Source organism: Dendropsophus ebraccatus, chromosome 7 (assembly GCF_027789765.1).
Source record: "Dendropsophus ebraccatus isolate aDenEbr1 chromosome 7, aDenEbr1.pat, whole genome shotgun sequence".
Classification (NCBI taxonomy): Eukaryota; Metazoa; Chordata; class Amphibia; order Anura; family Hylidae; genus Dendropsophus; species Dendropsophus ebraccatus.
This window is the reverse complement of record NC_091460.1, coordinates 148,963,175-149,035,263: the sequence shown is the minus strand read 5'-3', so window position 1 is coordinate 149,035,263 and position 72,089 is coordinate 148,963,175. Positions and strand designations below refer to the sequence as shown.

General features: G+C 50.9%; 2 protein-coding genes across 2 annotated transcripts; one reads left to right on the top strand and one right to left on the bottom strand.

Moving 5' to 3' along the window:
- Positions 1–31,695: 31,695 nt before the first annotated feature.
- LOC138796611 (ribosome-binding protein 1-like) lies at positions 31,696–32,448 on the bottom strand. Its single transcript, XM_069976221.1, has one exon. The coding sequence runs from the start codon at positions 32,446–32,448 to the stop codon at positions 31,696–31,698; it is 753 nt and encodes a 250-aa protein (XP_069832322.1).
- A 5,124-nt stretch (positions 32,449–37,572) lies between these two features.
- Positions 37,573–69,274, top strand: PLRG1 (pleiotropic regulator 1). The gene is made up of 15 exons (XM_069976894.1): positions 37,573–37,702; positions 39,635–39,741; positions 40,394–40,527; positions 43,647–43,700; positions 50,179–50,272; positions 53,130–53,220; positions 54,746–54,847; positions 55,008–55,100; positions 58,088–58,237; positions 58,784–58,885; positions 59,355–59,457; positions 60,570–60,678; positions 62,737–62,876; positions 62,957–63,150; positions 68,859–69,274. The coding sequence occupies exons 1-15, from the start codon at positions 37,673–37,675 to the stop codon at positions 68,916–68,918; spliced, it is 1,563 nt and encodes a 520-aa protein (XP_069832995.1). The 5' UTR covers positions 37,573–37,672; the 3' UTR covers positions 68,919–69,274.
- The last annotated feature ends 2,815 nt before the right edge of the window (positions 69,275–72,089 follow it).

Sequence of the window (72,089 nt, the reverse complement as noted above, 5' to 3'; positions counted from 1 at the left end):
GCTCTGTCCCCATTGTAATACTGTCCCCCCGTGCTCTGTCCCCATTGTAATACTGTCCCCCTGTGCTCTGTCCCCATTGTAATACTGTCCCCTGTGCTCTGTCCCCATTGTAATACTGTCCCCCTGTGCTCTGTCCCCATTGTAATACTGTCCCCCCGTGCTCTGTCCCCATTGTAATACTGTCCCCCGTGCTCTGTCCCCATTGTAATACTGTCCCGCTGTGCTCTGTCCCCATTGTAATACTGTCCCCTGTGCTCTGTCCCCACTATAATACTGTCCCCTGTGCTCTGTCCCTATTGTAAGACTGTCCCCATTGTAATACTGTCCCCCGTGCTCTGTCCCCATTGTAATACTGTCCCGCTGTGCTCTGTCCCCATTGTAATACTGTCCCCCTGTGCTCTGTCCCCACTATAATACTGTCCCCTGTGCTCTGTCCCTATTGTAAGACTGTCCCCATTGTAATACTGTCCCCCTGTGCTGTCCCTATTTTAATACTGTTCCCATTTTAATACTGTCCCCCTTTGCTGTCCCCATTTTAATACTGTCCCCCTGTGCTGGGGATATTGTAATAATCCCCCCTGTGCTCTGACCCAATTATAATACTGTCCAATTGTCCCCATTGTAATACTGCCCCCCTATGCTGTGCTGTCCTCCTGTGCTCTGTCCCTATTGCTATACTGTCCTCTGCGTTGCCCAGCACAAAAAAAAATGAAAAATACTCACCTAATATTGGCCCCTCCATTTTTGGATCTTCTCCAGCTGGTCACCGCGGGGATGGATCCTCCAGCAGGGAGAGGTGACATCCAATTGCGACGGCAGCCTGGACATGTGCTGTGCGCAGGGGATGAAGCCAGGATGCGGGGCGGCCTAACCTCAGAAGATGTACGTGGAGGGATGCAGCCGGGTTGCAGGCGGCGGGGGCGGCAGCAGATGAGAGTGGTCGGTGGCAGCAGCAGGTGGGGTGCGCTCAGAGCAGCCGGGGGCAGCAGCAGAGGAGCGCGGATGGCTGCGGCCCGGCAAGCTATTTAACGCCGCTGGGTGAGGTCCCGTGGGATGGCCACTAGCGCCCCCTGGCTGGCGGCGCTCCGTGCCATCACCCGGCACAAAGAAACGCCCTGCATACTACTCACATCTAGTGGCAAAATTCATACATGACTTCATTACCACTTCACTTTTGAGATACCAGGCTTTTGCGAGGGGTGTTCAAAGTAGAAACAGCTGTGGTGCAACCCCACAAATTCACGCAAGAGAGATAAATAATTTGCGGCACTCACCATCTTCATATAAAGGCATATAAATCAACAGACGTGGGATGTGGATAGAGCTAGGGCGGTGGACTGTTTCCCACACCTCCGTGCACTTCCTCTTGGCCCTTAATTCAAGAGCGGGAAATGGTCCATCGTCCTAGCTCTATCCACATCCTACATCTGTTGATGGAATAAACCATTTATATGAAGATGGTGAGTACCGCAAGTTGTTTTATCTCTCTTATTGTGTGAACTCCACAGAGACTATCTGCACCACATTGTGACGGTAGAATTTCACAATACTCCCTGATGAATCCCACTGCTACCAGCAAGGGGGGAAACACATCGGAAAGTGGATCTGTTGGACTCAAAACAGGAGTCTAACGTAGCTTCTGTGTAGCACACTACCTGACCAGCACCTGGCGGAATACTACTATCCCCAGTACTGGGGGGATACACGTGCTGCTTTGAATACAACTGACCACTGGCACCCCAGCTACCCACGGACCTTCTGCTCTGACCCAGTTGCTGTCGGCGCCTATAATAGGGGCTTTACTGAAGGCAATGTGTCTCTTCTCTTAGGGTGCGTGCACACTACGGACTCAGTGCGTATGACCCGCGGCAGATTCCGTCGCTCGTACCCGCACGCGGCAGCGCGCATCTGCGCCCGTGCCATAGACACTATTCCGCCAAAAGAATAGACATGTCGCGGGTACGAGCGATGGAATCCGCCGTGGGTCATACGCGCGGAGTCCGTAGTGTGAACGCACCCTTACTGTCCATTAATACACATGAACAAGTTTCCTAAAAATCTGCAGCAAGAAGTCAGACATGATGTCCTGGTCTGTAATGGTGTGTAATGGCATGTAATGGTGTGTAATGGCATGTATTGGTGTGTAATGGCATGTACTGGTCTGTAATGGTTTGTCCTGGGCTGGCTTCCTCTTGCTTCCTCTGGATCCACACACTAGGGTTATAGGGTAACTTGATAAGTTTAATGTCTACAATTGCCCTATTCTAACCCCTAGAACATTGTATGTCTGCAGGGCTCTATGGGGTCTTATTATGGGTTCTATATTTTTTTTATCACAACCATTTCTGGGTAGATTTCTGTTTGTTTTCTATTAACCCCTTGATGATCCATGCTGCACCAGGGGGCTCAGAGCCAGGGCCTGTATCCAGGTGTTCCCGGACTCTCTAGGGCTGCCCCTTGCCGAACCATTGGACTCCGCCTGCTGGAGTTCTGTTCATCTCACAAAATTCACAAAAATATATTTTTTTGAGATTTTAAATTTGTTCTGTAAGGTTTACGCTGTGTTTGCAGGGAGATAAAAAAAATACTTTTATTGTTCACAGAGATAAAAAGGACCCAAAATCCTGGCTCTATAAAGTGTAACATGTAACACAACGACATCACTAACAAGAGACATGAACCCCATATACAGCAATAGAGAGGAGCCCAGAATATAAAAGCCTAAAAGCAATAAGATCTGCAGTTTCCCCCCCGACTAGAGCCGAGCGGAGAGAGAAATAGTGCAAATAATGACTAATAACGTGCAAATAATGACTAATAACGTGCAAATAATGACTAATAACAGGCAAAAGTGCAAATAATGACTAATAACAGGCAATAGTGCAAATAATGACTAATAACGTGCAAATAATGACTAATAACGTGCAAATAATGACTAATAACGTGCAATAGTGCAAATAATGACTAATAACAGGCAATAGTGCAAATAATGACTAATAACGTGCAAATAATGACTAATAACTTGCAAATAATTACTAATAACAGGCAATAGTGCAAATAATGACTAATAACGTGCAAATAATGACTAATAACGTGCAAATAATGACTAATAACAGGCAATAGTGCAAATAATGACTAATAACTTGCAAATAATTACTAATAACAGGCAATAGTGCAAATAATGACTAATAACAGGCAATAGTGCAAATAATGACTAATAACGTGCAAATAATGACTAATAACGTGCAAATAATGACTAATAACGTGCAAATAATGACTAATAACGTGCAAATAATGACTAATAACAGGCAATAGTGCAAATAATGACTAATAACAGGCAATAGTGCAAATAATGACTAATAACGTGCAAATAATGACTAATAACGTGCAAATAATGACTAATAACGTGCAATAGTGCAAATAATGACTAATAACAGGCAATAGTGCAAATAATGACTAATAACGTGCAAATAATGACTAATAACAGGCAATAGTGCAAATAATGACTAATAACTTGCAAATAATTACTAATAACAGGCAATAGTGCAAATAATGACTAATAACAGGCAATAGTGCAAATAATGACTAATAACGTGCAAATAATGACTAATAACGTGCAAATAATGACTAATAACAGGCAATAGTGCAAATAATGACTAATAACTTGCAAATAATTACTAATAACAGGCAATAGTGCAAATAATGACTAATAACGTGCAAATAATGACTAATAACGTGCAAATAATGACTAATAACAGGCAATAGTGCAAATAATGACTAATAACAGGCAATAGTGCAAATAATGACTAATAACGTGCAAATAATGACTAATAACGTGCAAATAATGACTAATAACGTGCAAATAATGACTAATAACAGGCAATAGTGCAAATAATGACTAATAACGTGCAAATAATGACTAATAACGTGCAAATAATGACTAATAACGGGCAATAGTGCAAATAATGACTAATAACGTGCAAATAATGACTAATAACGTGCAAATAATGACTAATAACAGGCAATAGTGCAAATAATGACTAATAACGTGCAAATAATGACTAATAACGTGCAAATAATGACTAATAACAGGCAATAGTGCAAATAATGACTAATAACGTGCAAATAATGACTAATAACAGGCAATAGTGCAAGTAATGACTAATAACAGGCAATAGTGCAAATAAATCCAAAAGAACGACAATAATGCTACCAAACACAAGACGGGGGGGGGGGGGGGGGGTTGCCGGCCAAAATACACAGTCCAGTCCAGCCACCGCTTGGCCTATTGCGGCTACAGATGTAAATGGGGTAATAGACAGAGGATCGGGGGACCTGAGGCGCCTTGTGTCACCTTGAGGCAGCTCCTTGTAGGTGTGTGCGCTCCTTCCGGATCCTCTGTCTATCATAGAATCTCATTGTGTTAGATGTTCCACAGAGCCAGGATTTGGGGTTGTTTTTCTTTTTGTGAGCAGTCTTTTATTCTATTCTTCTATATAATGTTATTATTGTATATTATTTCTATTATATATTATCATTATAGTATTTGCATGATGCGCCTTTTGCCTTGGGATTGTTTTTAGGGGTTCTTACATTCATTCCTTTTCTTATAGAGACATGGCGGCTCGGTGATTCCTCTGGTTATGCTGCTTTCTGATGACGACTACACAGTATAGAAAATGTCAATTCTTCTTCATGGAGAAATAAGACGTCCCCTAAAAATAAGACACAGCGCATTGTTGGGAGCCAAATTAATATAGGAGCCTGTCCTGTTGTCGGGGAGACACGGTACCGGGGGCTGCTAAGAAGGCTTTGGCTTTGTGTTCTTTTTTGTTTCTATGGTAACAAATGTTACATCACATGAAAGCCGTATGTGTCTAATATACGTTTTCATCTGATCTAGGCATGCGGGAAAACAAAATGGCGGCGTCTAAGGCGATATTCACATCAGATGAGAGCAGAGGAGCGATAAGATTCTTGTTTCTGCAAGAAAACTCTACAAAGGATATTCACGGCGATATGTGGCAGACGATGGGGGATCAATGCACTACATGTCCTACAGGTAAGAGCTGGGATGCTGCTTCAGCACCAATGATGAGGAACGTCCTGGACGTGCAGGAGTGGTTGGTGTTCTGGAGATCATTGATGCTGTGCACAACTTCATACTGGAGAATCAGCAAAGTTATAGCAGACGTCATGGGGATTTCTCGCAAACGAGTTTGTGTCATTATCCATGAACATCGGAACATGAAGAAGCAAAGGGGCCCCCGAATGTCTGACAACTGATCAGAGAAGCATGTGACTGACAACTGATCAGAGAAGCATGTTACTGACAACTGATCAGAGAAGCATGTGACTGACAACTGATCAGAGAAGCATGTGACTGACAACTGACCAGAGAAGAATGTGACTGACAACTGACCAGAGAAGAATGTGACTGACAACTGATCCGAGAAGCATGTGACTGACAACTGATCAGAGAAGCGTGTGACTGACAACTGATTAGAGAAGCATGTGACTGACAACTGATCAGAGAAGCGTGTGACTGACAACTGATCAGAGAAGAATGTGACTGACAACTGATCAGAGAAGAATGTTACTGACAACTGATCAGAGAAGCGTGTGACTGACAACTGATCAGAGAAGAATGTGACTGACAACTGATCAGAGAAGAATGTGACTGACAACTGATCAGAGAAGAATGTGACTGACAACTGATCAGAGAAGAATGTGACTGACAACTGATCAGAGAAGCATGTGACTGACAACTGATCAGAGAAGCGTGTGACTGACAACTGATCAGAGAAGAATGTGACTGACAACTGATCAGAGAAGAATGTTACTGACAACTGATCAGAGAAGAATGTGACTGACAACTGATCAGAGAAGCATGTGACTGACAACTGATCAGAGAAGCATGTGACTGACAACTGATCAGAGAAGAATGTGACTGACAACTGATCAGAGAAGCATGTGACTGACAACTGACCAGAGAAGCGTGTGACTGACAACTGATCAGAGAAGAATGTGACTGACAACTGATCAGAGAAGAATGTGACTGACAACTGATCAGAGAAGCATGTGACTGACAACTGATCAGAGAAGAATGTTACTGACAACTGATCAGAGAAGCATGTGACTGACAACTGATCAGAGAAGAATGTTACTGACAACTGATCAGAGAAGCATGTGACTGACAACTGATCAGAGAAGCATGTGACTGACAACTGATGAGAGAAGAATGTGACTGACAACTGACCAGAGAAGCATGTTACTGACAACTGATCAGAGAAGAATGTGACTGACAACTGATCAGAGAAGAATGTGACTGACAACTGACCAGAGAAGCATGTTACTGACAACTGATCAGAGAAGCGTGTGACTGACAACTGACCAGAGAAGCATGTGACTGACAACTGATCAGAGAAGCATGTGCCTGACAACTGATCAGAGAAGAATGTGACTGACAACTGATCAGAGAAGCATGTTACTGACAACTGATCAGAGAAGCATGTGCCTGACAACTGATCAGAGAAGCATGTGACTGACAACCGATCAGAGAAGCGTGTGACTGACAACTGATCAGAGAAGCTTGTGACTGACAACTGATCAGAGAAGAATGTGACTGACAACTGATCAGAGAAGCATGTGACTGACAACTGATCAGAGAAGAATGTGACTGACAACTGATCAGAGAATCATGTGACTGACAACTGATCAGAGAAGCATGTGACTGACAACTGATCAGAGAAGCATGTGACTGACAACTGATCAGAGAAGCATGTTACTGACAACTGATCAGAGAAGCATGTGCCTGACAACCGATCAGAGAAGCATGTGACTGACAACTGATCAGAGAAGCATGTGACTGACAACTGATCAGAGAAGCATGTGACTGACAACTGATCAGAGAAGCATGTGACTGACAACCGATCAGAGAAGCGTGTGACTGACAACTGATCAGAGAAGCATGTGAGTGACAACTGATCAGAGAAGCATGTGACTGACAACTGATCAGAGAAGCATGTGACTGACAACTGATCAGAGAAGCGTGTGACTGACAACAGATCTGAGAAGCATGTGACTGACAACTGATCAGAGAAGCATGTGCCTGACAACTGATCAGAGAAGCATGTTACTGACAACTGATCAGAGAAGAATGTGACTGACAACTGATCAGAGAAGCATGTGACTGACAACTGATCAGAAAAGAATGTGACTGACAACTGATCAGAGAAGCATGTGCCTGACAACTTATCAGAGAAGCATGTGACTGACAACTGATCAGAGAAGCGTGTGCCTGACAACTGATCAGAGAAGCATGTGACTGACAACTGATCAGAGAAGCATGTGCCTGACAACTGATCAGAGAAGCATGTGACTGACAACTGATCAGAGAAGCATGTGCCTGACAACTGATCAGAGAATCATGTGACTGACAACAGATCCGAGAAGCGTGTGACTGACAACTGATCAGAGAAGCATGTGACTGACAACCGATCCGAGAAGCATGTGACTGACAACAGATCCGAGAAGCGTGTGACTGACAACAGATCCGAGAAGCATGTGCCTGACAACAGATCCGAGAAGCATGTGCCTGACAACAGATCCGAGAAGCATGTGCCTGACAACAGATCCGAGAAGCATGTGCCTGACAACAGATCCGAGAAGCATGTGAGTGACAACTTCCCGCTCCATTTGTCAGTGTTTACGGATTGATAAGAACGTCCTGGAGCGACTGGTCACTATGGATGAGACCTTGTATGACCCTGAAACCAAGGAGCAGTCAGAAGAGTGGGGGCACAGAGGTTCTCCTGGTCCAAAGAGGTTCAGGGGGCAAAAATCAGCCTCTAAGTTGATGATATCTGTGTTCTGGGATGCGGAGGGTGTGCTGCTGCTGCTGGACGACCTTTACAATAGTTCCACCATCAATACAAGGTATTACACTGAACTTTTGGACCAATTGAAGGCAGCTCGAAAATCCAAAAGGCGCGGCAAGCTATCCAAAGGAACCTTGTTCCTGCAAGACAACGTCTCCGCTCACACTGCACAAGTGACCATGGCAAAACTGGTGGAGCTAGGCTTTCTGGTGGAGCTAGGCTTTCTGGTGGAGCTAGGCTTTCTGGTGGGGCTAGGCTTCCTGGTGGGGCTAGGCTTCCTGGTGGAGCTAGGCTTTCTGGTGAGGCTAGGCTTCCTGGTGGAGCTAGGCTTTCTGGTGAGGCTAGGCTTTCTGGTGGAGCTAGGCTTTCTGGTGGAGCTAAGATTTCTGGTGGAGCTAGGCTTTCTGGTGAAGCTAGGCTTTCTGGTGGGGCTAGGCTTTCTGGTGGGGCTAGGCTTTCTGGTGGGGCTAGGCTTTCTGGTGGGGCTAGGCTTTCTGGTGAAGCTAGGCTTTCTGGTGGGGCTAGGCTTTCTGGTGGGGCTAGGCTTTCTACTGAAGCTAGGCTTTCTGCTAGAGCTAGGCTTTCTGCTAGAGCTAAGCTTCCAGCTGGTTGACCACCCATCTTATTTACCAGGTTTGATAGGTAAGGTTTATCTGTTGCTGATGACACAACAGTGTGCAATAGGGTTGATATTCCTGGAGGTGTCAGTAATATGGAAAACGATTTAGCTTTGCTAGATAAGTGTCCAAACAGTGGAAATTGAAGTTCAATGTTTCCAAATGTAAAATAATGCACTTGGGGAGGAGGAATCCTCTATCCGAGTATCACATCGGCAGTACTGTGTTGGAAAAGACTTCAGAAGAGAAGGATTTAGGGGCAGTGATTTCTGACTTAAAATAAGTCACCATTAGTGATGAGCAAGTACTAAAGTGCTCGTTACTCGAGACAAATATTTTCTGATACTCGAATGCTCTTTTGACTAACGAACCCAATTGAAGTCAATGGGAAACTCAAGCATTTTTGCAGGGGACCCAAGTTCGGTAGAGGGAAGGTCGTGTGAAAACCTGTCAACCTCAGAAAATGATGGAAACACAACGGAAACAGGAAACAGCAGGGGCAGCATGTATGGATGCCTCTGAGGCTGCCTAATGGCACCATTATGCCTAATTCTGTGCAACAGCCTGGTTAAAACAGAGGTTGGCATAGGGACCACCCAAAATCTCACTCTGACACAGCGAAGCAGTGAGAACACAGGGAACCAATAAAAGTGAGTGAGGGAGCAAGTGAGCCTCCCAAAAATTATGCCAGAGACAGCATGGCGGTGATGACAGAGTGACCAAGGTAGAAGCGGTAGCAGGTGAGCCTCCCAAAAATTATGCCAGACACAGCATGGCGGTGATGACAGAGTGACCAAGGTAGAAGCGGTAGCAGGTGAGCCTCCCAAAAATTATGCCACACACAGCATGGCGGAAGAAGAATTGGAGAAGAAGGAAGAGGAGGAGCAGAGGAGATATCAAGAATCTTTATGTTGAGATGCTTTTCCCGGGTTGACAGTTGAATTCAGGTGAAATCCAGGCTTTGTTCATTTTTATAAACGTCAGCCTGTCATCGGTCAGTTGACAGGCGGGTGCGCTTATCAGTGATGATGGCACCAGCTGCACAGAAGACCCGCTCTGAAAACACGCTAGCGGCAGGGCAGCCCAGCACCTCCAAGGCTTAAAGAGTCACTGTCGTATTTTTTTTTTTTTTTGCAGAAATCAATAGTCCAGGCGATTTTAAGAAACTTTGTAATTGGGTTTATTAGCCAAATCTGCCATTATCTGCATGTAAAAAGCCTTTTCCCAGGTCCCCCCCTCCTTCCTCTTTTTCATCCACTCTGAAAAATCTGAAAATTGTGACTTGTTGCAGGAGTCGTACCCTGTCTGCTCTATGGAGAGGGGAGGGGGGAGGGGGGAGGAGGAAGGAGGGAGTTAGCCGGCAGCAGAGAGCAGATAACAGAGGATTACAGGCACGGAGCTGGGTGACAGCTGTAATCTGAGCTCAGACAGGTCACTGGTGATGGTCAGAAGAGATAACGGGTGAGGGATTTGTAGATTAACTCTTTGTTGTCCTGTTTTGGTCTTTTCTCCATAAGAGAACAATGAAGACAGGGGGGAGAGCTACAAACTGCTTTTTCATGATAAAAATGCATTTTTCGGATAATAAACCCAATTACAAAGTTTCTTAAAATTGCCTGGACTATTGATTTCTGCAAAAAAAAAATTCACCACAGTGACACTTTAAAGCGCCAGTTTGGGCCATGTATCCAGCTTTGCAACCCAATAGTTGTATGTAGCAGAGTGATCAGGAAGGATGTTGGTATGGTCAGCAAGGTACTCCCTCACTATCTTTCTGAAGGCCTCCCCCCTACTCTGTCTAGACTGGGGACGGTTGACATAGTCTTGCTGGGGTGCCATGAAACTGTGAAAGGCCTTGGAGAGTGTTCCCCTGTCCCTTGACAAGCTGCTTTGGCCCACAGAACTCCGTCCTCTGGCGCTTGTGGTGTCAGTGGTGGTTTTCAGCTTCTGCACCAGGGCCTGTTGATATTGATTCACTCTCATATTGCTATGCTCGGCAGAAATGAGAGTGGAAAAGTTCTGTTTATACCGAGGGTCCAGGAGGGTGAACACCCAGTAATCTGCGTTGTCAAAAACATTTTTTACCCGAGGGTCACGGGAAAGACAGCCTAACATAAAGTCAGCCATGTGCGCCAGGGTCCCAACACGCAAGAACTCCCTCTCCTCAATAGGCTGACTCTGAATTTCCTTCTCCTCCATCAATTCCTCCTCTTTAAGCCATACACGCTCAACAGCTTAGGATTGAGCATGGGTACCTCTTCCTCCTCCTCTACTCCGTGGTGAGAAACAGACGTCAGGGTGGTCTGGCTATCTAGCAGCGGATGTTGTTCCCCCGTCTCCTGAGTCGAAGGCAACGTCTCAGACTTCAGGCTGAGCAGGGAGGTTTGAAGCAGACACAGCAGCGGGATGGTGAGGCTGAGGATGGCGGCATTGTCGCTGAAAATCTGTGTTGACTCCTCAAAGGGGCCCAGTACCTGACAGATAGCAGACATCTACGTCCACTCCTTATTGTAGATTTGAGGTAGCTGACTGACCTATCGCTTCTTACCGAGGTTGACATCTGGTATTCCACAATGGCTCTGCGTTGCTGGTAAACCCTGGCTACCATCTGGAAGGTGGAATTCCCCCTCGTGGGCACGTCGCACAGCAGTCGATGAGTTGGCAGTTGCAAGCCCCTTTGCACTGCCCTAAGGGTGGCAGCATCTGTGGTTGACTTTCTGAAATGCGCACAGATGCGCTGCACCTTGGTGAGCAAGTCAGGCAAATTGGGGTAGGTCTTAAGGAACCGCTGCACCACTAGGTTGAACACGTGGGCCAGGTATGGTACATGTGTGAGGCTGCCGAGTTGCAGAGCCGCCACCAGGTTCAGCCCGTTCTCACACACAACCATTCCTGTTTGAGGTTCCGTGGCGCGAGCCAAAGATCTGTCTGCGCCGTGATGCCCTGCAACAGCTCCTGGGCCATCTGCCTCTTGTTGCCTAAGCTCATCAATTTCAACACCGCCTGTTGGTGCTTACCCACCGCACTGCTGATGCAGCTAGCGCTACGAAATGGAGGTGACATGCTCGTGGAGGGTAATAGAGAGAAGGAGTAAGAAGAGGAGGAGAAAGAGGTGTACAAATCATGAGAGACCGAAACAGAGGTAGGCTCCGCAATCCTCGGTGTTGGCAGCACATGAGCTGAACCAGGGTCAGACTCTGTCCCAGCCTCCACCAAGTTGATCCAATGTGCCGTCAGGGAGATATAGTGTCCCTGCCTGCCAGTACTTGTCCACGTGTCCATGGTTAGGTGTGCCTTGTCGCTGACCGCGTTGGTCAGGGCACGGATGATGTTATCCGACACGTGCTGGTGTAGGGCTGGGACGGCACATCGTGAAAAGTAGTGGCGGCTGGGGACAGAGTATTGAGGGCAGCCACCGCCATGAGGTTCCTAAAAGCCTCTGTCTCTACCAGCCGATAGGGCAGCATCTCCAGGCTCAGCAGTTTGCCTATGTGCACATTTAGGGCTTGTGCATGCGGGTGAGTGGTGGTGTATTTGCGCTTCCGTTCAAAGGTCTGCTGCAGGGACAGTTGAACGGTGCGCTTGGACACCTTGCTGGAGAGTGTGGTGCATAATGGAGGTGAAGGGGTGCGTGTAGGGTGGGAGGTGCTCGTGCCTGGGGCCTGGGCGGGGGGACTGACAGAGCCAGCACCTGACACAGGGGAAGGAGCAGGGGTGCGACTTGCAGTCACTGAACGGCCTTGGTTCCACTGAGTGGGGTGTTTAGCACTCATATGCCTGCGCATGCTGGTAGTGGTTAGGCTGGTAGTGGTGGCTCCCCTGCTGATCCTGGTGTGGCACACGCTGCACACTACAGTCCGTCGGTCATCCGCACTTTCTTTAAAGAACCTCCAGACTTGGGAACATCTAGCCCTGGCCATGAGTTGTGAAACAGTTGCTGATCTACTCGCTCTGCCCCTGCTTCTCCCTCTGCCCACCCCTCTTCCTCTTCCAACCGGTCCTGCGGGTGAACTTGCCTCCCCCTCAGAAGCACGGTCTTCACTAGGCTTATCCACCCAGCTCGGGTCAGTCACCTCGTCCTCATCCACCAGCTCCTCACTCTCCTCCTCACTTTGCGTTACATCCATGACAACAACCTCACTGTCTGACAACCGGGTTTCATCGTCATCATCAGACACCTCTTCCAACCCCGCTTGCAAGTCCCCACTCTCATCACCCGCTGACTGCCTGAGCTGCATAGTTTGGGCATCAGGACAGATCGACTGCTCCGATTGCTGTGACTCAGCGAAGGGTCCAGAAAAGAGTTCCTGGGAGCCTGGTGGTGGTGGTGGATGGAGGGGCCAGGCTGTGGGGAAGGAGGCTGAGCTGCTGGAGCAAGGGTTCCTCTCCCTTGGGTAGCGTGGGTGGACTGCGTGGAAGACTGGGTGGTGGATAAGTTACTGGACACATTATCCGCTATCCAGGTGATCACCTGTTCACACTGCAGCGATTTCAATAGCGGTCTACCATGAGACCCCCGTAAGTTGGGCAAAGACGCTAGGGAGTGGACGTCTGCGGTGTGCCACTGCTCCCTCCTCAATGGGTGCTGCTGTCACCCTGCCCTGAACCACGGCCTCTGCCAACTGCATCGCTTGGAACCCCACGCCCTCGTCCTCGACCCTTACCCCTGGGGTTCACCATTTTATGGACACTGCACAGTCAAGACTGGGCTGCACTACAGATCACAGCAAGCCAAGAAAATATATTACTGAGACTGCTATTGGAGGTAGTCGTATAGAGTCTGTGTGTAAGTGGTGCTACATGATGTATGGGATGGACTTGCTGCGGCAGGCGACCCCCAGGTCGCTACCCCTGGCTTGGTTGCTAGTGACGGCAGAGGAGGCGTGGCAGGAGCAGTAGGCAGGTGATAGTGGAGGCTGAGGTCTGTAGGCGTGATCGCAGGTGGCGGACAGGACTCAGGAACAATGGGAAGGCAGCGGGCAGGGACTAGGGACAAGGACTGCGGACAGGAACAAGGACTAAGGTCAGGAACAACAGGGAGCTGGGCCAAACGCTATGGGAAGCATGCAGAGGCTCCAACACCTGTAGTGGGGCAGGGCTGGAATATATAGGGAGTGATAGTGCAACTAACCAATTAGGAGCGGACTGGCCCTTTAAATCTGAGACAGCCGGCACAGACAGAGACAGGAGTGGGGCGAGGTAAGGCGCCCCCCGGGGCTGAACAGGTAGCAGCGACGGGTCTCTGCACAAGGACCCCGGCGGCTGCATGGGGCAGAGGGAGGTCGCGGCGGCGGCCCGAAGCACGGGACGCGGCCGTGACAGTACCCCCCCCTTTGGCCTCCCCCTCTTTCTTGCCTGCAGGAACCTCTTGATGAGATCTTGGTCCAGGATGTTAGCCTTGGGTTCCCAGGACCTCTCCTCAGGACCAAATCCTCTCCAGTCCACTAGGAAGAACCGTCTCCCTCTGACAGTTTTCATGGCCAGAATGTCTTTAACGATGTAGACGTCGTCAGAGACGGCATGTGGAGCAGTGAACGAAGACTTATTGGAGAACCGGTTGAGGACCACTGGCTTTAAGAGGGAAACATGGAAGGCGTTCGGAATTCGCATAGTAGGGGGTAGGCGGAGTTTGTAGGTGACAGGGTTGATGCGTTTTAGCACCGAGAAAGGACCGAGGAATCGTGGACCCAACTTGTAGCTGGGAATCTTGAGTCGGACATATTTGGCCGAGAGCCAGACTTTGTCACCTGGGAGAAAATTCGTGGCAGGTCTTCTTCTCTTATCCGCCTGGTTCTTCATGCGGTCAGATGCCTTGAGCAAAGATTGTCGAGTCTGTTCCCAGATCGACTGCAGGTCAGATAACAATTCCTCCACGGCTGGGACCTCAGAGGATGGAGAGAGAGGCAGAGGAGGACGAGGGTGATGCCCATAGACCACATAGAAGGGTGACTTGCCTGTGGAACTTGAGTCCAGATGGTTGTAGAACTCCGCCCATGGAAGCAGACTGGACCAGTTGTCCTGGCGAGCGGAGACGAAGTGTTGAAGATAATTGCCAAGGACCTGATTGACCCTTTCCACTTGCCCATTGGTCTGGGGATGATAGGCCGATGAGAAGTCTAGCTTCACTTGGAGTTGAGAGCAGAGAGCACGCCAGAATCTGGAGACGAATTGTGAGCCTCTGTCAGACACTATATGAAGAGGAAGACCATGTAGGCGGAAGATATGCTGAAAGAACAGCTGGCCCAGGTGAGGAGCTGATGGTAGTCCCGGAAGAGCCACGAAGTGGGACATCTTGGAGAAGCGGTCAGTAACAACCCAAATGACAGTGTTACCCGCAGATGGAGGCAAATCTGTGAATAAGTCCATGCCTATATGGCACCAGGGACGGTCTGGAACTGGCAAGAGCTGAAGTAGGCCGGCAGGTTTTTGACGGGAGGACTTGTTTCTGGCACAGATGGTACAGGAAGCCAAAAAGTCCTTGACATCTTGGAGTAGGCTAGGCCACCAGTAGTGGCGGGAGATCAGTTGCCCGGTCTTTAGAACTCCCGGATGCCCGGCCACCATAGAGGAATGACCCCATTTCAAGATCCGTCTTCGAAGAGCAGGACGCACATAGGTCTTACCGGGAGGCAATCTTTGAAGAGTGGATGTGGTGACTGGCACTAGGCGATCGGGAGGTATATAGTGGCGAGGAGAGTCCTCTTGTCCCATGACGTCAGATGCTCGGGAGAGAGCATTGGCTTTCACGTTCTTCTCAGCCGGACAGAAATGGATAATGAAGTTGAAACGAGAAAAGAAAAGCGACCACCTGGCCTGCCGGGGATTGAGATGTTGGGCCGATTGGAGGTAGAGAAGGTTCTTGTGGTCCGTGTAGATATTTACCAGATGCCTGGCCCCCTCTAGGAGATGACGCCACTCCTCCAGTGGCAACTTAATCGCCAAGAGTTCTCGGTCGCCAATAGTATAGTTCCTCTCGGCAGGGGAGAAAGTCTTTGAGAAGATCCCACAGATTCGGGTTTTGCCTGATGCGTCCCTTTGCGAGAGGACGGCTCCAGCGCCTACTGAAGATGCGTCAACCTCAAGTGAAAACGGCTTGGTGGCATCCGGGCGAACTAGCGCAGGAGCAAAAGCAAAGGCTGACTTTAGGCTAGTGAAGGCTTGCTCGGCCTCAGGTGGCCAATGCCTGGGATCTGCCTTCTTCTTAGTGAGAGCCACGATGGGTGCGACCAGGGTAGAGAAGTGTGGGATGAACTGCCGATAGTAGTTGGCAAATCCTAGGAGGCGTTGGATAGCTCTGAGTCCCACAGGACGTGGCCACTAGAGAACAGCTGAGAGCTTGGCCGGATCCATTTGTAGACCCTGGTCGGAGACGATATGCCCAAGAAACGGAAGACTGCCCTGATGGAAAACGCACTTCTCTAGCTTGGCGTACAGATGATTGGCCCGTAGTCATCGTAGGACCTGACGTACTTGTGTCACGTGAGTCTGCTGGTCAGGGGAGAAGACCAAAATGATGTCAAGATAGACAATGACGCAGACATAGAGGAGGTCTCGGAAGATGTCGTTAACGAATTCCTGGAAAACCGCTGGGGCATTGCATAGGCCGAATGGCATGACCAGGTATTCGTAGTGCCCATCTCTGGTGTTAAAAGCGGTCTTCCATTCGTCTCCTTCATGAATACGGATTAAATTGTACGCTCCCCTGAGGTCCAGCTTAGAGAAGATCTTGGCTCCACGGAGACGGTCGAATAGTTCAGGGATAAGTGGAAGAGGATAACGGTTCTTGACTGTCACCTTATTTAGGCCCCTGTAGTCTATGCATGGGCGAAGAGAACCGTCCTTCTTCTGCACAAAGAAGAATCCTGCGCCAGCAGGGGACGTGGATTTGCGAATGAAACACTTCTGTAGGTTCTCCCGGATGTAGGAAGACATGGCCTCAGTCTCGGGCATGGAGAGAGGGTACACCCGACCTCGTGGAGAAGTTCCAGGAAGGAGGTCTATGGGACAATCATACGTCCGGTGAGGGGGTAGAGAGTCCGCCTCTTTGGCAGAAAAGACGTCAGCCAAGTCTTGGTATTCTGCTGGTAGACCGTGTAGAGGCTTGATGGAGTCAGGTGACGTCATAGAGCACTTGGGCTGAGGAAGCTTCAGACACCGGTTAGGACAGTCCAGACCCCAACTGAGAATCTCCCTGGTTCTCCAGTCTAGCTTAGGGGTATGTAATTGCAGCCAAGGTAGACCCAGCAGGATGTCGGAAGAGGAATGGCGCAAGACGTAGAAGGAAATCTTCTCCTGATGTAAAGCATCCACCTGGAGGACTAGAGGTGCAGTCTGGTAGAGCACAGCTTCAGCAAGAGTCTCGCCCATGACCGAGGAGATAGACAGGGATCGGGCTAGCTGGATCACGGGTAGCTACCATCTTTGGACCAAGGTAGCTGCAATGAAACTGCCCGCAGACCCGGAGTCGATGAAGGCAGTAGTCTGGTGAATTTGCCCTGAGGGTGTCTGGATGGAAACTGGCATAGACAATCTTGAAGAGGTAGCATTCACACCTAGGGAGGCCTCTCCTACCGGACCTAGGTGCGAGCGTTTCCCGGACACTGAGGACGTTGGGGACATCTCTGCCGGAAGTGATCAGAGCCACCGCAATAGAGACAGAGATTCAGCTCTAGTCGGCGAGCCCTCTCATGAGGAGTCAGGCGAACTCGTTCTACTTGCATTGGAAACTCAGGAGTCGACTGGGGTACAGGAGCAACAGGATTCTGGAAAACCGGTGCTAGGCGGTGATGGCGACGGGGCAGGCTTAGTCGCCGTTCTTGCCGGACCTCCTCCTCTCTCTCGGAAAATCGGTTGTCGACTCTGGTAGCCAGTAGGATTAGATTGTTCAGAGATGTAGGGAGGTCGCGGGCGGAAAGCACGTCTTTCACCCGGCTGGATAGGCCCTTTTTGAAGGTGGCTATTAGAGCGGCCTCATTCCAGTCTAATTCAGCTGCCAGGGTGCGGAACTGGATGGCGTAGTCACCAACAGAGGAGCTCCCTTGAGAGAGGTTGAGGAGAGCAGTCTCAGCTGAAGAAGCACGGGCAGGTTCCTCAAAGACGGAGCGAAACTCGGCCAGGAAGGTTCGGAGATTGGCAGCAACAGGATCATCTCAGTCCCACAGCGGCTTGGCCCAGGCCAGAGCTCTACCCTCCAATAGGCTGATGATGAAAGCCACTTTAGAGCGCTCGGTGGGAAACTGACTATTTAAGAGTTCAATATGCATGGTGCACTGAGTCAGGAATCCCCTGCACAACTTGGAATCGCCTCCATATTTACTCGGGAGAGCCAGTCGAAGTCTCGAAGAGGCCGCAGGAGGTGGTGAGCACTGAGCTGTAGTATGCTGCTGTAAGGAGGCAGTCAGTTGCTGATCTGCAGCGACTGTTGCTGGATTTGTTGGGCCTGTTGAGCGACCACTCTGGCTACGTCACGGAGATCTGGCACCTCGCTGGGATCCATGGTTGGAGCCTACTGTAACGCCTGGAGTAGTGGATCCACTGAACCGTCACTAGCGATGGCACTAACCTCACCAGGGAGCGGAGTCTAAGGGGCCGCTGGTTTTCACCAGAGCCCGCCGCAAGGCGGGATGGACCTGCTGCGGCAGGCGACCCCCAGGTCGCTACCCCTCGCTTGGTTGCTAGTGACGGCAGGCGAGGCGTGGCAGGAGGAGTAGGCAGGAGATCTGTAGGCGTGATCGCAGGTGGTGGACAGGACTCAGGAACAATGGGAAGGCAGCGGGCAGGGACTAGGGACAAGGACTGCGGACAGGAACAAGGACTAAGGTCAGGAACAACAGGGAGCTGGGCCAAAAGCTATGGGAAGCATGCAGAGGCTCCAACACCTGTAGTGGGGCAGGGCTGGAAAATATAGGGAGTGCAACTAACCAATTAGGGGCGGACTGGCCCTTTAAATCTGAGACAGTCGGCACGCGAGGACGCGCGCGCCGGCCGGCACAGACGGAGACAGAAGCGGGGCGAGGTAAGGCGCCCCCCGGGGCCGAACAGGTAGCAGCGCCGGGTCCCTGCACAAGGACCCCGGCGGCTGCATGGGGCAGAGGGAGGTCGCGGCGGCGGCCCGGAGCACGGGACGCCGCCGCGGCCGTGACAGTATGCTGGGCTGTATATATATATATATATGCATATATATAATCAAGCATTTTTGTGGAATCGAGGAAACATCACCACATGATGACTACGCCCACTTGAGGATCAATTTTGTTTCTTAACTACTATACAGACCTTGCGGCAGACCTGCGGTTCTGGTGCGTTTATGGAATTTCTGAGAAAAGGTCCACACGGTTTTCATTTCGGACGGGATTGTAACCAGAACACCTAAATGAGGCACGCCGTGGATTAAGTGTAAGAGATTCCGGTTACACTGTAGTGTGAATTAGGAGTCTCTGAACACTGAGGGATCATATGTGCGGCTTTCAGCGGCCCGAGGGTCACTCGTTTCCTGGCAACCCAAATATATGGTGAAGTACGGTGAACATGTTCCGAGGAGGCTGATGGGGTGTGCATTCACCCGCCGTGTACATGGACTCTAGTATCAGTTTGTTCCTTTTCTAATATACGCATCTCTATACAGTTTTACAGTATCATTCTGTGTCAGAGTACGGACACACATAGAGTTAACCCGATCACGTGGGGTAACGTGTACGTCACTGACTTCCACTGACTCTTATTGGTCTTCTCCGCGCATGAGCACTAGGTCATACACCACACTTACTACTCCGTATTTGGGGCGATATTGTCATCATGGTGAGTGAGGATCCTCGAATTTCCTTATGTATTTTGTAAATAGGACTTTATTGGACTTTGCACGGACTTTTTTATGGACACTATCTATATACAGTTGGGCAATCACTTTCTGATCACTTCATACACTACGAGATGTGCACATGGAGAAAGCACAATACCTGATTTGCTATGGCCACCACTTGTTTTGTTTACTAGCCGTTGCTGTGATACACTGATTAATGATATGTAACCACTGATGCTAATTTTGTGTGCTGTGTATAAATTGTAACACTATGCCATATGTACTATAGACACTGCTTGAAAAAGACCTTATCGTTAGGTCGAAACGTTGCGGGTTTGGGCAAATAAACCACTTATTTTTCTTCACTATATTTTCGAGTGCCACGGCTTTTTCTGTTTATATATACCTAGCACCTGTGGTCGCAAGGGTGCATGCTGGAAGGCACCGAACCTATTTATCCTAAGGAGTGCTGCACTTAAGATTTCATTTGTATATATATATATATATATATATATATATATATATATATATATATATATATAATGGTATGCTGGGCTGTATATATATATAATGGTATGCTGGGCTGTATACATATATATATATATATATAATGGTATGCTGGGCTGTATATATATATAATGGTATGCTGGGCTGTATATATATATATATATATATATATATATATATATATATATATTGGTATGCTGGGGTGTATATATATATATATATATATATATAATGGTATGCTGGGCTGTATATATATATATATATATATAATGGTATGCTGGGCTGTATATATATATATATATATATTGGTATGCTGGGGTATATATATATATATATATATATATATAAAATGGTATGCTGGGCTGTATATATATATATAATGGTATGCTGGGCTGTATATATATATAATGGTATGCTGGGCTGTATATATGTAATGGTACGCTGGGCTGTGCATATATATATATATATATATATATATATATATATATATATATATATTGGTATGCTGGGGTGTATATATATATATATATATATATATATAATGGTATGCTGGGCTGTATATATGTAATGGTATGCTGGGCTGTTTGTATATATATATATATATATATATATATATATATATATATATATTGGTATGCTGGGCTGTATATATATATAATGGTATGCTGGGCTGTACATATATAATGGTATGCTGAGCTGTATATATATATATATATATATATATAATGGTATGCTGGGCTGTATATATATAATGGTATGCTGGGCTGTGTGTATATATATATATATAGTGTACTGATGACAGAGGAAAACTTTAAAATATAACCTTTATTTATTTTTTCTTGTTAAAAATCTCAGTTAATTGAATCAGCAAATTTATTCCTTATTTATTACATCTTATTTTTTACTTATACAGTGGCCATCACCAAAACACTGTACATAAATTCATCAGGATAGTTCATATTGCACTTATAGAAATTGCACAATCCTTGTAATAGTCGTATTGCACTATTCACATTGTCTTTGCACTTTTCCCGCAATTGTGTGATGTGCATAGCAATTATAAAGTGCTTAGTCTCAAGTTCATATTGCACCTTGATATTAAATTGCTTAATCCCCTTCACGCTATTGCACTTTTCACCGGTGTTCTTTTGCAACCTTCCCGCAATAGTGTAATATGCACATGCACATATATATATACACAGCATACCATTGTATATATACTTTATACTTCCTATAACTCCGATCATTTGCTGAGTGTCATCACTTTCCGTCACTATCAGCGGACGCAGCGGTCGTGTCTGTAAACCGGAGGGCGACGCACCTTCCTCAGTCCACACAAATCTGGAGGACAAATGTCCGGACAAAGATCATCCTGCTGTTTTTTAATCCATTGTTATCTCTCTGTGTACGGACACAAGCCGCTATCTGACACCTCAGCCCTTAACCCTCTGTGTACGGACACAAGCCGCTATCTGACACCTCAGCCCTTAACCCTCTGTGTACGGACACAAGCCGCTATCTGACACCTCAGTCTTTACCCTCTGTGTACGGACACAAGCCGCTATCTGACACCTCAGCCCTTAACCCTCTGTGTACGGACACAAGCCGCTATCTGACACCTCAGCCCTTAACCCTCTGTGTACGGACACAAGCCGCTATCTGACACCTCAGTCTTTACCCTCTGTGTACGGACACAAGCCGCTATCTCACACCTCAGTCTTTACCCTCTGTGTACGGACACAAGCCGCTATCTGACACCTCAGTCTTTACCCTCTGTGTACGGACACAAGCCGCTATCTGACACCTCAGTCTTTACCCTCTGTGTACGGACACAAGCCGCTATCTCACACCTCAGTCTTTACCCTCTGTGTACGGACACAAGCCGCTATCTGACACCTCAGTCTTTACCCTCTGTGTACGGACACAAGCCGCTATCTGACACCTCAGTCTTTACCCTCTGTGTACGGACACAAGCCGCTATCTCACACCTCAGTCTTTACCCTCTGTGTACGGACCCAAGCCGCTATCTGACACCTCAGTCTTTACCCTCTGTGTACGGACACAAGCCGCTATCTGACACCTCAGTCTTTACCCTCTGTGTACGGACACAAGCCGCTATCTCACACCTCAGTCTTTACCCTCTGTGTACGGACCCAAGCCGCTATCTGACACCTCAGTCTTTACCCTCTGTGTACGGACACAAGCCACTATCTGACACCTCAGTCTTTACCCTCTGTGTACGGACACAAGCCGCTATCTCACACCTCAGTCTTTACCCTCTGTGTACGGACCCAAGCCGCTATCTGACACCTCAGTCTTTACCCTCTGTGTACGGACACAAGCCGCTATCTCACACCTCAGTCTTTACCCTCTGTGTACGGACACAAGCCGCTATCTGACACCTCAGTCTTTACCCTCTGTGTACGGACACAAGCCGCTATCTGACAGCTCAGTCTTTACCCTCTGTGTACGGACACAAGCCGCTATCTGACACCTCAGTCTTTAACCTCTGTGTACGGACACAAGCCGCTATCTGACACCTCAGTCTTTACCCTCTGTGTACGGACACAAGCCGCTATCTCACACCTCAGTCTTTACCCTCTGTGTACGGACACAAGCCGCTATCTGACACCTCAGTCCTTAACCCTCTGTGTACGGACACAAGCCGCTATCTGACACCTCAGTCTTTACCCTCTGTGTATGGACACAAGCCGCCGGGGTGACAGGCTCCCGACCCACTGTTAGATCCCCCTATACTTACATGATCCCGCCGGATCCCGCTTCCTAAGCCGGCTGGGTCCCGGAGATATCAGCTCCCGAAGCCTGGCGCGCGCGCTGACAGCAGAGTAAGTCGCCCATAGAGAATGAATGGGGAGTCCGATGCTCCATCATTCTCTATGGGCATTGGACTCATCTCTCAGCGCGCGCAGCAGCAGCAGCTTCGGGAGCTGATATCTCCGGGACCCGGCCGGCTCAGGAAGCGGGACCCGGCGGGATTAGGTGAGTATAGGGGGCTCTAACGGGGGGTCGGGAGCCTGTCACCCCGGCACGGCGGGTGACAGGTCCTCTTTAACCCTCTGTGTACAGACACAAGCCGCTATCTGACACCTCAGCCCTTAACCCTCTGTGTACGGACACAAGCAGCACCGTGTAGGTGTATATAGGGATTGAACATTGGTTTAATATTGAAGGACATTGGATTAGCATTTAATTATACTCCACAGACTGGATGGGGCCTGCAACTGTCTTGCATTTTAAACTTTCAAACTTTGTTTGATGTGTAGATTGGAGCAGGATAATAGGTAAGAGGTAGAGTCCGTAGGTATCACACTCCTGGCGGATAAGCAGGATATGGAACAATTGGTGGAGGTAACTTCATAGAACACTTTTGTTTTCCTTGATAGGTTTCATTGTTTACATAACACGTCTCTAAACAATAGGCCGACCATGGAACCTTCTCTCCAAAGGCAACACAGTTACCAACACAAAATAGTATCAGCCAATCAAATTGAATGTTTAGTTAAGAAAACCAGATTGTCCTGCTCCTGTCCAATCAAATGTTCTTCAATGTTAACCAATGAGGTAGAAATGGTATATAGACAGTGGAAGAATGAATGATAGGGACGGTCAGACAAGATGGAGGAATAAGGAAGAACATAGAGAGGGGATGAATGAACGGAGGTAAAGCTTCTGGGGATGTAGTACATTCATTCATAACTCTATAACATCAGAGCTATACCGACTTGTCGTCACTCTGGGACGGAATCTAAATAAAGGCTTCATCTCTGGAAAAGAACCGAGGTTGGACTGGATTTTTACCTGGCAGTGGTAAAGGAGATTCCTACATACACATTAGATCACAACACACAGCAGGGACAGTGCGGCTTCTGCCCACCAGGTGGAGCTCACAGCACACTCATACAGCACAGCAGGGACAGAGCGGCTTCTGCCCACCAGGTGGAGCTCACAGCACACTCATACAGCACAGCAGGGACAGAGCGGCTTCTGCCCACCAGGTGGAGCTCACAGCACACTCATACAGCACAGCAGGGACAGAGCGGCTTCTGCCCACCAGGTGGAGCTCACAGCACGCTTATACAGCACAGCAGGGACAGAGTGGCTTCTGCCCACCAGGTGGAGCTCACAGCACACTCATACAGCACAGCAGGGACAGAGCGGCTTCTGCCCACCAGGTGGAGCTCACAGCACACTCATACAGCACAGCAGGGACAGAGCGGCTTCTGCCCACCAGGTGGAGCTCACAGCACACTCATACAGCACAGCAGGGACAGAGCGGCTTCTGCCCACCAGGTGGAGCTCACAGCACGCTTATACAGCACAGCAGGGACAGAGCGGCTTCTGCCCACCAGGTGGAGCTCACAGCACACTCATACAGCACAGCAGGGACAGAGCGGCTTCTGCCCACCAGGTGGAGCTCACAGCACACTCGTGCAGCACAGCAGGGACAGCATACGGTATGGTGGAAGGGAAGGTGACGGGATAGCAGCAGACTGTGGTCAGCTCCAAATCTGGCGGTAGGGGACAATTAGGATGGCGGCAGGCCTCTTGATGCCTTGCCAGCACATTTACAGGTGACGGCCGCAGAAGGGAACATCAGGGTTGGTGGCAAGTGATGGTCTTTATGTCCTGCATGCAGCTGCTCTGCAACAGACTCTGTAGGTCGGGGACAATAGTGGTGGGCTAGAAAGAATCCCAGCTGCATGCCCTGGTGTTCTGTGCGGCGGCGGCCATGCTTCCAAACATGCTGGCTCTTACATTCGGGGGAAGTCTTATATTTCGGGGGAGGTCTTATTGTTGGAGAAACAGGGTAGAGTTCCTCTTCTTCCCTTCCCCCAGAATAAAGCTAAAAAAAAAAAAGGAAGGACAAAGTGTGACGCTGCATTTGTATCGGACTCTGCTGGTGAAAAGTACGGCCGCCATTAGTCGCTGACTGAGGAAGGAACGGCTGAATGACACTGAAAGAAGGATTTGTTATGGTGCAACTGGTCTGATAACAGCTTGAGATTGGATTAAAGAGAAACAAGAGAGAGGGAGAAACGGGGGAGAGAGAGAGAAACAAGAGAGAGAGAGAGGGAAAACCGGGAGAGAGAGAGAGAAACAAGAGAGAGAGAGAGAAACGGGAGAGAGAGAAACAAGAGAGAGAGAGAGGGAAAACCGGGAGAGAGAGAGAGAAACAAGAGAGAGAGAGAGAAACGGGAGAGAGAGAGAAACAAAAGAGAGAGAGAAACGGGAGAGAGAGAAACGGGAGAGAGAGAGAGAGTGAGAGAAACAAGAGAAACGGGAGAGAGAGAAACGAGAGAGAGAAACAAAAGAGAGAGAGAAACAAAAGAGAGAGAGAAACGAGACAGATGGAGAAACGGGAGCGAGAAACGAGAGAGAGGGAGAAACGGGAGAGAGAAAAAGGAAACTAGAGAAACTAGAGAGAAACAAGAGCGAGAGGAACGAGAGAGAGAGAGAGAGAGGAACGAGAGAGAGAGAGAGAGGAACGAGAGAGAGAGGAATGAGAGAGAAACGAGAGAGCGAGAAAAACGAGAAAGAGAAACGAGAGAGCGAGAAAAACGAGAAGGAGAAACAAGAGAAAAAAGAGAGAAAGAAAAAGAAACGAGAGAGAGAAACGAAAGAGAAAAACGAGAGAGAAATGAAAGAGAAAAACAAGCGAGAAACAAGAGAGAAAAATTAGAGAGAAACAGAAACGACAGAGCAACGGGAGAGAGAGAGAGAAACGAGAGAGAGAAACGAGAGATAGAGAGAGAAACAGAAACGAGAAAGCAACGGGAGAGAGAGAGAGAGAAACGAGAGAGAGAAACGAGAGATAGAGAGAGAAACAGAAACGACAGAGCAACGGGAGAGAGAGAGAGAGAAACGAGAGAGAGAAACGAGAGATAGAGAGAGAAACAGAAACGAGAAAGCAACGGGAGAGAGAAACAAGACAGAGAGAGAAACGGGAGAGAGAGAGAGAAGTGATTGGCTGTGATTTTCTGGATGGAATAAATACACAATTTTCTCTTTGGAATTCATTGGAGTGCTGCACTTCTCTCTCTCTCTATATATATATATACTCTCTATATATACTTTCTCTCTCTCTATATCACGTGTACATTTATGTCACCTGCAGATACTGTACATAGACGGTGTTCAGTCTTGCGTAACAAGGTCACCGCAACCACATGGTGTTTGTGAAGCGTCATGATTATTAGTGTAGGTGATTGTCTCCCCCTTGTGTTAAAATGTACAATTACAGCTAAATAATAATTCCTAACAGGCAGGAGGCGCACAGGCCCAGATGTATCACAGGGGGTAAGATATAGACTGGTGTAAACTGCCCCCAGCAACCAATCACAGCTCCTCTTTTATTTTACCTGAGCTGTGATTGGTTGATGTGGGAGTTTAGCTGTTATTGGTTGCTGTGGGAGCTGAGCTGTGATTGGTTGTTGGGGGGAGCTGAGCTGTGATTGGCTGCTGTGGGAGCTGAGCTGTGATTGGCTGCTGTGGGAGCTGAGCTGTGATTGGCTGCTGTGGGAGCTGAGCTGTGATTGCTGTGGGCAGTTTACCAGTCTATATCATACCCCCTAATGGTGCGTTTACACAGAAAGATTTATCTGACAGATTTTGAAAGCCAAAGCCAGGAATGGATTTGAAAAGAGGATAGATCTCAGTCTTTCCTTTATGACCTGATCCCTGTTTATAGTCTGTTCCTGGTTTTGGCTTCAAAGATCTGTCAGATAAATCTGTCTGTGTAAACGCACCATCAGTCTAAATCTCCCCCAACATGTTCCTGTGTGTATATAACACTATGTCCATATATATATATTATATATATATCACACTATGTCCCAGTGTGTGTGTAACACATGTTATACTGGGGATAGGGATAAAACATATACAAGAAATGTCATACAGCACAATCATTTTCCTATTTACATAAATCATAATGAAATACTTATTTCATGTATATAAAGAGCTGTATATAGAGAGATGTACAGTGCTACCTTGGTTTAACCCTTTGAGGACCAGGCCCAAAATGACCCAGTGGACCGCGCAAATTTTGATCTTAGTGTTTCCGTTTTTCCCTCCTCCCCTTCTAAGAGCTCCAGCACTCTCAGTTTTCTATCTACACGGCCATGTAAGTGCTTATTTGTTACAGGAATAGTTGTACTGTGTAATGGCGTCATTCATTTTACCATAACATGTATGATGGAACCCCAAATATATTATGTATGATGGAACCCCAAATATATCATGTATGATGGAACCCCAAATATATCATGTATGATGGAACCCCAAATATATTATGTATGATGGAACCCCAAATATATTATGTATGACGGAACCCCAAATATATCATGTATGATGGAACCCCAAATATATCATGTATGATGGAACCCCAAATATATCATGTATGATGGAACCCCAAATATATTATGTATGACGGAACCCCAAATATATCATGTATGATGGAACCCCAAATATATTATGTATGATGGAACCCCAAATATATCATGTATGACGGAACCCCAAATATATCATGTATGATGGAACCCCAAATATATCATGTATGATGGAACCCCAAATATATTATGTATGACGGAACCCCCAATATATTATGTATGACGGAATCCCAAATATATTATGTATGACGGAACCCCAAATATATTATGTATGACGGAACCCCCAATATATTATGTATGATGGAATCCCAAATATATTATGTATGATGGAATCCCAAATATATCATGTATGATGGAACCCCAAATATATTATGTATGATGGAACCCCAAATATATTATGTATGATGGAACCCCAAATATATTATGTATGATGGAACCCCAAATATATTATGTATGATGGAATCCCAAATATATCATGTATGATGGAACCCCAAATATATTATGTATGATGGAACCCCAAATATATTATGTATGATGGAACCCCAAATATATTATGTATGATGGAACCCCAAATATATTATGTATGATGGAACCCCAAATATATTATGTATGATGGAACCCCAAATATATCATGTATGATGGAACCCCAAATATATTATGTATGATGGAACCCCAAATATATCATGTATGATGGAACCCCAAATATATTATGTATGATGGAACCCCAAATATATTATTTATGATGATATAAATAGGTGAGATCGTAAATAAGAATACAATATGGTAACGTTTGGGGGGTTCCTGTGTCTACGTAATGCACTATATGGTAACAGCGACATGATACAATTATTCTATAGGTCTGAACACAACCAGATGCAGGTTACACAGATTCTCTAATGTTATATATTTTTTTATGAAATCCTTTTTTTTGGCAATTAATTATAAATAAAATGGGCCTATTGTGACGCTTATAACGGTTTTATTTTTTCACCTACGGGGCTGTATGGGGTGTCATTTTTTCCGCCATGATCTCTAGTTTTTATTAATAACATATTTGTGAAGATCGGATGTTTTCATCACTTTTTATACATTTTTTTTCTATATAATGTAACATAAAATCGGTAATCCGCGCACTTTTTTCCCTCTTTTCGTGTACGCCGTTTACCGATCACAATGACGCTTGTTATATTTTAATAGATCGGACAATTACGCACGCTACGGTATATTATATGTTTATTTGTTTATTTATTTTTGTATGTTTTATTTATATAATGGGAAAGGGGGGTGATTTAGACTTTTATTGGGGGAGGGGTTTTGGGGTAGTGTAATAGTGTTTTTAACTTTTTTTTTTTTTTACACATTTGAAGTCCCTTTGGGGGACTTCTACATACAGTACTTGGATTTCTACACTGATGATTGCTATGCCATAGGCCTAGCATTGATCAGTGTTATCGGTGATCTGCTCATTGAGCCTGCCTGTGCAGGCTCAGTGTAGCAGATCGCCGATCGGACCGCACGGAGGCAGGTGAGAGACCTCCGGCAGTCCGTTTTACCGATCGGGACCCCCGCAGTCACACTGCGGGGGTCCCGATCGGTAAGTGACAGGGGACTCCCCCTGTCACTTACACTTAAACGCCGCGGTCGCGCCGCCGAGTTAATGACACGCGGCAGCGTGATCGCTGCAGCGTGTCATTACCGGTGAGGTCCCGGCTGCTGATTGCAGCCGGCCCCCACCTGCTATGAAGCGCGCTCCGCTCTGGAGCACGCTTCATAGTGGGAGAAACACCCAGGGCGTACAGTTACCCCCTAGGTCGTCTGGGGACAGACTTCCATGGCGTAACTATACGCCCTGGGTCGTCTAAGGGTTAAGAGTAACTTGGTTTAAGAGCTCACAGATTTTCAAAATAGTGACTTGGTGTAAGAGCATTGCTTTGGTGTAAGAGCTCCCTGTATTGGGGGGAGGGGCATGGTCTGCATAGCGGGGTCTACAGCCCTGTACTCTGACCCAGGAAGTCTCCCTCACCTTCCAAATCATAGCAGTTCCACTTCAGGCTGGGGCTTACATCTGGGGACAGGACTGTGGGGTAATCTCTGCATAGCTGTAACCCCTCTCTCCCCGGACACAGAGCGCTGCTATACTTTGCTCACATCTGCCCCGCTCATTCCTTCCTGCTCCCTGCAGTCTCTGTCCGCCCTTGTGTTTCCCATCCTCTCTATTCCTGCTATAATGTGCCTGCACTCACACTCAGCTATACACACTGCTACTATTATCTGCCTGCACTCTCACTCAGCTATACACACTGCTGTTATAATGTGCCTGCACTCTCACTCAGCTATACACACTGCTGTTATAATCTGCCTGCACTCACACTCAGCTATACACACTGCTGTTATAATCTGCCTGCACTCACACTCAGCTATACACACTGCTGTTATAATCTGCCTGCACTCACACTCAGCTATACACACTGCTGTTATAATCTGCCTGCACTCACACTGTGGACACTGATGTTGTTTCTTGAAGTTTATCCACATACTTTACATTATACATATAGGCTGATTGCTATATTGTACTGTACAGTGTTTCTGAATGTTTGTTTCATCTGTTTTACATGTTATTCAGAATAAATAATCATTATATTTGGGGGTGTGGAACCAATTGTCTGCAGATCAGTGATTTCTTATGGGAAAATGTTCTTTGGTATAAGAGTGGATTTGAATTACAAGCGCCGTCCTAGAACGGATTGAGCTCGTAATCTAAGGCACCAGTGTACTCTCAATTTTAGACACATTTAAGCCACTGATAGCCCTTTAATATGTTTTTAAAATATTTAGGAGTGGTGATTTTAACACATTTACTGAAAAGAAAAAGGTTTTTTTTACATTTATATCTTAGATGTTTATTATACCTGAAAATTGTTCCTGTTAAGGCGATACAAATCCCATTTACTGGGCCAGAAGGATAAAATATGTGTCACCTTAGGACACACCGCCTACCTCGCATATTCTTTGTCTTGTACGAGAGCCACAACTTCAATTAGTCAACTGGATAATAAGGCAAAGCAAGGACGGCAGCCCCCCCCCCCCCCCCCCAGCGTTAAAGAGCCTATTACACAAAACCACTATCAGTCACATTCGGCCAATACATTTGGTGTAATAGAAGGCAACGATCAGCCGACATGAACGAACGACTAATATAGCAGCGATATGCGGCTGTCACTCCGCGGAATAGGAGGCAGCAGGCCGCTGCTATATGCTATGGGCTGCCCGGACAAGTGGGCGAGTGGGAACGAGGAGCAAACAAGCGCTGACAGTGCTCATCTGCTTCTCTAAGTCGCTCCGTGTTATAGGGGATTTAGGGTGGGAAGTAACAGCAGGGAGTTTTTCTATTTTATCCAGCAGGTTAGAACTTATATCTAAAAAATCATAAATTGTACAATAGGCCGATTATTGCCAACATCAGACTCTTACGGAGAACCATACACTTCACTAAAAAATTTTATCATAAATCTTTTTATTAGAACAAAAAGTATTAAATAAGCAATGAATTGCAACTGTATGGACCACAAAGGGTGTCGCAGATGATGTAAAACCTAACCGGGTCGGAAAGGCTCCATAATATATCAGACAGCATCCGAAGCCGGCTGCTATGACAAACACTTTTTTCTCCTCTGTGCATACAATTGTCCTTGTCACTGAATATTTAGCGGTTTTTGTCACGTTCATTATATGGCTGAAAGTGATGACACATCTGAAATTGGGAGATATTTCCATCTTTCGTCCAGGAATGAGATATTGTTGCCCGCAGTGGCCTTGTCAACCCAAAGAGTTGTTAATTTAAAAAAGTTGCTTTTGAAGTAGTGATGAAATCCTTTGGCACAAGTTCTAACTTTCCTTGCTATCCCTGCTGTCCACGTGCTTCTCTTCACTGCACCCCCAATGCCGTCCATCGCTCCTCTGCCATGTGAACTAGCAAAAAAATCCCATTCAGCTTTCAAGCCAAAGTTGTAGTGAAAGAAACCCAGATTTGGTCAGGTATAGCTACTTTTAAATTGTCTGTAAATATAAAACACTCTGGAGCTCCGAATGAGTTGTTTTCTGTTACAATAGCTCAAAGTAATGTGCAGACTTCCTGCTATGTGATCCCTCATCGCGAATGACAACAGAGGACTTATAAACAAGTAAAGATTGTGACCCACGAGTGTGACCAATGGGCAGCTTGTATTTTATCTTGAGACACAAGCGCACAATTCTCTGCCATTTGAATGACTTCTTTCCCAACTACATTTTCTTTTCTATCCTGAAAAAAAAAAACACTCTGCTGTTTCTTCACAAAAACGGTGTTATTGGCAGCAATTCAGCAAGATACTTGGACACAAGCCAAGCATGCCGTGTTCGTTTGGTGGATGAAGCTTAGTTGATTTATTCATTCTTGGTGATTTTCAGGAATAGATGTAGTGAATAAAAGATGGATGTTCCGTCTCTTATCTCCGGAGGGCAGTGACACGTGGTAAGCTTCTCCCACTCATGTATCTGAACTTCTTTCCCTCCACTTTCTTTCCTTGCTGTGACTTCTTTCCCGCCACTTTCTTTCCTTGCTGTGACTTCTTTCCCTCCACTTTCTTTCCTTGCTGTGACTTCTTTCCCTCCACTTTCTTTCCTTGCTGTGACTTCTTTCCCTCCACTTTCTTTCCTTGCTGTGACTTCTTTCCCGCCACTTTCTTTCCTTGCTGTGACTTCTTTCCCTCCACTTTCTTTCCTTGCTGTGACTTCTTTCCCGCCACTTTCTTTCCTTGCTGTGACTTCTTTCCCGCCACTTTCTTTCCTTGCTGGGACTTCTTTCCCTCCACTTTCTTTCCTTGCTGTGACTTCTTTCCCTCCACTTTCTTTCCTTGCTGTGACTTCTTTCCCGCCACTTTCTTTCCTTGCTGTGACTTCTTTCCCGCCACTTTCTTTCCTTGCTGTGACTTCTTTCCCGCCACTTTCTTTCCTTGCTGTGACTTCTTTCCCGCCACTTTCTTTCCTTGCTGTGACTTCTTTCCCGCCACTTTCTTTCCTTGCTGTGACTTCTTTCCCTCCACTTTCTTTCCTTGCTGTGACTTCTTTCCCGCCAGGTGCTCGGCAACCAATGTCGTCCCACAGGAAAATTCTTGAACTTTGTCTTTTATTTCTTCAGCTGATGACAGGCCCCCAGGTGACTTCTTGTGTAAATTGAAGACCTCAGAGACTGCAAGCATACCAATTGCTTCTAGTTTTTTCCTTTCTCTATAAGCCTTAAATCAGTCTCTTATTTTCTTTTTATTTTCATGTTTCAATTTTTTGTCTTTATCATCAAGTATTTCTTTGAGCTGTCGTCTTAATTTGTCTCTCTCTCTCTCTCTCTCTCTCTTCCTTCTTCAGATAGACTTCTCTCTCTTTTCTCTGTGCTTCTTAACACAATCTTTTACTGGGGTAATTATCCTATAAGTTAGTGGAAATTGCCTCACAGTAATGTGCAGGCATCAATGGGTCCTACCCGGTGTCGCCAGGGCACATGACAGCTACAAGTCCCCACAAGTGAAACCTGCAGCTTTGCGACATTTATGGCTTAGATGGCGCAGTGGGTATTGACACATCTAGATGGGAATATCCCTCCTGTGAGCAGGGCTGTAGTAATGTGGGAGTGGTGCTGAGGGGAACAGCAGTAAGGGGGGGCGGCGGAGATGGGGGGCGGTGGTGAGGCGATCAGCAGTAGTGGGGGGGCGCTGGTGAGGGGGCAGTGGTGAGGCGAGGAGCAGCAGCAGCAGCAGTGGGGGGGCGGTGAGACGAGCAGCAGCAGTGGGGAGGGCGGTGAGGCGAGCAGCAGCAGTGGGGGGGCGGTGAGGCGAGCAGCAGCAGTGGGGAGGGCGGTGAGGCGAGCAGCAGCAGTGGGGGGGGGGGGCGGTGAGGCGAGCAGCAGCAGTGGGGGGGCGGTGAGGCGAGCAGCAGCAGGAGTGGGGGGCAGGGGGCGAGCAGCAGCAGTGAGGGGGGGCGGCAGTGAGGTGAGCAGCAGCAGCAGTGGGGGGCAGGGGGCGAGCAGCAGCAGTGGGGGGTGGTGAGGCGAGCAGCAGCAGCAGTGGGGGGCAGGGGGCGAGCAGCAGCAGTTTGGGGGGGGGCGGTGGTGAGGCGAGCAGCAGCAGTGGGGGGGCGGTGAGGCAAGCAGCAGCAGTGGGGGGCAGGGGGCGAGCAGCAGCAGTGAGGGGGGTAGGAGGGGAGGCGAGCAGCAGCAGTGAGGGGGGACGGCAGTGAGGTGAGCAGCAGCAGCAGTGGGGGGCAGGGGGCGAGCAGCAGCAGTGGGGGGGGGCGGTGAGGCGAGGAGCAGCAGTGGGGGGGGGGGGGCGGCGAGGCGAGCAGCAGCAGTGGGGGGGGCGGTGAGGCGAGCAGCAGCAGTGGGGGGTGGTAAGGCGAGCAGCAGCAGCAGTGGGGGGCAGGGGGCGAGCAGCAGCAGTGAGGGGGGAGGGGGGAGGCGAGCAGCAGCAGTGGGGGGCGGTGGTGAGGCGAGCAGCAGCAGTGGGGGGGGCGGTGAGGCAAGCAGCAGCAGTGGGGGGGGGGGCGGTGAGGCAAGCAGCAGCAGTGTGGGGGGGGGCAGTGAGGCGAGCAGCAGCAGTGGGGGGGGGGGCGGTGGTGAGGCGAGCAGCAGCAGTGGGGGGGGGCGGTGAAGTGAGCAGCAGCAGTGGGGGGGGCGGTGGTGAGGCGAGCAGCAGCAGTGGGGGGGGGGTGGTGAGACGAGCAGCAGCAGCAGTGGGGGGAGGGCAGTGAGGCGAGCAGCAGCAGTGTGAGGGGGGGGTGTGAGGCGAGCAGCAGCAGTGGAGGGGGGCGGTGAGGCGAGCAGCAGCAGCAGTGGGGGGGCGGCGGTGAGGCAAGCAGCAGCAGTGAGGGGGGGCGGTGAGGCGAGCAGCAGCAGCAGCAGCAGTGGGGGGGGCGGCGGTGAGGCGAGCAGCAGCAGCAGTGGGGGGGGGGGCGGTGAGGCAAACAGCAGCAGTGAGGGGGGGCGGTGAGGCGAGCAGCAGCAGTGGGGGGAGGGGCGGCGGTGAGGCGAGCAGCAGCAGTGGGGGGGGGGGGGCGGTGAGGCAAGCAGCAGCAGTAGTGTGGGGGGGGCAGTGAGGCGAGCAGCAGCAGTGGGGGGGGGGCGGTGGCGAGGCGAGCAGCAGCAGTGGGGGGGGGCGGTGAGGTGAGTAGCAGCAGTAAGGGGGGGGCGGTGAGGCGAGCAGCAGCAGTGGGGGGCGGCGGTGAGGCGAGCAGCAGCAGCAGCAGTGGGGGGGCGGCGGTGAGGCAAACAGCAGCAGTGAGGGGGGGGCAGTGAGGCGAGCAGCAGTGGGGGGGGGGGGTGAGGCGAGCAGCAGTGGGGGGGGCGGTGGTGAGGGCGAGCAGCAGTGGGGGGGCGGTGGTGAGGCGACCAGCAGTGGGGGGGGGCGGCTGTGAGGCGAGCAGCAGTGGGGGGGGGCGGTGGTGAGGCGAGCAGCAGTGGGGGGGGGGCGGTGGTGAGGCGAGTAGCAGTGGGGGGGGGGGGGGGGGGGGGGTGAGCCGAGCAGCAGTGGGGGGGGGGGGGCGGTGGTGAGGCGAGCAGCAGCAGCAGCAGTGGGGGGGGGGGGGTGAGGCGAGCAGCAGTGGGGGGGGCGGTGGTGAGGCGAGCAGCAGTGGGGGGGGGGGGCGGTGAGGCGAGCAGCAGTGGGGGGGGGGGCGGTGGTGAGGCGACCAGCAGTGGGGGGGGCGGTGGTGAGACGAGCAGCAGTAGCAGTGGGGGGGGGGGGGGGGGGGCTGTGGTGAGGCGAGCAGCAGCAGCAGCAGTGGGGGGGGGGGCGGTGGGTGAGGCGAGCAGCATTGGGTGGGGGCGGTGGTGAGGCGAGCAGCAGTGGGGGGGGGGGGCGGTGGTGAGGCTAGCAGCAGTGGGGGGGGGGGCGGTGAGGCGACCAGCAGTGGGGGGGGCGGTGGTGAGGCGAGCAGCAGTGGGGGGGGGGGGCGGTGGTGAGGCGAGCAGCAGTGGGGGGGCGGTGGTGAGGCGAGCAGCAGTGGGGGGGGGGGGTGGTGAGGCGAGGAGCAGTGGGGGGGGCGGTGGTGAGGCGAGCAGCAGTGGGGGGGGGGGGGGCGGTGAGGCGAGCAGCAGTGGGGGGGGGCGGTGGTGAGGCGAGCAGCAGTGGGGGGGGCGGTGGTGAGGCGAGGAGCAGTGGGGGGGCGGTGGTGAGGCGAGCAGCAGTGGGGGGGGCGGTGGTGAGGCGAGGAGCAGTGGGGGGGGCGGTGGTGAGGCGAGCAGCAGTGGGGGGGGCGGGGGTGAGGCGAGCAGCAGTGGGGGGGCGGTGGTGAGGCGAGCAGCAGTGGGGGGGCGGTGGTGAGGCGAGGAGCAGTGGGGGGGGCGGTGGTGAGGTGAGCAGCAGTGGGGGGGGCGGTGGTGAGGCGAGGAGCAGTGGGGGGGGGGCGGTGAGGCGAGCAGCAGTGGGGGGGGCGGTGTGGAGGCGAACAGCAGTGGGGGGGGCGGTGGTGAGGCGAGCAGCAGTGGGGGGGCGGTGGTGAGGCCAGCAGCAGTGGGGGCGGGCGGGGCGGTGGTGAGGCCAGCAGCAGTGGGGGCGGGCGGGGCGGTGGTGAGGCGAGCAGCAGTGAGGGGGGCGGTGAGGCGAGCAGCAGTGGGGGGGGGGGCGGTGAGGCGAGCAGCAGTGGGGGGGGGGGCGGGGCGGTGGTGAGGCCAGCAGCAGTGGGGGGGGCGGTGAGGCGAGCAGCAGTGGGGGGGGGCGGGGCGGTGGTGAGGCCAGCAGCAGTGGGGGGGGGGGGCGGTGAGGCAAGCAGCAGTGGGGGGGGGGGGGCGGGGCGGTGGTGAGGCCAGCAGCAGTGGGGGCGGGCGGTGGTGAGGCGAGCAGCAGTAAGGGGGGCGGTGAGGCGAGCAGCAGTGGGGGGGGGGGGCGGTGAGGCGAGCAGCAGTGGGGGGGCGGTGGTGAGGCCAGCAGCAGTGGGGGCGGGCGGGGCGGTGGTGAGGCCAGCAGCAGTGGGGGCGGGCGGGGCGGTGGTGAGGCGAGCAGCAGTGAGGGGGGCGGTGAGGCGAGCAGCAGTGGGGGGGGGGCGGTGAGGCGAGCAGCAGTGGGGGGGGGGCGGGGCGGTGGTGAGGCCAGCAGCAGTGGGGGGGGGCGGTGAGGCGAGCAGCAGTGGGGGGGGGGCGGGGCGGGTGGTGAGGCCAGCAGCAGTGGGGGGGGGGGCGGTGAGGCAAGCAGCAGTGGGGGGGGGGGGCGGGGCGGTGGTGAGGCCAGCAGCAGTGGGGGGGGGGCGGTGGTGAGGCGAGCAGCAGTAAGGGGGGCGGTGAGGCGAGCAGCAGTGGGGGGGGGGGCGGTGAGGCGAGCAGCAGTGGGGGGGGGGCGGTGAGGCGAGCAGCAGTGGGGGCGGGCGGTGGTGAGGCGAGCAGCAGTGAGGGGGGCGGTGAGGCGAGCAGCAGTGGGGGGGGGGCGGTGAGGCGAGCAGCAGTGGGGGGGGGGGGCGGTGAGGCGAGCAGCAGTGGGGGGGGCGGTGAGGCGAGCAGCAGTGGGGGGGGGGGCGGTGAGGCGAGCAGCAGTGGGTGGGGGGGGGGGGCGGGGCGGTGGTGAGGCCAGCAGCAGTGGGGGGGGGCGGTGAGGCGAGCAGCAGTGGGGGGGGGGCGGTGAGGCGAGCAGCAGTGGGGGGGGGCGGTGAGGCGAGCAGCAGTGGGGGGGGCGGTGAGGCGAGCAGCAGTGGGGGGGGGGCGGGGCGGGGCGGTGGTGAGGCCAGCAGCAGTGGTGGGGGGGGTGAGGCGAGCAGCAGGGGGGGGGGGGGGGGGGGGCGGGGGGGGGGCGGGGCGGTGGTGAGGCGAGCAGCAGTGGGGGGGGGGGTGAGGCGAGCAGCAGTGGGGGGGCGGTGGTGAGGCGAGCAGCAGTGGGGGGGGGGTGAGGCGAGCAGCAGTGGGGGGGGCGGTGGTGAGGCGAGCAGCAGTGGGGGGGGGGTGAGGCGAGCAGCAGTGGGGGGGGCGGTGGTGAGGCGAGCAGCAGTGGGGGGGGGTGAGGCGAGCAGCAGTGGGGGGGGGCGGTGGTGAGGCCAGCAGCAGTGGGGGGGGGGGGTGAGGCGAGCAGCAGTGGGGGGGGGGGGTGAGGCGAGCAGCAGTGGGGGGGGGGTGAGGCGAGCAGCAGTGGGGGGGGCGGTGGTGAGGCCAGCAGCAGTGGGGGGGGGGTGAGGCGAGCAGCAGTGTGGGGGGGGGGTGAGGCGAGCAGCAGTGGGGGGGGCGGCGCTGTTGATAATTTAAGATTAGAGACGCTGAATCCTTACCCGCCTGTACACAGTCCTCCCAGCCGCCTGGTGTCGCTCTAGAGATGCGCGCGAAGCCTCCCACTCTATGGTCTTTCTCTTACTCTATGGTTCTCATCGCTTTCCGGATTTGTGACGTCACGTCCGGTCCGGTTTGTGTCGCTGGAGCGGAGCTTTTGTCTATCCGGTTGTTAGTGGCTGTCAGGCGGGATGTCTCAGCGGGAGTGGGGTGTGGTGGCGGTAAGGCTCCGGGATGGGGGGGGGTGAGACCTGTATACAGCAGATGTGGCGGGTGTGAGACCTGTATACAGCAGATGTGGCGGTTGAGGTGGTCACGTGCCCCTGCAGCTGTCCCAGCAGCCCTGTATGTGCAGGGGGGTATATATATATATATATATATATATATATATATATATATATATATATATATATAGCAGTATATGTGCAGGGGGGGTATATATATAGCAGTGTATGTGCAGGGGGGGTATATATATAGCAGTGTATGTGCAGGGGGGGTATATATATAACAGTGTATGTGCAGGGGGGTGTGTATATATATATATATATATAGATAGCAGTGTATGTGCAGGGGGGGTGTGTATATATATATATATATATCAGTATATGTGCGGGGGGTGTGTATATATATATCTATATATATATCTATCAGTATATGTGCAGGGGGGTGTATATATATATATAGCAGTATATGTGCGGGGGTGTGTGTGTATATATATATATATATATAGCAGTATATGTGCGGGGGGGTGTATATAGCAGCATATGTAGGGATTACTCCGCCTCCGCAGTCTCGGCCATTCACGGACCGTTACATTCTAGTAACTGCCTAATGGTTCTAACTGTTTCCGTAATAGCAGACGTGTGAGAACCTGAGGGGCACGATTGTCTCTTAGGTTGTGTCACCACTATGGAACATGCGGAGGCCGCCTAGCAGACTGTACTGGGAGTTCCCTCTGTCCCATAGACTCAATGATTTTCTGAAGCTCAGAGCGCCTGTCCGGTCCCTGATAGACAGCAACTGGGTGGTTGTACGTTGGTTTTGTATTTACAGCTGTTAATGTAGAGCTTGTCAGAATTGCCCAAACCTGATGTGATGAAGTGGCCGCCCTCCTCCGGGCATCGCACCGGGCCGCCCTCCTCCGGGCATCGCACCGGGCCGCCCTCCTCTGGGCATCGCACCGGGCCGCCCTCCCCATCTGTTTGCCTTTTTTTTTTCTTCTTTGGATTGCGTCTCGGGTTGGTGGTTCCAGTGGTTGGAGCTGTGGGTGTCTGGCCCACCGTTACATTAGATGCCGGCAGTGTCGGCGCGGGGGCTCCGGCCCACCGTTACATTAGATGCCGGCAGTGTCGGCGCGGGGGCTCCGGCCCACCGTTACATTAGATGCCGGCAGTGTCGGCGCGGGGGCTCCGGCCCACCGTTACATTAGATGCCGGCAGTGTCGGCGCGGGGGCTCCGGCCCACCGTTACATTAGATGCCGGCAGTGTCGGCGCGGGGGCTCCGGCCCACCGTTACATTAGATGCCGGCAGTGTCGGCGCGGGGGGCTCCGGCCCACCGTTACATTAGATGCCGGCAGTGTCGGCGCGGGGGCTCCGGCCCACCGTTACATTAGATGCCGGCAGTGTCGGCGCGGGGGCTCCGGCCCCACCGTTACATTAGATGCCGGCAGTGTCGGCGCGGGGGCTCCGGCCCACCGTTACATTAGATGCCGGCAGTGTCGGCGCGGGGGCTCCGGCCCACCGTTACATTAGATGCCGGCAGTGTCGGCGCGGGGGCTCCCGGCCCACCGTTACATTAGATGCCGGCAGTGTCGGCGCGGGGGCTCCGGCCCACCGTTACATTAGATGCCGGCAGTGTCGGCGCGGGGGGCTCCGGCCCACCGTTACATTAGATGCCGGCAGTGTCGGCGCGGGGGCTCCGGCCCACCGTTACATTAGATGCCGGCAGTGTCGGCGCGGGGGCTCCGGCCCACCGTTACATTAGATGCCGGCAGTGTCGGCGCGGGGGCTCCGGCCCACCGTTACATTAGATGCCGGCAGTGTCGGCGCGGGGGCTCCGGCCCACCGTTACATTAGATGCCGGCAGTGTCGGCGCGGGGGCTCCGGCCCACCATTACATTCTGACCTTATTACTTTCTGTTCCCCCCCGCAGGACGTACAGAAGCACTCCGTCCACACTCTGGTGTTTAGATCTTTAAAGAGGACACATGACATGTTTGTGGCTGACAATGCCAAGCCGATCCCGATCGATGACGAGAGGTAAGAGGAAGGTCTTGTGTATGTGGCAGCAGAGCCTGATGGAGCTGCCGGACGGCTGATCCCACCGGGGGGGAGGGTGCAGGACGGCTGATCCCACCGGGGGGGAGGGTGCAGGACGGCTGATCCCACCGGGGGGGAGGGTGCAGGACGGCTGATCCCACCGGGGGGGAGGGTGCAGGACGGCTGATCCCACCGGGGGGGAGGGTGCAGGACGGCTGATCCCACCGGGGGGGGGGGGGGTGCAGGCCGGCGGATCCCACCGGGGGGGGGGAGGGTGCAGGACGGCTGATCCCACCGGGGGGGGGGAGGGTGCAGGACGGCTGATCCCACCGGGGGGGGAGGGTGCAGGACGGCTGATCCCACCGGGGGGGGAGGGTGCAGGACGGCTGATCCCACCGGGGGGGGAGGGTGCCGGACGGCTGATCCCACCGGGGGGGAGGGTGCAGGACGGCTGATCCCACCGGGGGGGAGGGTGCAGGACGGCTGATCCCACCGGGGGGGAGGGTGCAGGACGGCTGATCCCACCGGGGGGGAGGGTGCAGGACGGCTGATCCCACCGGGGGGGAGGGTGCAGGACGGCTGATCCCACCGGGGGGGGAGGAGGCTGTAAAACAGCTGTCTATGAATCATTCTTTACGCTTGTATCTTATAGCCACAAGCTAAAGATGGCCGTGAAGCTGCGCACAGAGTACGGACCCGTCTTACACATGCCGACTATTAAAGAGAACCGTGAAAAAGGACACGGAGGCATGGGGGATCTGTACGAGCATTACCCCAGCATTCAAGGTTTGTAGGAGCCCCTGTGGTGTGTGTGATGGATGGATGTATGTGTGTGTGTGTGTGTGTGGGGTGGGATGTGTGTGTGTGTGGGGGGGGGGGGTATGGGGTATGTGTGTGTGTGTGTAAGCTGTAAGGCCGCGGTCACACTGTTATAGCTGTGCGTACAACCTGTACATTGGCTGGTGTTTTCTGAGGCTTACACTGCTGCTCCCATACTGTAGTGACGTTCCCGGGGTCGGGGTCACACTGCTGCCCCCATACTGTAGTGACGTTCCCGGGGTCGGGGTCACACTGCTGCCCCCATACTGTAGTGTTGTGTCCGAGGTCACACTGCTGCCCCCATACTGTAGTGACGTTCCCGGGGTCACACTGCTGCCCCCATACTGTAGTGACGTTCCCGGGGTCACACTGCTGCCCCCATACTGTAGTGACGTGGTCGGGGTCACACTGCTGCCCCCATACTGTAGTGACGTGGTCGGGGTCACACTGCTGCCCCCATACTGTAGTGACGTGGTCGGGGTCACACTGCTGCCCCCATACTGTAGTGACGTTCCCGGGGTCGGGGTCACACTGCTGCCCCCATACTGTAGTGACGTGGTCGGGGTCACACTGCTGCCCCCATACTGTAGTGACGTTCCCGGGGTCGGGGTCACACTGCTGCCCCCATACTGTAGTGACGTGGTCGGGGTCACACTGCTGCCCCCATACTGTAGTGACGTTCCCGGGGTCGGGGGTCACACTGCTGCCCCCATACTGTAGTGACGTTCCCGGGGTCGGGGGTCACACTGCTGCCCCCATACTGTAGTGTTGTGTCCGAGGTCACACTGCTGCCCCCATACTGTAGTGACGTGTCCGAGGTCACACTGCTGCCCCCATACTGTAGTGACGTTCCCGGGGTCACACTGCTGCCCCCATACTGTAGTGACGTTCCCGGGGTCGGGGTCACACTGCTGCCCCCATACTGTAGTGACGTTCCCGGGGTCACACTGCTGTCCCCATACTGTAGTGACGTGGTCGGGGTCACACTGCTGCCCCCATACTGTAGTGACGTTCCCGGGGTCGGGGTCACACTGCTGCCCCCATACTGTAGTGACGTTCCCGGGGTCGGGGTCACACTGCTGCCCCCATACTGTAGTGACGTTCCCGGGGTCGGGGTCACACTGCTGCCCCCATACTGTAGTGACGTTCCCGGGGTCGGGGTCACACTGCTGCCCCCATACTGTAGTGTTGTGTCCGAGGTCACACTGCTGCCCCCATACTGTAGTGACGTTCCCGGGGTCACACTGCTGCCCCCATACTGTAGTGACGTGTCCGAGGTCACACTGCTGCCCCCATACTGTAGTGACGTGTCCGAGGTCACACTGCTGCCCCCATACTGTAGTGACGTTCCCGGGGTCACACTGCTGCCCCCATACTGTAGTGACGTTCCCGGGGTCACACTGCTGCCCCCATACTGTAGTGACGTGGTCGGGGTCACACTGCTGCCCCCATACTGTAGTGACGTGTCCGAGGTCACACTGCTGCCCCCATACTGTAGTGACGTGGTCGGGGTCACACTGCTGCCCCCATACTGTAGTGACGTGGTCGGGGTCACACTGCTGCCCCCATACTGTAGTGACGTTCCCGGGGTCGGGGTCACACTGCTGCCCCCATACTGTAGTGACGTGGTCGGGGTCACACTGCTGCCCCCATACTGTAGTGACGTTCCCGGGGTCGGGGGTCACACTGCTGCCCCCATACTGTAGTGACGTTCCCGGGGTCGGGGGTCACACTGCTGCCCCCATACTGTAGTGACGTTCCCGGGGTCGGGGTCACACTGCTGCCCCCATACTGTAGTGTTGTGTCCGAGGTCACACTGCTGCCCCCATACTGTAGTGACGTGTCCGAGGTCACACTGCTGCCCCCATACTGTAGTGACGTGTCCGAGGTCACACTGCTGCCCCCATACTGTAGTGACGTGTCCGAGGTCACACTGCTGCCCCCATACTGTAGTGTTGTGTCCGAGGTCACACTGCTGCCCCCATACTGTAGTGACGTTCCCGGGGTCACACTGCTGCCCCCATACTGTAGTGACGTTCCCGGGGTCACACTGCTGCCCCCATACTGTAGTGACGTTCCCGGGGTCGGGGTCACACTGCTGCCCCCATACTGTAGTGACGTTCCCGGGGTCGGGGTCACACTGCTGCCCCATACTGTAGTGACGTTCCCGGGGTCGGGGTCACACTGCTGCCCCCATACTGTAGTGACGTTCCCGGGGTCGGGTCACACTGCTGCCCCCATACTGTAGTGACGTTCCCGGGGTCGGGGTCACACTGCTGCCCCCATACTGTAGTGACGTTCCCGGGGTCGGGGTCACACTGCTGCCCCCATACTGTAGTGACGTTCCCGGGGTCGGGGTCACACTGCTGCCCCCATACTGTAGTGACGTGTCCGAGGTCACACTGCTGCCCCCATACTGTAGTGACGTGGTCGGGGTCACACTGCTGCCCCCATACTGTAGTGACGTTCCCGGGGTCGGGGTCACACTGCTGCCCCCATACTGTAGTGACGTGTCCGAGGTCACACTGCTGCCCCCATACTGTAGTGACGTTCCCGGGGTCGGGGTCACACTGCTGCCCCCATACTGTAGTGACGTGGTCGGGGTCACACTGCTGCCCCCATACTGTAGTGACGTGGTCGGGGTCACACTGCTGCCCCCATACTGTAGTGACGTGTCCGAGGTCACACTGCTGCCCCCATACTGTAGTGACGTGTCCGAGGTCACACTGCTGCCCCCATACTGTAGTGACGTGTCCGAGGTCACACTGCTGCCCCCATACTGTAGTGACGTGGTCGGGGTCACACTGCTGCCCCCATACTGTAGTGACGTGGTCGGGGTCACACTGCTGCCCCCATACTGTAGTGACCTTCCCGGGGTCGGGGTCACACTGTTATAGCTGTGTGTAGATATATATGGGCCTGGTTACCTGGATTGTGCCGACCTCTGATATATGGGCTCTGTGCGATTCTGATAGCTTGTAGAAGCCATAAGTCTTATACCCCTATATCCGTCTTACACCCCCGTGTCCGTCTTACACCCCAATCATGGCTCCAGCTGTGGCAGTAACCATGTTGTCTGTTATTAGGTCCTGAGTCGGAGTACATGATCACCGGGACGCATCCGTATCCGGCCGGACCAGGTAATATACGGGGAAATCACATGGAACTATTTTTTATGTCAGTGTATATATAGTCAGTATAAATAGGTAACAGTATATATATAGTCAGTGTATATAGGTAACAGTATATATATAGTCAGTGTATATAGGTAACAGTATATATATAGTCAGTGTATATAGGTAACAGTATATATATAGTCGGTGTATATATAGGTGTCAGTATATATAGTCAGTGTATATATAGGTTAGGGCTGGGCGGTATACCGCAAATATACCAATACCGTCACTGGCGTCGGTTAACCGACCTCAACTTAGCCAGGACGGTATCTGCGGTAATTTTGTGTTTCCCAGAGAGCTTCTGCACGCAGTCGCGGCCCGGCGTGAGCGCTGCACGTTATGTGCAGGGACGTCGGAATCAGAGCGGGAGGTGGAGGAGCAGCAGGGCCCAGGTGAGAATGCCCGCCCCCGGCACCCGTCCTGTCTGAGCGCCCGCCCTCCGCCTGTCCCATCCGGCGTCCCTGCACACACAGGACATTAACGTGCAGCGCTCGCCGGGAGGGGGAGTTGGGGGACCGGCACCAGTCCTGTCCGAGCGCCCTTCTCCTCCGGCCGGCGAGCGCTGCACGTTAAAGGGGTTGTCCGGCGAAAAAAATTATTCACAGAATAACACACATTACAAAGTTATACAACTTTGTAATGTATGTTATGTCTGTGAATGGCCCCCTTCCCCGTGTCCCACCACCCCCACCCGTGTACCCGGAAGTGTGGTGCGCTATACATTACCTGTCACGTGCCGACCACGGTCTCCGATCCTCAGCAGTGACGTCTTCTTCGGGAGGCCAGCGGATCTTCCCGAGTGCTGGCCGCCCTCTGCAGCGTCATCCGAAGCTCAGCCGCGATTGGCTGAGCATAACTGTGCTCAGCCAATCGCGGCTGAGCAGCTGATGACGTGGCCGCGTCATCAGCCGCTCAGCCGCGATTGGCTGAGCATAACTGTGCTCAGCCAATCGCGGCTGAGCGGCTGATGACGCGGCCACGTCATCAGCTGCTCAGCCGCGATTGGCTGAGCACAGTTATGCTCAGCCAATCGCGGCTGAGCTTCGGATGACGCTGCAGAGGGCGGCCGGCACTCGGGAAGATCCGCCGAACTTACGAAGAAGACGTCACTGCTGACGATCGGAGACCGTGGACGACACGACATGCGGTGAGTATAATGCACCACACTTCCGGGTCTAGCGTGGGTGGGGGGAAACACGGGGAAGGGGGCCATTCACAGACATAACATACATTACAAAGTTGTATAACTTTTTAATGTGTGTTATTCTGTGAATAATTTTTTTCGCCGGACAACCCCTTTAATGTCCTGTGTGTGCAGGGACGCCGGTGTGCGCGCGGGAAGTGGAGGAGCAGCAGGGCCCAGGGGAGAATGTTCCTGAGTGCACAGCCCTTCCCCCGTCCCGCCGATCCTGTCCCGTCCGGCGTCCCTGCACACACAGGACATTAACATGTGCAGCGCTCACCGGCCGGAGGAGAAGGGCGCTCGGACAGGACTGGTGCTGGTCCCCTCCCGGCGAGCGCTGCACATTAATGTCATGTGTGTGCAGGGACGCCGGTCAGATCTCAAGGAGGAGGAGATGTATACCCATCCACCCCTGCCCGCCCCCCTGTGTACCCAGCCACCCCTGCCCGCCCCCCTGTGTACCCAGCCACCCCTGCCCGCCCCCCTGTGTACCCATCCACCCCTGCCCGCCCCCCTGTGTACCCAGCCACCCCTGCCCGCCCCCCTGTGTACCCATCCACCCCTGCCCGCCCCCCTGTGTACCCAGCCACCCCTGCCCGCCCCCCTGTGTACCCATCCACCCCTACCCGCCCACCTGTGTACCCATCCACCCCTGCCCGCTCCCCTGTGTACCCATCCACCCTTGCCGGCCCCCCCGTGTACCCATCCACCCTTGCCGGCCCCCCCCGTGTACCCATCCACCCTTGCCGGCCCCCCCTGTGTACCCATCCACCCTTGCCGGCCCCCCCTGTGTACCCATCCACCCTTGCCGGCCCCCCCTGTGTACCCATCCACCCTTGCCGGCCCCCCCTGTGTACCCATCCACCCTTGCCGGCCCCCCCTGTGTACCCATCCACCCTTGCCGGCCCCCCCTGTGTACCCATCCACCCTTGCCGGCCCCCCCTGTGTACCCATCCACCCTTGCCGGCCCCCCCTGTGTACCCATCCACCCTTGCCGGCCCCCCCTGTGTACCCATCCACCCTTGCCGGCCCCCCCTGTGTACCCATCCACCCTTGCCGGCCCCCCCTGTGTACCCATCCACCCTTGCCGGCCCCCCCTGTGTACCCATCCACCCTTGCCGGCCCCCCCTGTGTACCCATCCACCCTTGCCGGCCCCCCCTGTGTACCCATCCACCCTTGCCGGCCCCCCCTGTGTACCCATCCACCCTTGCCGGCCCCCCCTGTGTACCCATCCACCCTTGCCGGCCCCCCCTGTGTACCCATCCACCCTTGCCGGCCCCCCCTGTGTACCCATCCACCCTTGCCGGCCCCCCCCTGTGTACCCATCCACCCTTGCCGGCCCCCCCGTACACCCCTGCCCACCTCCCCGTAGAGGAGATAGATAGATAGATAGATAGATAGATAGATAGATAGATAGATAGATAGGAGATAGATAGATAGGAGATAGATAGATAGGAGATAGATAGGTAGGAGATAGGTAGGAGATAGGTAGGAGAGGGAATAGAGAGATAGGAGAGAGATAGGAGAGAGATAGGAGAGAGATAGGAGAGGGAATAGAGAGATAGGAGATAGATAGGAGAGATAGATAGGAGAGATAGATAGGAGAGATAGATAGGAGAGATAGATAGGAGAGATAGATAGGAGAGATAGATAGGAGAGATAGATAGGAGAGATAGATAGGAGAGATAGATAGGGAGATAGATAGGAGATAGATAAAGCAGCAAGAGTCCGCAGCACACCAGCATGTAGTGAAGAGTGGTTCATTCCATCAAATAAGGTGCAGGATACGACGTTTCAATTCACTTCAGAATCATTTTCAAGCATGCTTATCTCTTCACTATATGCTGGTGTGCTGCGGACTCTTGCTGCTTTGTATTTTGGGATCCCCTGCCAAAGGCCTTTCTGTGTTCAGCACCCTCTACTTCAGCCTTGGATGTGCGTCTGTCACAAACGATAGATCGATATCTTTACAGCGTGTCAGTGCAGTGCCATCTACAGCCCCCTATAATGTACGTCCCTGTACTGTCACCTGTATATACTATATACCCATCATATATACTCTGGGTACCTATAGTACATAGCTATATACCTGTATATACACGTCCTGTAGTGTGCACATAGCTGTATACCTGTATATACACGTCCTGTAGTGTGCACATAGCTGTATACCTGTATATACACGTCCTGTAGTGTGCACATAGCTGTATACCTGTATATACATGTCCTGTAGTGTGTACCTAGCTTGGGTTGCTGCTCATTGAGTTACTGTACTTTTTTTAACTTTATTGAAACAAACTATCCCCAGTTTGGCACGACCGAGTGGGTGTGGCTTGTAAAAGGGGTGTGGCTTACAAAGGGGCGTGTCATAGTTATCGTCCAATTATCGTTACCGCAGCTACATATGCGATAAACCGCGATATTGATTTAGGCCAATATCGCCCAGCCCTAATATAGGTGTCAGTATATATAGTCAGTATAAATAGGTAACAGTATATATAGTCAGTGTATATAGGTAACAGTATATATATATATAGTCAGTGTATATATAGGTGTCAGTGTATATATATAGTCAGTGTATGTATAGGTGTCAGTATATATAGTCAGTGTATAAAGGTAACAGTATATATAGTCAGTGTATATAGGTAACAGTATATATATAGTCAGTGTATATAGGTAATAGTATATATATAGTCAGTGTATATAGGTAACAGTATATATATAGTCAGTGTATATAGGTAACAGTATATATATATAGTCAGTGTATATAGGTAACAGTGTATATATAGCCAGTGTATGTATAGGTGTCAGTATATATAGCCAGTGTATGTATAGGTGTCAGTATATATAGTCAGTGTATGTATAGGTGTCAGTATATATATAGTCAGTGTATGTATAGGTGTCAGTATATATATAGTCAGTGTATGTATAGGTGTCAGTATATATATAGTCAGTGTATGTATAGGTGTCAGTATATATATAGTCAGTGTATGTATAGGTGTCAGTATATATATAGTCAGTGTATGTATAGGTGTCAGTATATATATAGTCAGTGTATGTATAGGTGTCAGTATATATATAGTCAGTGTATACACTCAGCGGCCACTTTATTAGGTAGACCATGCTAGTAACGGGTTGGACCCCCTTTTGCCCCAATTCTTGGTGGCATAGATACAACAAGGTGCTGGAAGCTTCCTCAGAGATTTTGGTCCATAGTGACATGATGACATCACACAGTTGCCGCAGATTTGTCGGCTGCACATCCATGATGCCAATCTCCCGTTCCACCACATCCCAAAGATGCTCTATTGGATTGAGATCTGGTGACTGTGGAGGCCATTGGAGTACAGTGACCTCATTGTCATGTCCAAGAAACCAGTCTGAGATGATTCTAGCTTTATGACATGGCGCATTATCCTGCTGAAAGTCGCCATCAGATGTTGGGTCCATTGTGGTCATAAAGGGATGGACATGGTCAGCAACAATACTCAGGTAGGCTGTGGCGTTGTAACCATGCTCAATTGGTACCAAGGGGCCCAAAGAGTGCCAAGAAAATATTCCCCACACCATGACACCACCACCACCAGCCTGAACCGTTGATACAAGGCAGGATGGATCCATGCTTTCATGTTGTTGACGCCAAATTCTGACCCTACCATCCGAATGTCGCAGCAGAAATCGAGACTCATCAGACCAGGCAACGTTTTTCCAATCTTCTACTGTCCAATTCCGATGAGCTTGTGCAAATTGTATCCTCAGTTTCCTGTTCTTAGCTGAGCGGAGTGGCCCCCGGTGTGGTCTTCTGCTGCTGTAGCCCATACTGTGTACTGTGCGTTCAGAGATGCTCTTCGGCCTACCTTGGCTGTAACGGTTGGCTATTTGAGTCACTGTTGCCTTTCTATCAGCTGGAACCAGTCTGCCCATTCTCCTCTGACCTCTGGCACCAACAAGGCATTTCCGCCCACAGAACGGCCGCTCACTGGGTGGTTTTTCTTTTTCGGACCATTCTCTGTAAACCCTAGAGATGGTTGTGCGTGAAAATCCCAGTAGATCAGCAGTTTCTGAAATACTCAGACCAGCCCTTCTGGCACCAACAACCATGCCACGTTCAAAGGCCTCAAATCACCTTTCTTCCCCATACTGATGCTCGGTTTGAACTGCAGGAGATTGTCTTGACCATGTCTACATGCCTAAATGCACTGAGTTGCCGCCATGTGATTGGCTGATTAGAAATTAAGTGGTAACGGGCAGTTGGACAGGTGTACCTAATAAAGTGGTCGGTGAGTGTATATAGGTGTCAGTGTGTATATATATATATATATGTGTATAGGGGTCAGTGTATGTATAGGTGTCAGTATATATAGTCAGCAATACACCTCTACCTGTTACTTCATATCAGTGCAGTCAGTCCATGGTGCGGCTTATGGGGACGTTGTGGCCGTGCACAGTGCATGCAGGAGTACAGATTCAATGTGGTAAAGAATGTCCTCTCATAGGGTGTAAGTAACAAGCTGGGACTGAGAGATGCAGCGGGGACATGGCTGCTGATCTAATATAGTCCTGATCCATCAGTAACACAGTCCTACCTGACCCCTCTAATATATACACAGTCCTACCTGACCCCTCTAATATATACACAGTCCTACCTGACCCCTCTAATATATACACAGTCCTACCTGACCCCTCTAATATATACACAGTCCTACCTGACCCCTCTAATATATACACAGTCCTACCTGACCCCTCTAATATATACACAGTCCTACCTGACCCCTCTAATATATACACAGTCCTACCTGACCCCTCTAATATATACACAGTCCTACCTGACCCCTCTAATATATACACAGTCCTTCCTGACCCCTCTAATGTATACACAGTCCTACCTGACCCCTCTAATATATACACAGTCCTTCCTGACCCCTCTAATGTATACACAGTCCTTCCTGACCCCTCTAATGTATACACAGTCCTACAGGACCCCTCTAATGTATACACAGTCCTACAGGACCCCTCTAATGTATACACAGTCCTACAGGACCCCTCTAATGTATACACAGTCCTACAGGACCCCTCTAATGTATACACAGTCCTACCTGACTCCTGCATTACAGCTCGGCTTACTATACACTGACATAAGGGCCTGGGCCCCCGCAGCTGTTGCATACATATCTGGATATAATGTGGAAGAAGCCGATGCTGTTGCTTTTATTATTTCAGCTGTTTTTCAGCTTTTCTCCCTAATTTTCCTTATTCTTTAGGTCTCGCTTTAACTGCTGACACTCAGATCCAGCGGATGCCAAGTGAGTCGGCGGCGCAGTCCTTGGCTCTGGCCCTTCCACCTTCCCAGGCGAGGTAAGGACTCTCTATATGTGTCTCTACACACTCTACTGTCGCTCCGGTAATAGTAGCCGCACTCTCTATGATTAGGATGTATGGGAGTATTAGTGTCGCTCCGGTAATAGTAGCCGCACTCTCTATGATTAGGATGTATGGGAGTATTAGTGTCGCTCCGGTAATAGTAGCCGCACTCTCTATGGTGATGTGTGGGAGTATTAGTGTCGCTCCGGTAATAGTAGCCGCACTCTCTATGGTGATGTATGGGAGTATTAGTGTCGCTCCGGTAATAGTAGCCGCACTCTCTATAATGATGTATGGGAGTATTACTGTCGCTCCGGTAATAGTAGCCGCACTCTCTATGGTGATGTATGGGAGTACTAGTGTCGCTCCGGTAATAGTAGCCGCACTCTCTATGATTAGGATGTATGGGAGTATTAGTGTCGCTCCGGTAATAGTAGCCGCACTCTCTATGGTGATGTATGGGAGTATTAGTGTCGCTCCGGTAATAGTAGCCGCACTCTCTCTCTATGGTGATGTATGGGAGTATTAGTGTCGCTCCGGTAATAGTAGCCGCACTCTCTATAATGATGTATGGGAGTATTACTGTCGCTCCGGTAATAGTAGCCGCACTCTCTATGGTGATGTGTGGGAGTATTAGTGTCGCTCCGGTAATAGTAGCCGCACTCTCTATGATTAGGATGTATGGGAGTATTAGTGTCGCTCCGGTAATAGTAGCCGCACTCTCTATGATTAGGATGTATGGGAGTATTAGTGTCGCTCCGGTAATAGTAGCCGCACTCCCTATGATTAGGATGTATGGGAGTATTAGTGTCGCTCCGGTAATAGTAGCCGCACTCTCTATGATTAGGATGTATGGGAGTATTAGTGTGGCTCTGGAAATAGTAGCCGCACTCTCTATGATTAGGATGTATGGGAGTATTAGTGTCGCTCCGGTAATAGTAGCCGCACTCTCTATGATTAGGATGTATGGGAGTATTAGTGTCGCTCCGGTAATAGTAGCCGCACTCCCTATGATTAGGATGTATGGGAGTACTAGTGTCGCTCCGGTAATAGTAGCCGCACTCTCTATGGTGATGTATGGGAGTATTAGTGTCGCTCTGGTAATAGTAGACGCACTCTCTATGGTGATGTATGGGAGTATTAGTGTCGCTCCGGTAATAGTAGCCGCACTCTCTATGGTGATGTATGGGAGTATTAGTGTCGCTCCGGTAATAGTAGCCGCACTCTCTATGGTGATGTATGGGAGTATTAGTGTCGCTCCGGTAATAGTAGCCGCACTCTCTATGGTGATGTATGGGAGTATTAGTGTCGCTCTGGTAATAGTAGCCGCACTCTCTATGGTGATGTGTGGGAGTATTAGTGTCGCTCCGGGTAATAGTAGCCGCACTCTCTATGGTGATGTATGGGAGTATTAGTGTCGCTCTGGTAATAGTAGCCGCACTCTCTCTCTATGATTAGGATGTATGGGAGTATTAGTGTCGCTCCGGTAATAGTAGCCGCACTCTCTATGATTAGGATGTATGGGAGTATTAGTGTCGCTCCGGTAATAGTAGCCGCACTCTCTATGGTGATGTATGGGAGTATTAGTGTCGCTCCGGGTAATAGTAGCCGCACTCTATGGTGATGTATGGGAGTATTAGTGTCGCTCCGGTAATAGTAGCCGCACTCTCTATGATTAGGATGTATGGGAGTATTAGTGTCGCTCCGGTAATAGTAGCCGCACTCTCTATGATTAGGATGTATGGGAGTATTAGTGTCGCTCCGGTAATAGTAGCCGCACTCTCTCTCTATGGTGATGTATGGGAGTATTAGTGTCGCTCCGGTAATAGTAGCCGCACTCTCTATGGTGATGTATGGGAGTATTAGTGTTGCTCCGGTAATAGTAGCTGCACTCTCTATGGTGATGTATGGGAGTATTAGTGTCGCTCCGGTAATAGTAGCCGCACTCTCTCTCTATGGTGATGTATGGGAGTATTAGTGTCGCTCCGGTAATAGTAGCCGCACTCTCTATGGTGATGTATGGGAGTATTAGTGTTGCTCCGGTAATAGTAGCTGCACTCTCTATGGTGATGTATGGGAGTATTAGTGTCGCTCCGGTAATAGTAGCCGCACTCTCTATGGTGATGTATGGGAGTATTAGTGTCGCTCCGGTAATAGTAGCCGCACTCTCTCTCTATGGTGATGTATGGGAGTATTAGTGTCGCTCCGGTAATAGTAGCCGCACTCTCTATGATTAGGATGTATGGGAGTATTAAGTGTCGCTCCGGTAATAGTAGCCGCACTCTCTATGGTGATGTATGGGAGTATTAGTGTCACTCCGGTAATAGTAGCCGCGCTCTCTATGGTGATGTATGGGAGTATTAGTGTCGCTCCGGTAATAGTAGCCGCACTCTCTATGGTGATGTATGGGAGTATTAGTGTCGCTCCGGTAATAGTAGCCGCACTCTCTATGATTAGGATGTATGGGAGTATTAGTGTCGCTCCGGTAATAGTAGCCGCACTCTCTATGGTGATGTATGGGAGTATTAGTGTCGCTCCGGTAATAGTAGCCGCACTCTCTATGATTAGGATGTATGGGAGTATTAGTGTCGCTCTGGTAATAGTAGACGCACTCTCTATGATTAGGATGTATGGGAGTATTAGTGTCGCTCCGGTAATAGTAGCCGCACTCTCTCTCTATGGTGATGTATGGGAGTATTAGTGTCGCTCCGGGTAATAGTAGCCGCACTCTCTATGGTGATGTATGGGAGTATTAGTGTCGCTCCGGTAATAGTAGCCGCACTCTCTATGGTGATGTATGGGAGTATTAGTGTCGCTCCGGTAATAGTAGCCGCACTCTCTCATCTTGCAGACTGGACGCTCATCGCACCGCTCCTGGAGTCGGAGACATTTACAGACAGGCCGGACATCCTGAGCGCTCACAGCCCCCCGGCTTGTCAATGGTAAGTCCACTTTCTGGGGGTCTCACTCTCAGGATCTGCTGAATGGGGAGAGCCGGATGACGGATTATAGACTGCGGCGGTGTCTGAGAGCTGCCAGAATCTTCAGTAGTTTTCTCATACTCTATATAGTATCGGATTCTTCCCAGTCACAATGTCCTGGGATATACTGATACGTCCCTGTATACCGCTAAACAATTACATATTATCAGTTCCGTAATAATAACGGTCAAAACTCGAATTATAGGGTAACTCTGTGCACGGCCACATCGACCCGAAACGCACAGCCCAACCTGCGGTGCTCACAGAGCCTAGTACAGGGCCTGATAGTCACACAGCCCGACCTGCTCACCGAGCCTAGTACAGGGCCTGATAGTCACACAGCCCGACCTGCTCACCGAGCCTAGTACAGGGCCTGATAGTCACACAGCCCGACCTGCTCACCGAGCCTAGTACAGGGCCTGATAGTCACACAGCCCGACCTGCTCACCGAGCCTAGTACACAGCCCGATCTGCTCACCAAGCCTAGTACAGGGCCTGATAGTCACACAGCCCGACCTGCGAGCTCACTGAGCCTTGTACAGGGCCTGATAATCACACAGCCCGACCTGCGAGCTCAGTGAGCCTAGTACAGGGCCTGATAGTCACACAGCCCGACCTGCGAGCTCAGTGAGCCTAGTACAGGGCCTGATAGTCACACAGCCCGACCTGCTCACCGAGCCTAGTACACAGCCTGACCTGCGAGCTCAGTGAGCCTAGTACACGGCCTGATAGTCACACAGCCCGACCTGCTCACAGAGCCTAGTACACAGCCTTACCTGCGAGCTCAGTGAGCCTAGTACAGGGCCTGATAGTCACACAGCCCGACCTGCTCACCGAGCCTAGCACACAGCCTGACCTGCGAGCTCACTGAGCCTAGTACAGGGCCTGATAGTCACACAGCCCGACCTGCTCACCGAGCCTAGTACACAGCCCGATCTGCTCACCAAGCCTAGAACATGGCCTGATAGTCACACAGCCCGACCTGCGAGCTCACTGAGCCTTGTACAGGGCCTGATAATCACACAGCCTGACCTGCGAGCTCAGTGAGCCTAGTACAGGGCCTGATAGTCACACAGCCCGACCTGCTCACCGAGCCTAGCACACAGCCTGACCTGCGAGCTCAGTGAGCCTAGTACACGGCCTGATAGTCACACAGCCCGACCTGCTCACAGAGCCTAGTACACAGCCTTACCTGCGAGCTCAGTGAGTCTAATACAGGGCCTGATAATCACACAGCCCGACCTACGAGCTCACTGAGCCTAGTACACAGCCCGACCTGCGAGCTCACTGAGCCTAGTACAGGGCCATGAACTTGTAGCGATGGTTGTGCAGCCCTTTCCTCTGTTCGGACTGTATCTGGCACGGAGTCCGGACCCCCGCCATCTCTCCCGGCTCCCCGCCATATTGTATGGCTGGTTAGTGACATTTGCTTGTCCTTTTTATTCTTAGTGGCCTCATGCCGACTGTATATTTATCTGTATTTTAGTCGTCTTTGGAGTCTGGTGGGATGAAAAATTCTGCACTTATGGCAAAGAAAGCGCCAACCATGCCCAAACCGCAGTGGCATCCCCCATGGAAGCTGTACCGGGTGAGTGCTACCCATCATCCTCTAGCTGCAATCTGCTCTTCTATTACTCATTTTTTACTGGGTTTTCTTGTTATTCTATCTGATCTGTGAGAGAACGGCCCTTGTGTGGCTCCCCCCCGTGCGGACGTCTCCAGTAACCGTGCTGTCCTTTGTCTCTCAGGTCATCAGTGGTCACCTGGGCTGGGTGCGCTGTCTGGCGGTGGAGCCGGGGAACCAGTGGTTTGTCACCGGCTCAGCAGATAGGACAATTAAGGTAAGAAGCGTTTCCCCTGTGGATCCCGGTGCGCGGCCGTTCCCAGGGCTTCTGTCCAGTCTCAGTCATGGTCTTCATAGCGGCTTCAGCAGCTTTTTCCTTTAAATGTTGCGATGTTTAGAAGCTGAAATACAACGGTCGTCACTGAACGTAACTGATCCTATGTAATGGTTGTCGCTCCCGACATTCCCTACCTATATTAGATGTAACTGAGCTGCAATGCCACACACAGACTGAAGGCAAGAGTGGCGCTGTGATCTAATAATCCCACATCATCCTATCTAATAAGTTCTAGAACCTTCACACTGATCTGTAACATCCCGTCCAGCGGCACTCCCCATAATAGCTGATCTGTATCTGACAGGAACATGGAGAGGCCTCCCAGCCGCAGCCAGTCCCATAACCGAGCACTGAACTGATCAGACGTGGATACAGGACCTGATACCTGCTGGGAGTTGTAGTGCCGGTGGACTCTCTTACCAGGGAGCGGCTAATGATGACTTTCCTAGCGGCGACCGACGATTTGAGAAGCAGCATACATTACCTAGCAGGGCTTCCCCTCCGCTCTGTCTTCCTCCCCGTGTCCTGCGGCACAGTATCAACTCCGGAGCGGCCTGACTGAGATATCAGACTGCTCGGCCAATCACAGGCCAGGACCGCTGACCGCTCAGACTGGCCACGTCTGAGTTGCTGCTGCACGTGGGACCGGGGAGGAAGACGGAGCGGAGAAGTCCTGCCAGGTAATGTATGCTGCAAGGACATCGGTAATGATGTCCCTGCAGCCCTCGCTCAACGATCATCGGGCCGTGGAATAGGCCCAGTAAACGAGTGTCGATCTAGCAGATTGGCGCTCGTTTACATCGTTGATCGGGCCCTCCTCGGCCCGTGGAATAGGACCCTGACACTACATGCTGACTGTCTCCTGAGGAGCCTAGTGGAGACGCCGTCCTGGTGAGTTGGGGGGAGAGCTGACCGCATGACCACAATCCAGGACTGGAGTCTGTTAGCACTTATTATCATCCGGATAAGCGAGCGCCCGGGTTATGTTACAAGACAAAGTATTAGGAGATTTCACTTTATAGGACACAGTGGACTGTAACATATACCGACCCCCACCCCGGACAACCAAACACGGGGACAAAGAATTCATGTTAATAAACTGCCCTGGTGGCCGGAGGCAATAAAGGGGTTAATGCAACAAAGGGGGGAAAGTTTATTGGTATAACAGAATCAATGTATCGTCTCCATGACCTTATTCCTACATATACTCAGCTCTGCTACATCAGAATACACATATAGCTCTGCTACATCAGAATACACACCCCAGAATACTCGGCTATTGCTCTGTCTCAGTGACTATCCTCTGTGTGGAGATTCCATCATTTTCACCAGGTTGTCACCATCATGAAGCCCCTGTTTTCGGCTCCTGTTAGTGAACCCACCAGCAGTATCCTATTATACAGGTAATATATACACACACATATATATATACATATATACACATTATACACACACATATATACACACTCACCGGCCACTTTATTAGGTACACCTGTCCAACTGCACGTTACCACTTAATTTCTAATCAGCCAATCACATGTAGACATGGTCAAGACAATCTCCTGCAGTTCAAACCGAGCATCAGTATGGGGAAGAAAGGTGATGTGAGGCCTTTGAACGTGGCATGGTTGTTGGTGCCAGAAGGGCTGGTCTGAGTATTTCAGAAACTGCTGATCTACTGGGATTTTCACGCACAACCATCTCTAGGGTTTACAGAGAATGGTCCGAAAAAGAAAAACCATCCAGTGAGCGGCAGTTCTGTGGGCGGAAATGCCTTGTTGATGCCAGAGGTCAGAGGAGAATGGGCAGACTGGTTCCAGCTGATAGAAAGGCAACAGTGACTCAAATAGCCAACCGTTACAGCCAAGGTAGGCAGAAGAGCGTCTCTGATCGCACAGTACGGCCAACTCTGAGGCAGATGGGCTACAGCAGCAGAAGACCACACCGGGGGCCACTCCGCTCAGCTAAGAACAGGAAACTGAGGCTACAATTTGCACAAGTTCATCGAAATTGGACAGTAGAAGATTGGAAAAACGTTGCCTGGTCTGATGAGTCTTGATTTCTGCTGCGACATTCGGATGGTAGGGTCAGAATTTGGCGTCAACAATATGAAAGCATGGATCCATCCTGCCTTGTATCAACGGTTCAGGCTGGTGGTGGTGGTGTCATGGTGTGGGGAATATTTTCTTGGCACTCTTTGGGCCCCTTGGTACCAATTGAGCATGGTTACAACGCCACAGCCTACCTGAGTATTGTTGCTGACCGTGTCCATCCCTTTATGACCACAATGGACCCAACATCTGATGGCGACTTTCAGCAGGATAATGCGCCATGTCATAAAGCTAGAATCATCTCAGACTGGTTTCTTGAACATGACAATGAGGTCACTGTACTCCAATGGCCTCCACAGTCACCAGATCTCAATCCAATAGAGCATCTTTGGGATGTGGTGGAACGGGAGATTGGTATCATGGATGTGCAGCCGACAAATCTGCGGCAACTGTGTGATGTCATCATGTCACTATGGACCAAAATCTCTGAGGAAGCTTCCAGCACCTTGTTGTATCTATGCCACCAAGAATTGGGGCAGTTCTGAAGGCAATAGGGGGTCCGACCCGTTACTAGCAGGGTGTACCTAATAAAGTGGCCGCTGAGTGTATGTATATGTGTGTGTGTGTGTGTGTGTGTGTGTGTATATATATATATATATATATATATATATATATATATATATATATATATATATATATATATATATTAATAATAATACATTATACATAGCAGTATCCTCCTCATACAGCGTTATTGCCTCTTGTATCCTATCATACAGATATATATATACACACACACACACATATTATACGTAGCAGTATCCTCCTCATACAGCGTTATTGCCACTCGGGATGTGACTCTGTTTCTTCTCTTAGATCTGGGATCTGGCGAGCGGTAAGTTGAAGCTTTCCCTGACCGGACACATCAGCACCGTCCGGGGGGTGATCGTCAGCACCCGCAGCCCCTACCTGTTCTCTTGTGGGGAGGACAAGCAGGTGAAGTGCTGGGACCTGGAGTATAATAAGGTGAGTGCCGGCAGCTTTATTCCTTCTTATATCCTTTATATCTATGAGTTTTACTATCTCTCTCACATTGATCGGTGCTCTGGTTATTGCTGTCTCTCTCTTACATTGATCGGTGCTCTGGTTACTGCTGTCTCTCTCACATTGATCGGTGCTCTGGTTACTGCTGTCTCTCTTACATTGATCGGTGCTCTGGTTATTGCTGTCTCTCTTACATTGATCGGTGCTCTGGTTACTGCTGTCTCTCTTACATTGATCGGTGCTCTGGTTATTGCTGTCTCTCTTACATTGATCGGTGCTCTGGTTACTGCTGTCTCTCTCACATTGATCGGTGCTCTGGTTACTGCTGTCTCTCTCTTACATTGATCGGTGCTCTGGTTACTGCTGTCTCTCTCACATTGATCGGTGCTCTGGTTACTGCTGTCTCTCTTACATTGATCGGTGCTCTGGTTACTGCTGTCTCTCTTACATTGATCGGTGCTCTGGTTACTGCTGTCTCTCTCTGCCGCACTCTCGGAGCTCACATGTTGTTGTTTGTCCCCTGACCAGGTTATCCGGCATTACCACGGCCATCTAAGCGCGGTCTATGGCTTAGACTTACATCCCACCATTGACGTCCTTGTCACTTGCAGCAGAGATTCCACAGCACGAGTAAGTAAGGACCCCGTTCCCCCGAGTGGGTGGGGACCCCCTGTCCCCTTATGAAGCCCCCAGCACCTCCGGTTGTGGTCATGTCACCATTTACCCCTCGGTACACGAACACATCGGCTTCCTGTCATAATGGGGTTCTGGCGGATCCGGGCGTGGAAAGGTCTGAACCCCACAGACTCTAACGGCCAGAATGTAGTCGCTCTGACTGTATCCCATGTGGGTTTAGACTCACCATAAAAGTGCCGCAGACTCGCCAGGTCCAAGACGAAGCGTTATATCCACCTGGGAAATCAGTATGGAAATACGTTCTGGCTGATAACGTCCACGGGGCTGATCTGGTGCCTGGATCGTTCAGCGTCCATTGTGCCAGGATGGCAGTGTGACTGAGAGGCGGGATCTTACTGCTGGATACCATAAAGCTTCCGGCATCCTCCTCTGACTGGATGTTTTGTCCCCCCCCCCATTATAGATTTGGGATATCAGAACAAAAGCGGGCGTACATACACTGGTCGGACATACGAATGCGGTGGCCACCGTGCGGTGCCAGGCCGCGGAACCGCAGATTATAACAGGTGAGCCCGCCGCGCCCGTCTGACTGTCTTTGCTCTTTGGCCGCGCTCGGATAGGTGGTGGTTTGTATCCTGTGATATCTGCAGGTGAGGAAGACCTCGCTGCCCGGCTGCCCTATAACTGACTGCCGCTCCTCTCCGACTGCCTTATAACTGACTGCTGTGTGTGTGTGTCGGCAGCGGCTACCCCTGGAGAGTGTGTGTCGGCAGCGGCTACCCCTGGAGAGTGTGTGTCGGCAGCGGCTACCCCTGGAGAGTGTGTGTGTGTCGGCAGCGGCTACCCCTGGAGAGTGTGTGTGTGTCGGCAGCGGCTACCCCTGGAGAGTGTGTGTGTGTCGGCAGCGGCTACCCCTGGAGAGTGTGTGTGTGTCGGCAGCGGCTACCCCTGGAGAGTGTGTGTGTGTCGGCAGCGGCTACCCCTGGAGAGTGTGTGTGTGTGTGTCGGCAGCGGCTATCCCTGGAGAGTGTGTGTGTGTCGGCAGCGGCTATCCCTGGAGAGTGTGTGTGTGTCGGCAGCGGCTACCCCTGGAGAGTGTGTGTGTGTCGGCAGCGGCTACCCCTGGAGAGTGTGTGTGTGTCGGCAGCGGCTACCCCTGGAGAGTGTGTGTGTGTCGGCAGCGGCTACCCCTGGAGAGTGTGTGTGTGTCGGCAGCGGCTACCCCTGGAGAGTGTGTGTGTGTGTGTGTGTGTGTCGGCAGCGGCTACCCCTGGAGAGTGTGTGTGTGTGTGTCGGCAGCGGCTATCCCTGGAGAGTGTGTGTGTGTCGGCAGCGGCTGTCCCTGGAGAGTGTGTGTGTGTGTGTGTGTGTGTGTGTCGGCAGCGGCTATCCCTGGAGTGTGTGTGTGTGTCGGCAGCGGCTATCCCTGGAGAGTGTGTGTGTGTCGGCAGCGGCTACCCCTGGAGAGTGTGTGTGTGTGTGTGTCGGCAGCGGCTATCCCTGGAGAGTGTGTGTGTGTCGGCAGCGGCTACCCCTGGAGAGTGTGTGTGTGTGTGTGTCGGCAGCGGCTATCCCTGGAGAGAGTGTGTGTGTGTGTGTCGGCAGCGGCTATCCCCTTAGAGCCTTTAGAACGTTTGTTGATTTTCTTTCTAATTGTCCTTTTCTCGTTGTTTTTCAGGAAGCCACGACACCACCATCCGGCTGTGGGACATGGTGGGCGGGAAGACTCGCGTCACCTTAACCAATCACAAGAAATCCGTCCGCGCCGTCGTGTTACATCCAAGACAGTAAGAGCCTTCACCTCTAATATACTATCCCTCCTCCCGGTGTCCTGGCGCACGGCCGGAGGCATCGGACGCAGAACGTACAGACGGCTTCTCCATTGCCGTCCAGTGTCTTGTTTCGGATTCGGTCGCTCCTCTGGTGACTGGCGGATTTCTCGCTGATTTGTGCGCATGAAGTAGTGACGTCCCAGGATCCTCTGCGCTATTACTGTACAAGCCGAGGTTTCCAGGCAGGGAAGAAGACGTCACTACTTCATGCACACATGTCACCAGCGGACGGCTGAACACCCCGAAATCACCAGCGGATAATTGACAGATTTACAGATTGTATCTATTACAATGAAATCTCAGTAAAAAGTTTGAGAATGGGCACTTTGTGTTATGTGAGACTCCTCAACCTATAAGCTGCTGCATGCCCTGCAGGAAGTGGTGAATTCTCTCCAGTCTGACACAGTGCTCTCTGCTGCCCCCTCTGTCCATGTCGGGAACTGTCCAGAGCAGCAGCAAATCCCCATAGAAAACCTCTCCTGCTCTGGACAGTTCTGACATGGACAGAGGTGGCAGCAGAGAGCACTGTGTTAGACTGGAGAGAATACACCACTTCCTGCAGGACGTAAAGCAGCTGATGAGTACTGGAAGACTGGAGATTTTTAAATAGAAGTAAATTACAAATCTATATCACTTTCAGGCACCAATAAACTATCAAATAACCACCTAGAACTATGATTGCTATTGGCCTCTATATGTAAGAGTTAAAGGAGAAGTCCAGCAAAATTTTTTTATTAAAGTATTGTATTGCCCCCCAAAAGTTTTACAAATCCCTAATATACGATTATTACGAGAATTGCTTACTGCACTTACTACTGCACCAAGGCTTCCCTTCCCGGATTACATGGTGATGTCACTTCCCGGATTACATGGTGATGTCACTTCCCGGATAACATGGCCATGTCACTTCCTGGATAACAAGGTGATGTCACTTCCTGGATAACATGGTGAGGTCACTTCCTGGATAACATGGTGATGTCACTTCCCGGATAACATGGTGATGTCACTTCCCGGATAACATGGTGATGTCACTTCCCGGATAACATGGTGATGTCACTTCCCGGATAACATGGTGATGTCACGACATCCAGAGCTGTGCGGGCTGTGGCTGCTGGGGAGGATGATGGCAGGGGGACACAGGGCACTGGAGGGACACTGAGCATCCCTCTGCCATCATCCTCTCCAGCAGCCACAGCCCGCACAGCTCTGGATGTCGTGACATCACCATGTTATCCGGGAAGTGACATCACCATGTTATCCGGGAAGTGACATCACCATGTTATATCCAGGAAGTGACATCACCATGTTATCCCGGAAGGGACGTCGCCGTGTTATCCCGGAAGGGACGTCGCCGTGTTATCCCGGAAGGGACGTCGCCGTGTTATCCCGGAAGGGACGTCGCCGTGTTATCCCGGAAGGGACGTCGCCGTGTTATCCCGGAAGGGACGTCGCCGTGTTATCCCGGAAGGGACGTCGCCGTGTTATCCCGGAAGGGACGTCGCCGTGTTATCCCGGAAGTGACGTCGCCGTGTTATCCCGGAAGGGACGTCGCCGTGTTATCCCGGAAGGGACGTCGCCGTGTTATCCCGGAAGTGACGTCGCCGTGTTATCCCGGAAGTGACGTCGCCGTTTTATTCAGGAAGGGAAGCCTTGATGCAGTAGTAAGTGCAGTAAGCAATTCCCGTGAAGTGTATATTGGGGATTTGTATAACTTTCATAAAGATTTTCCCCGGACTTCTCCTTTAAGTGAGCAGCATCAGATGTGGGTCTTTGGTCTTGTGGGAGCTGGTGTGGCCCCTGAGGCGGCTCTGTACTGCCTGTCTCTGGTAACTGGCTGGCGGTGTATGATATTGGGGAGCTGTGGTTATCCTATCACATAAGACCTCTGATCATGTGACTGTGGGGACTGAAGAGACGTAGCTGGACCTAGTGGCCCCCGTGTGACACAGTAAGTGGTGGGGCCGCAGTCCTTGCCTTGTAGTTGTCACCTCTCCGGCGTTTCTTCTCTTCCAGGTACACCTTTGCATCGGGGTCACCAGATAATATAAAGCAGTGGAAATTCCCTGACGGAAACTTCATCCAGAACCTGTCCGGTCACAACGCCATCATCAACACCTTAGCCGTCAACTCTGAGGGGGTGCTGGTCTCCGGAGGTGCCGTATATCACAGTCATCGGGCGGCGGAAGGGTATGAGGTGCGGCTCCTGTCTCATCCTCCTCCTTCTCTCTTACAGCTGATAATGGGACCATGCACCTGTGGGACTGGCGGACCGGCTACAACTTCCAGAGGATCCACGCTGCCGTTCAGCCGGGCTCCCTGGACAGCGAGTCGGGGATATTCGCCTGCACCTTTGATCAGTCAGAGGGCAGATTAATCACCGCTGAAGCCGATAAAACGGTGAAAGTCTACAGAGAAGATGAGACTGCGGTGTGTATCCGTCTTATCGGAAGGATGGGACGCCGGGGGGAGGGAGACATAGCGGGCACACGTCTTTTATGCCGGGGGAGGGATGGAGACGTAACGGGCACACGTCTTTTATGCCGGGGGGAGGGAGGGAGACGTAACGGGCACACGTTTTTTATGCTGGGGGAGGGAGGGAGACGTGACGGGCACACGTCTTTTATGCCGGGGGGAGGGAGGGAGACGTAACGGGCACACGTCTTTTATGCCGGGGGGAGGGAGAGAGACGTAACGGGCACACGTCTTTTATGCCGGGGGGAGGGAGGGAGACGTAACGGGCACACGTCTTTTATGCCGGGGGAGGGATGGAGATGTAACGGGCACACGTCTTTTATGCCGGGGGGAGGGAGGGAGACGTAACGGGCACACGTCTTTTATGCCGGGGGGAGGGAGGGAGACGTAACGGGCACACGTCTTTTATGCCGGGGGGAGGGAGGGAGACGTAACGGGCACACGTCTTTTATGCCGGGGGGAGGGAGGGAGACGTAACGGGCACACGTCTTTTATGCCGGGGGGAGGGAGACGTAACGGGCACACGTCTTTTATGCCGGGGGGAGGGAGGGAGACGTAACGGGCACACGTCTTTTATGCCGGAGGGAGGGAGACGTAACGGGCACACGTCTTTTATGCCGGGGGGAGGGAGACGTAACGGGCACACGTCTTTTATGCTTGGTTTATTATTTTGATAGCTTTTTCTTATATAATCCCTGATAGTCTCCGAGTATTTGTGCTGCTCGTGTGTCTCACAAAACGTGCTCAGACCCAGGAGATTGTATAGATTATTCCCTGAGTATTCCGAGTGTAGTGCCAGGTTCCAGACACGCGGGTGCTGGGCATGTACCGCACTAGGGCAGGCCAATGTACGGCACGTCTCAGTGAACATGGTTTTATGGATCCTTTCCTGTGTGTAATGCACCAAGCAGCTGATCTTACTGATCGCTAAGCCTCCACACAGCTTGATAAATCTTGCAGCCGGGCCACCCAATCAATCACTGGAACCTTTGTGCGGCCCTTAAAGTGATCCTTTCACCCCCGTTGCTTTATGTGCTGTTCTCCGCACCATCCACAGGCTCAGATGCGGCACATGTAATATATACCTCTATAACACCTGTCCGTGTTTCTTTCTGCCCTAAAATTGCTTCATTTTATCAGTGTACAGTGTCACCTAGGCGAAGGGTTCACGGAGGTTGGGCCGTCTCTCTCTTTTGGGAGAGGGGGGCCCAACTGCTATGAGGCTCCTGTGGTAATCCTTGGGAACCAGGTGATGAGTAGCTGGGCAAGATGGTGGTGTCACCCTGAGGCGCTTGTCACGGTGGGTAGGACTCAATAGGTCAGTTCTGTCGTGCAGCTCTGGATTACTTAAAGGGGTTTTCCAGGAAAAAATGATTTTTGGTATTAGGAAAGGGTTAACCAAGGTTAAGCCTTTTCTAATATACTTCCCTAACATTACTTGTCAGCTCTAGGCGATCCCCCAGCTGGTCACATGATTTGGCTGCTCCTGAGCTTCTGACTTCCTGTCACATCCCGGACCGTCTGTGTCTGTGTTTCCGGTTCGGTGACGTCACTCCTGTCTCTATGTGTCCTCTGATAGAGCTGGAAGCTGCTGAGTCCTGTGTGTGGAGAGGGGGAGGGACTCAGGTGTTGATGCTTTCTGATTGGCTCTCGGCAGCAGCACAGACATCCACAGTCTCTCCGTCCCCAGAGTGAATCACACAATGCTGCAGCAGGCTGTGTCCCTTCCAGAGCAGGAGCAGTGCGAGTCACTGTGGGAGGGGGGTGCTGTGTGTCTGTGCTGCTGCCCATCTGATAGCTCTCTGTCACAGCACAGGAATCATCTCCACCCCGTCCTCAGCCACCCCTCCCCCCTCCACACACACACACACACACACACACGGCTCATGGGATGTCAGTGAGAACTTCCCTATAGATAGAGCTGCTGCTGGTGTCCTCCTATGTCTGTGTGGAGAGGAGAGGAGCTCTGTGGGGCAGATAACTGTTGTGGTCTATGTTCCTCCAGCTTCTCCAGCCTCTGCCTGTGGAGCAATGGTAAATGTCGGGATAACCAAGCTCACTGATCAGGGCTCCCATCCTGTCAGAGTTTGATTTTTTTTTTTTCCATCTTATTTCCCAGTGATGGCTTGTGCTAAGCATTCTGGGGATTGTATTTCCTCTGCAAAGAAGAAACACTCAGGTCTTATACAAACAAGATGAATTTTCTAAGAAAATAATGCTCCACTGACAATACCTATTGACTCTATAGCTTCTAAAACTGCCCTGGATATCTGTATACATGTATTACCTAACCAAGTCTATAAATAATAATATATTGTAGCAAATAGATTTGGTTTTATTATTATTTATAGACTTGGTTAGGTAATACATGTATACAGATATCCAGGGCAGTTTTAGAAGCTATAGAGTCAATAGGTATTGTCAGTGGAGCATTATTTTCTTAGAAAATTCATCTTGTTTGTATAAGACCTGAGTGTTTGTTCTTTGCAGAGGAAATACAATCCCCAGAATGCTTAGCACAAGCCATCACTGGAAAATAAGGGCCCGTTAACACAGAGTAAGAAAGGCGGAATTGTCCGCCGCAGAATGCCGCAGGGCGCACCTCCCATAGAGCGTCATTATGACACGCAGGCTGGCGGCATTCTGCGGAGGACAATTCCGCCTCTTTTACTCTGTGTTAATGGGCCCTAAGACGGGGGGAAAAAAATAAAATCAAACTCTGTCACCAGACCCGAACCCTCCAGCTTGTTATACACTGCAAATCCAACTCTGGCCACTGGGTGTGCTGCATATGTAACAGACAGAGCAGCTTGTAAACAAAGAATACAAGATATAAAAAGAGCTTTTTCATCTCAAGAGAAGCCGATAGAGAAGAAAAATGTATATGGGGAGGTTTGTCTTGACTTAGGCAATAATGCTAGATGATTTTTGAAAAAACATAAAAATCCTGGAAAACCTCTTTAACCCTTTGAGGACCAGGCCCAAAATGACCCAGTGGACCGCGCAAATTTTGATCTTAGTGTTTCCGTTTTTCCCTCCTCCCCTTCTAAGAGCTCCAGCACTCTGTTTTCTATCTATAAGCCATGTAAGGGATTATTTGTTACAGGAATAGTTGTACTTTGTAATGGCGTCATTCATTCTACCATAATATGTATGATGGAACCCCAAATATATCATGTATGATGGAACCCCAAATATATTATGTATGATGGAACCCCAAATATATCATGTATGATGGAACCCCAAATATATTATGTATGATGGAACCCCAAATATATCATGTATGATGGAACCCCAAATATATCATGTATGATGGAACCCCAAATATATCATGTATGATGGAACCCCAAATATATCATGTATGATGGAATAAATTGGTGAAATCGCAAAAAAGAATGCAATATGGTAACGTTTGGGGGGTTCCTGTGTCTACGTAATGCACTATATGGTAACAGCCAAGAGAGCAAAAATCCCGGCAACTCACCACTGGATCATCATGTAGTATAGCTTTATTTCCATAAATCAAGTGTGAACATATTAACAGCTGCTGTTAATATGTTCACACTTGATTTATGGAAATAAAGCTATACTACATGATGATCCAGTGGTGAGTTGCCGGGATTTTTGCTCTCTTGGATTTTGTTGGGATTGTGCTCCCTTCCTCGTGCACCACCCGCCTGTCACGGAGTGCCGCTCTGATTTTTTGCATATATGGTAACAGCGACATGATACTATTACTCTATAGGTCTGAACACAACCATATGCAGGTTACACAGATTCTCTAATGTTATATTTTTTTTTTAAATGAAATCCTTTTTTTTGGCAATTAATTATAAATAAAATGGGCCTATTGTGACGCTTATAACGGTTTTATTTTTTTCACCTACGGGGCTGTATGGGGTGTCATTTTTTCCGCCATGATCTCTAGTTTTTATTAATACCATATTTGTGAAGATCGGACGTTTTGATCACTTTTTATTATTATTTTTTTATATATATAATGTAACATAAAATCGGTAACCGCGCATTTTTTCCCTCTTTCCGTGTACGCCGTTTACCGATCACAATGACGCTTGTTATATTTTAATAGATCGGACAATTACGCACGCTACGATATATTATATGTTTATTTGTTTATTTATTTTTATATGTTTTATTTATATAATGGGAAAGGGGGGTGATTTAGACTTTTATTGGGGGAGGGGTTTTGGGGTAGTGTGTTAGTGTTTTTAACTTTTTTTTTTACACATTTGAAGTCCCTTTGGGAGACTTGTACATACATTACTTTGATTTCTACAATGATGATTGCTATGCCATAGGCCTAGCATTGATCAGTGTTATCGGCGATCTGCTCATTGAGCCTGCCTGTGCAGGCTTAGTGTAGCAGATCGCCGATCGGACCGCGCGGAGGCAGGTGAGAGACCTCCAGCAGTCCGTTTTACTGATCGGGACCCCCGCAGTCCCACAGGGGGGGGGGTCATGTCGCTGTGTGTGTGCTGCTGGTCCATGAGGAGGGAGCAATAAGCCGAGCAGCTCTGCACCACAAGGAACACGGATGGTAACTGCACTTTGTCCAGGGAAGTCGCATAGTCAGAAAAAGCTTCAGTTTTAGTGTCCGTATCAGCATTGGGCCTCCCCTGATGGGCAGATGGTTGCCTTCTCCGATAAGTTCCGTTTCCTGCTTCATTGACTAGATGGATACTGGTGTGTATACAGGTTCACATCTGTAGGAGACGACCTGTGCTGCTACTGGGAGCTGCACACCACAATATCTACACACCAATGGCCGTCTGGTCAATGAAGCAAAAAACGGAAACCATCAGAGAAGGAAACAGCCTGCCAATCAGTGGGGACCCAATTCCTGTACGGACGCTAAAACTGAAGCCTTTTCTGCTGATGCGACTGTGTCAGGTGTTTCCCCGGTGTGGGACCCCGCAGCCGTTCCTGGGAGGACAGGAGCTGCCGCTGTTAGTCTGGGGTATGTGGAAGGAACTCTCCACCGATTTGGGTTGGAATCCATGCTTGCTGGCCACATACACCGATACATGCCGATCGTGTTCCCTGGGGTGGATGGGATCTTCCAGCAGATGTCTGATATTGGTTGGAAGCGCTTGTACAAGTCTTCAGGGACTAACCGGTCCCCTAATTCTTCAGACGTTAACCTAGTTGAGTATCTGTCGGACCTCTGTGGTTGTTGTGTTAGCTCTATGGACCATCGTCACGCGCAGGCCAGTGTCTGAGATGCAGTCAGCATGTGACACCTACCCGGACCTCCCAGGAGTCAGTCCATGTAGCTGCTGCCTGTGCTGCACATGGCGGTTACTCTGGACGGAGCGCCACGTGACTGTGTAGGTTTCTCCCCTCACCGCCTGACAGGGATAAGACGTAGCGGCAGCATTCCACTGTGTATTGTTGTCTGTAACCATAGAAACCTATAAATGTGCACGGGGACTGGATGGGACAATAGGATGAGATGTCGCCCAGGCCGCTTACACTACAGGTTTTTTTTTTATTTTTTTCTGTATCTGTTTTTTTGGCCATAAACAAGTTGTAGCTCTAAGGGGTTAATAGACCGATCCCGGATCCTTAGACTTGGCTCCGGCCGCACATTACGAGCTGCTTTAACCTTATCCTGTTTATCTGCTTGTTTTACTCTCTTTCAGTCTGAAGAAACTCATCCAATCAACTGGAAACCCGAAATCATCAAAAGGAAAAGATTTTAATAAGCCGCATCTGTCGTTCCGTCTGTTTCTCACCGTGTGACCCAGCATGGATTCTGTTTCAGCCGTTCGGCCTTTGTCTTTCATCATTGTATCAGAGTCCATCCTGTTATGGCTATCCCTCCATCGCTGGAAGCCGTCACACGTCAGAGAGAAGGAAACCATTACAGGCTGGCGCTTCCCAATGCCGGGAGTAAGACTTGTGGACTGTATCTATGTATGTGGATAGACGGCGGTAAGTGCCGAGAATGTCGCCCTCATACAGTATCCATACGGCGCTCTCTCTGCCGCCAGCAATAGTTCTTTTCAGAAAATGTTTTTATATTTCTTTTGTCCCAATAAAACCTTTGTCTAAGCGACAGTCGCATGATGGTCTGTGCGGAAGACGAGATGCTGTCAGCTTCTGAAGTCATCCGGGGCGGATAAATTATCACCTTGTCTGTTTGGGTAAGATGTAAGGCGTTCGCTATGATCACGGCTGCGAGGAACGGCCAACAAGTCAAAACACAGGAAACAATCAATGTTTTCCATTTTTTTGGCCCAAGCTGCGGATGATGTAACTGAATGCGGTGAAAGCTTTATAACATTATCTAAACAAAGCAGCTGCTTCCTTCCGGATAATTCCGCACCGTAGTCCAGGAACGATATCACAGCTTGTGTATTCAGCTAGATTACGTCTGAGCTCCGGACCATGCACATCAATGGGGATCAGCCAAATGCATGGCAGCGGACGCCAGGGAAAGGCACAACTGTGTAGAACTGCAGCCTGGTCTTCATTACAGCAGTATCGCCTCCTATCACTCCGCATTCTATTGGTTTCTTTCCATCAGTCATTGATTCATTCTGTTCTGTCGTTTTTGTGTTTCCATAAAAGAATTAACCGTAGAACAATGCTATAAATAACAGCCAGAAAGCCAACTTCTGCGCCTGTCATTGACCACTTTGTGGGCTGACATGGATGTCGGGGTTAGAGGTATAAGATGAAATGTTTCATATGTCTCTCAGATCTGTCAGGATTAGAGATGAGCGACCCTGGAGCAGCTGGAGTCCATCCGATCCCGATCGTTCGGCATTTGATTAGCTGGGGCTGCTGACCTTGGATAAAGCTCTAAGGTTGTCTGGAATACATGGATACAGCCAATGACTATATCCAATAACTACAGCCAATGACTATATCCAATAACTACAGCCAATGACTATATCCAATAACTACAGCCAATGACTATATCCAATAACTACAGCCAATGACTATATCCAATAACTGCAGCCAATGACTATATCCAATAACTACAGCCAATGACTATATCCAATAACTACAGCCAATGACTATATCCAATAACTACAGCCAATGACTATATCCAATAACTACAGCCAATGACTATATCCAATAACTACAGCCAATAACTACAGCCAATGACTATATCCAATAACTGCAGCCAATGACTATATCCAATAACTGCAGCCAATGACTATATCCAATAACTGCAGCCAATGACTATATCCAATAACTACAGCCAATGACTATATCCAATAACTACAGCCAATGACTATATCCATGATTTCCACATAGCCTTAGGGCTTTATCCAACTTCAGCAGCCGCCGCTAATCAAATGCCAAACGATCAAGTTCGGATCGAGTCCAGCTGCTCCAGGGTCGCTCATCTCTAGTCAGGATCTCAATGCTGCCACCCCACCAACTACTAGAGCGGACCAGGAGACGTGCGGCCTGTCAGTCCCGGCTCGCTGCTAAATCCCACTTGTCTGTATCCTACAACAGATCAGATGGAGAAGCCAAGAAGGGAAGGACGTGGCCACTGGCTTCTCTCGGCTGTGTCTAGCGATCGGTGGGACCCTGACCAATCAAAGCATTGGACATGCCTGCGTATTATTATAGTACATTTTATTAGGCAACTTTTTTAAAGGAATCCCACCTAGGTATAAAAATCAGACATAACCTTCTTCCTATTGGTAGGTGAAAAAGCTGCCCGGTTTTAGGGTCCTATCAGACGGGCCAATGGGGGCCCGATAATAAATGTAAATGAGCGCCGATCTGCTAGACACCGTTACCGATGTCCTTGCAGCCCTTGTTTAAACGTTATACATTACCTATGCAGGCTGCAGGGCTCCTCTTCCTCTGTGCTTCTCCCCGGGTCCCGCACACTCCAGCTTCAGAGCGGCCTGTCTCAGCTGACAGGCTGCTCAGCCAATCACTGGCCGCGGCGGTCCCAGGCCGCTCTGAAGCTGGAGCGCGCGGACCTGGGGAGAAGCACAGAGCAAGAGGAGCCCTGCAGCCTGGATAGGTAATGTATATCGTTAGTCGCTGGCCGCGCACCGCTATTACACATAGCAGTGCACGGTAGGCGCCCGACGATAACACTGGTCAACGGCCAAAATGGTTCCCACATGAAAACAGTTGATCTTAACTAATTTTGGGGGCTGAAATCGAAAATGATGTTCAAATTTTGAAATTGGCTGTAATTTTCAAGATATAGACGCACTTTCTATATTTCTCACAGCCTGTGATACAGTACTGGGAAAAGTTTGCATCATCAACTGGTATATTCCATCATCTTAGAATGATCAATATGGAAAAAAGGTATCGGGGTAAGGCTAGGTTCACACTGCGTTTTTGAAATCCGTTTGAAAAACGGATGAAAAAAAACATCATAACAGATCCTTTTTTTTTTAACGGACACAAAAACGTAGCTGACACTACTTTTGTGTCCGTCAAAAAAAAATGATCTGTTTTTTTTTTTTTACAATGGAAGTCAATGGAAAAATGGATTAAAACAGATGCACACAAATGCATCCGTTTTTTTCATCCGTTTTTTGCAAAAAAACGGATGAAAAAAACAGATTTCAAAAACGCAGTGTGAACCTAGCCTCAATGGAAGCCATCAATGCTTGCAGATTACTGTTGGACAGTTATCAGAGACAATCCCATGTATGAATACAAAAGACAGGTGTAAATGCGCTGAGAAGCCACTGAATAAGGAGCGACATCCCAGAGTTCTATAAACATAATAATTTGTAAAAATTCTTGGATCTGCCTGTAAATTGGAATTGATTTCAGATAGAACTAAAGGCCCATATTCCACCAGCAGATCTGACGACAGATTATCTGCCAAAGATTTGAAGCCAAAGCCAGGAACAGACTATAATCAGAGATCAGGT

Coding starts and splice junctions, on each gene's coding strand:
- LOC138796611 (XM_069976221.1), bottom strand. CDS start 32,448: ATGCTTGCAGTCTCTGAGGTCTTCAATTTACACAAGAAGTCACCTGGG.
- PLRG1 (XM_069976894.1), top strand. CDS start 37,673: ATGTCTCAGCGGGAGTGGGGTGTGGTGGCG. Junction 50,273..53,129: donor CTTCCACCTTCCCAGGCGAG/GTAAGGACTCTC, acceptor CTCATCTTGCAG/ACTGGACGCTCATCGCACCG. Junction 63,151..68,858: donor ACAGAGAAGATGAGACTGCG/GTGTGTATCCGT, acceptor ACTCTCTTTCAG/TCTGAAGAAACTCATCCAAT.